This window comes from Carcharodon carcharias, chromosome 16 (assembly GCF_017639515.1).
Source record: "Carcharodon carcharias isolate sCarCar2 chromosome 16, sCarCar2.pri, whole genome shotgun sequence".
In the NCBI taxonomy this organism is placed as follows: domain Eukaryota; kingdom Metazoa; phylum Chordata; class Chondrichthyes; order Lamniformes; family Lamnidae; genus Carcharodon; species Carcharodon carcharias.
Genome location: NC_054482.1, coordinates 122,508,490 through 122,569,437, shown reverse-complemented (window position 1 = coordinate 122,569,437; position 60,948 = coordinate 122,508,490). Strand labels below are relative to the sequence as shown.

At 44.8% G+C, this 60,948-nt stretch overlaps 1 protein-coding gene across 1 annotated transcript; it reads right to left on the bottom strand.

The window, feature by feature from the left end:
* Positions 1 to 321: 321 nt before the first annotated feature.
* Positions 322 to 35,420, bottom strand: olfm3a (olfactomedin 3a). The gene is made up of 6 exons (XM_041207559.1): positions 35,137 to 35,420; positions 15,179 to 15,322; positions 10,905 to 11,060; positions 10,608 to 10,827; positions 9,660 to 9,766; positions 322 to 1,664 (listed from the first exon to the last, which is right to left on the bottom strand). Exons 1-6 carry the CDS (start codon positions 35,203 to 35,205, stop codon positions 969 to 971), a joined length of 1,392 nt encoding a protein of 463 aa, XP_041063493.1. The 5' UTR covers positions 35,206 to 35,420; the 3' UTR covers positions 322 to 968.
* Between the last annotated feature and the right edge of the window lie 25,528 nt (positions 35,421 to 60,948).

Here is a 60,948-nt window from a genome sequence, read left to right as displayed (position 1 = left end):
GCCTGAAAGGGTGGTGGAGTCAGAAACTCTTGTAACATCTAAGAAGTATTTAGATATTCACTTGTGTTGCCCTAGCCTCCAGGGCTAAGGGCCAAACACTGGAAAATGGGATTAGTGTAGTCAGATCTTTGTTGACTGGTGCAGCCACGATGTGTCGAATGCCCTCCTTCTGAGTCTCAATGTACACAGTCACATTTCTCCCTTTCTCTCTCTGTTGGTGTCCCTGTATCCAGAGCATATCAGTCCATCATTCTGATCCTTCAAAACAGCCAAGCAACAGCCAAGATCTTGCACTCAAAATCCCAACACAGTGACTGAATATTTGATAACTTTTTTTAATCTTGCCATTTAAGAAAAATGTTGATTGCTGATACATTTTATAAAATAAATGAATTAGTTCTGAGAGAACAATGCAATAAAACAATGCAATTACATGATGCAGCGGCTGGAATTACATTCATCAAATACTGTGAACGATTGAAACCTATTCTATCTTAATTGTCAAGACATTGATAGAATTAGACCAGAAATTTACAGGTTGCCTTGGTCCAGTCCTAAACCGCTGTACAAGCAAAGGATTGCCTAATACTAATAGCAATTTAAGTCAGATTTCCAGTCCCCACAAGACTGTTGTTACTGTGGTTATAAAGTTATACAAAAGTTAGTTTATATAAACAAAACACTTGATTGTTTAAAAAATGAAAGAACAAAGGATTACAGACTCATGCAGCTCAGCTGCCCAAAGCCTCTGATTTTGACAAATCAGGCAAATGGACAGACTTCAGCTCATGTTTCAACAGGAATTGATCACACAGTGTTTACATATGGATTCAGTCCAGAATCCTGGAGCTGTGTAAGACCTGCATTACTTTCACTAGACACTCATGTCGGGAAAGAAAGGTTAGAGAATCTTGTCACTTCAAGGGGACATTTGTCACTGGATAGATGGGATGAAAGCTTGTCCATAACTATTGACGTCCTGGAGATTCTGGGTCCTCCTGGGTCTGAATGACGTGGAACAAGGTAACATTGAATAACACTTGATGGCCATTGTTCCAGGCATACAGCATCCGGTCTCTGGCATTGTAATCCAGCATGGAGATGTGAAAGTACTGGTTATGGAATGGGATGTCCGTGTACTCATAGCTCGAGCTCTTGGTGGAGTAGGCAAAGTAGACCTTGGCCCCGGTCAGGTGGGAGTTAGTGACATACAGAGTGCCACAAATCATGAATGCCTCACCAGCGCTCCTCTTGGGATAGCCTGTGTTCCAGCTTTTCTGAACCTCCAGTGTCTGCTCATCCAGCTGGCTGATGACAATATTTCCTGCATTCTGATTTGTGGCATAGACAGCCCAGATTCCGCCCTCATCAGCCATGAGGTCAATGTCGGAGAAACCACCCCAGGTATAGGGGTAGATATTATTGAAGCCAGCATACTCCAGGCTGCGTTGGGCCAGCACTGACCCTGTCTCAAAGTTGTACTTGACCAGTGTATTGCTCTGGTACTTGTTAAAGTAGAGGGAGCCATTATAGACCAAGTGATTGGTTCCTGCCCAGGGGTATGGCAGGCGGTACAGCCTGTAGTCCTCTCCGCTCACAAAGGCTGCCACAGATTTGTACTCACGAACCACTTTACTACTTGTGTAACCGTCCATGTACCATACCTGTTGGAGCAAAATACAGGCGAGGTCAGGCTTTAGACTCCAACAGCAAATGTACAGAGTCTTCTGAGAGAGAAAGAAAGGTAGTTTTGTATTTTCTACACATCTTTCACAACCTCAGAACCTCCTAAAGTGCTTTGCAGCCAACTAAGTACTTTTGAAATAGACTCCAAGACGTTTACAGCACAGACAAGGCCATTCGACTCATCGTGTCCTCGCCAGTGAACAAACATCTGATTACACTAATCACGCAGTACACCAGTTCTGGCCTAACTAGCACTTGATACAGTTCCAGCATAACCTTGTATTCTGTGCCTCGGTTAATAAAGGAAAGTATCCCATATGCCTTCTTAAACACCATATCTACCTGTCCCCCTCAGGGATCTGTGGATATGCACACCAAGATCCCTCTGATCTTCAATACTTTCCAGGGTCCTACCATTCATAGTGTAATCCCTTGCCTTGTTAGTCCTCCCCAAGTGCATTACCTCACACTTTTCCGGGTTGAATTCCATTTGCCACTGCTCTGCCCACCTGACCAATCCATTGATATCCTCCTGCAGTTTACGGCTATCCTCCTCATTATTTACCAACCAACCAACTTTCATGTCATCCACGAACTTCTTGATCATACCCCCTACACTTAAGTCCAAATCATTTTGGGCCCCAGCACCGAGCCCTGTGGAACCCCACTGGAAACAGACTTCCAGTCACAGAAACATCTGTCTACCATCACCCTCTGCTTCCTGCCTCTCAGCCAATTTTGGGCTCTTAATTTCTTGACCAGTCTGCCATGAGGGACTTTATCAAAAGCCTTGCTAAAGTCCATGTAGACCACATCAAATGCATTACACTCATCAACACTCCTGGTTACATCCTCAAAAAATTCAATCAAATTTGTAAAACATGACCTTCCCTTAAAAAAATCCATGCTGACTATCCCCGATTAATCTGTGTCTCTCCAAGTGCAGATATATTCTGTCCCTCAGAATTCTTTCTAGCAACTTCCCCACCAACGAGGTTGGACTGACTGGCCTGTAATTTCCTGATCTGTCCCTTCCTCCCTTTTTTAATAATGGGACAACAGTAGCTGTCCTCCAGTCCTCTGTAACCTCACCTGTAGCCAGAGAGGATTTGAAAATTACTGCCAGGGCCCCCGATATCTCTTCCCTTGCTTCCCTCAACAGCCTGGGATACATCTCATCCGGGCCTGCGGATTTATCCACTTTTAAGGCAGCTAAACCCACTGGTACCTTCTCTCTTTTTGTTAATTTCCTCTAATATTTTAGAGTCCTCCACTCTGATCTCTGTACCTGCATCATCCTTTTCCATGTGAAGACTGATGCTAAGTATTCATTGAGGACTGGACCTATGCCTTCTGGGTCCACACACAGATTACCTCTATGGTTCCTAATTGGCCTTACTCTTTCTCTAGTTATTCTCTTGATCTTTATATATTTAAAAAACCCTCTGGGTTTTCCTTTATTCAAGCCACCAATTCTTTCTCATGCACTCTTAGCTTTCTTAATTTGCTTTTTAAATACCCCCCCTGCACCTGTTATACTCCTCTAGGGTCTCCGCTGTATTGAGCCTTCAGTATCTTCCATAAGCTCTTTTTTTCTTAATCCAATTGGTTATGTCCCTTGATATTCAGGGTTCTCTGGACTTGGTCCACCCCTTTGTTTTTATGGGAACCTATTTGTCCTGTACTCTTGCTATTTCCTCTTTGAATGCCTCCCACTGCTCTGACACAGTTTTATCTGCAAGTAGCTGCTCCAAGTCCACATAGGCCAAATTGTATCTCATCTTAGTAAAATTAGCCTTTCCCAAGTTTTGAACTTTTATTCCCGGCCCAAACTTATCCTTTTCCATAACTATCCTAAATCTAACTGAGTTATGGTCACTATCTCCAAAATGCACCCCTACTGATATGCCTTCCACCTGCCCGGGTTCATTTCTAAATATTAGATCTAGAACTGCCCCCTCCCTTGTTGGGCTTTCTACGTACTGGCTAAAAAAAGTTCTCCTGGATGCAACTTAAGAATTTTGCCCTCTCCCTGCCTTGCACACTAAAACTATCCCAGTTAATATTTGGGTAGTTAAAATCCCTGACTATTACTGCCTTATTATTCTTACACTCTCTGAAATTTGATTACATATTTGATCCTCTATCTCTCCCTGACTGTTTGGGGGCCTATTGTACACACCCAACAGCGTGTTTGCCCCTTTTTGTGTTTTTTACTTCTACCCATATGGCCTCATTTGATGATCCTTTAAGGATATCATCCCTCCTCACTGCTATAATTGATTCCTTGATTAATATTGCGATCCCCACCCCCTTCCTCTTCTTTCTCCCTGTTTCTATCTCATCTGAATACCCTACAGCCAGGAATGTTAAGCTGCCAATCCTGCCCTTTTAGCCAAGTCTCAGCTACATCTATGATATACTTCCACGTGCCTGTTTATGCCCTCTGTTCATCTGTCTTATTCCTCAAGCTCCTTGTATTAAAATATATTCCAATTAGCCTTGCTAAACTCACTCCTTTCTTATCCAGCCTATGTTTCCTTTGCCTTCCAGACTTACTCACGAGCATTTTAACTTCTAATTCCATCTCAGCATCTCCCCTCTGAACTACTTTTCAGGATCCCATCCCCCTGCCAAATTAGTTTAAATCCACCCCAGCAGCATTAGCAAACCTCCCCGGGAGGATGATGGTTTTGCTGCTGTTCAGATGTAACCCGTCCAACTTGTACAGGTCCCACCTCCCCCAGAAACGGTCCCAATGCCCCAGGAACCTAAAGCCCTCCCTCCTGCACCATCTCTCCAGCCATGCATTCATCTGCTCTAGTCTTCTGTTCCTATAGTCACTACTGCGTGACACCGTGAGTAATTCAGAGATTACTACCTTTGAAGTCCTGCCTTTCAATTTCCTGTCTAACTCTGTAAACTCTGCTTGCAGGGCCTCATTTCTCTTTCTTCCTATGTCATTGGTCCCAACGTGGCCCTCAACCTCTGACTGTTCACCCTCCCCCTTCAGAATGTCCTGCAGCTGTTCCATGACACCCTTGACTCTGGCACCCAGGAGACAATATAACATCCAGGAGTCTTGTCTACGGCCGCAGAAGCACCTGTCTATTCCCCTCACTAATTCCCCTAACACTATTGCCCTTCCACACTTCTTCCTCCCCCCCCCCCCACTGAGCAGCTGGACCACCCACAGTGCCATGTCCTTGGCTCTGATTGGTCTCCAGAGAGGAACCGTTACACTCACCATTTTCCAAGGCCGATAAACGTTTTGCGAGCGAGATGCACTCAGGGGATTCCCTCATTACCTGCCTGGCCCCCTTCTTCTGTCTGGTGGTCACCCATTCCCTCTCTGCTTTCACTTCTTTAAGCTGCGGGGTGACCACATCCTGAAACGTGCTGTCCACAAACCTCTCAGCCTCGTGAATGCATGAGACTCCTGGATGGTATGTTGCCTCCTGGGTGCCAGAGTCAAGGGTGTCATGGAACAGCTGCAGGACATTCTGAAGGGGGAGGGTGAACAGTCAGAGGTTGAGGGCCACGTTGGGACCAATGACATAGGAAGAGAGAGAAATGAGGCCCTGCAAGCAGAGCTTACAGCGCCCCCATCTGTCCCTCAAGCTCCAAAACCCAGAGCTCGAGTTGCTGCAGTCAGAGGCACCTCCTGCACACATGGTCACCCAGACCACCAGGAGTGTCTAGGATTTCCCACATAGTGCAGGATGCGCAAATAATGGGACTTATCTTAACTAAATAGAATATGAACCCTTGCTTTTATTTTACCCTTACTCCTACTTGAGTAGAAACTAGATGCTGGATCCTTTAGATAGACTAGATCCTCTAGCTGCTGCTGACTGCCTGTCCCAGGATCCTCCTCTCACACTCTCCTCTAGGTGCTGCTGACTGTCTGTCCCAGGGTCCTCCTCTCACACTCTCCTCTAGGTGCTGCTGACTGTCTGTCCCAGGGTCCTCCTCTCACACTCTCCTCTAGGTGCTGCTGTCTGTCCCAGGGTCCTCCTCTCTCACTCTCCTCTAGGTGCTGCTGACTGTCCCAGGGTCCTCCTCTCTCACTCTCCTCTAGGTGCTGCTGACTGTCTGTCCCAGGGTCCTCCTCTCACACTCTCCTCTAGGTGCTGCTGACTGACTGTCCCAGGGTCCTCCTCTCACACTCTCCTCTAGGTGCTGCTGACTGTCCCAGGGTCCTCCTCTCACACTCTCCTCTAGGTGCTGCTGACTGTCCCAGGGTCCTCCTCTCACACTCTCCTCTAGGTGCTGCTGACTGTCCCAGGGTCCTCCTCTCACACTCTCCTCTAGGTGCTGCTGACTGTCCCAGGGTCCTCCTCTCACACTCTCCTCTAGGTGCTGCTGACTACCCCAGGGTCCTCCTCTCACTCTCTCCTCTAGATGCTGCTGACTGTCCCAGGGTCCTCCTCTCACACTCTCCTCTAGGTGCTGCTGACTGTCCCAGGGTCCTCCTCTCACACTCTCCTCTAGGTGCTGCTGACTGTCCCAGGGTCCTCCTCTCACACTCTCCTCTAGGTGCTGCTGACTGTCCCAGGGTCCTCCTCTCACACTCTCCTCTAGGTGCTGCTGACTGTCCCAGGGTCCTCCTCTCACTCTCTCCTCTAGGTGCTGCTGACTGTCCCAGGGTCCTCCTCTCACACTCTCCTCTAGGTGCTGCTGACTGTCCCAGGGTCCTCCTCTCACACTCTCCTCTAGGTGCTGCTGACTGTCCCAGGGTCCTCCTCTCACTCTCTCCTCTAGCTGCTGTCTGTCCCAGGGTCCTCCTCTCACACTCTCCTCTAGGTGCTGCTGACTGTCTGTCCCAGGGTCCTCCTCTCACACTCTCCTCTAGGTGCTGCTGACTGTCCCAGGGTCCTCCTCTCACTCTCTCCTCTTGGTGCTGCTGACTGTCCCAGGGTCCTCCTCTCACTCTCTCCTCTAGGTGCTGCTGACTGTCCCAGTGTCCTCCTCTCACTCTCTCCTCTAGGTGCTGCTGACTGCCTGTCCCAGGGTCCTCCTCTCACACTCTCCTCTAGGTGCTGCTGACTGTACCAGGGTCCTCCTCTCACTCTCTCCTCTAGCTGCTGACTGTCTGTCCCAGGGTCCTCCTCTCACACTCTCCTCTAGGTGCTGCTGACTGTCTGTCCCAGGGTCCTCCTCTCACACTCTCCTCTAGATGCTGCTGACTGTCCCAGGGTCCTCCTCTCACTCTCTCCTCTAGGTGCTGCTGACTATCCCAGGGTCCTCCTCTCACACTCTCCTCTAGGTGCTGCTGACTGTCTGTCCCAGGGTCCTCCTCTCACACTCTCCTCTAGGTGCTGCTGACTGTCTGTCCCAGGGTCCTCCTCTCACACTCTCTCCTCTAGGTGCTGCTGACTGCCTGTCCTGTGGTCCTCCTCTCACACTCTCCTCTAGGTGCTGCTGACTGTCTGTCCCAGGGTCCTCCTCTCACACTCTCCTCTAGGTGCTGCTGACTGTCTGTCCCAGGGTCCTCCTCTCACACTCTCCTCTAGGTGCTGCTGACTGTCCCAGGGTCCTCCTCTCACTCTCTCCTCTAGGTGCTGCTGACTGTCCCAGGGTCCTCCTCTCACTCTCTCCTCGAGGTGCTGCTGACTGTCCCAGGGTCCTCCTCTCACACTCTTCTCTAGGTGCTGCTGACTGCCTGTCCCAGGGTCCTCCTCTCACTCTCTCCTCTAGGTGCTGCTGACTGTCCCAGGGTCCTCCTCTCGCACTCTCCTCTAGGTGCTGCTGACTGTCCCAGGGTCCTCCTCTCACACTCTCCTCTAGGTGCTGCTGACTGTCCCAGGGTCCTCCTCTCACACTCTCCTCTAGGTGCTGCTGACTGTCCCAGGGTCCTCCTCTCACACTCTCCTCTAGGTGCTGCTGACTGTCTGTCCCAGGGTCCTCCTCTCACACTCTCCTCTAGGTGCTGACTGCCTGTCCCAGGGTCCTCCTCTCACATTCTCCTCATGTAGTCACTGTTGGAATGTAGAAAACACAATCAATTTGGCACAGTAAGATCCCACAAACAGCAGTGTGATAACAACCAGCTAGTCTATGATGTTGATCAAGGGATAAATATTGGGCTAGGACACTGGGGAGTACTCCCCTAATCTTCTTCCAAAGGTAGCCATGGGATCTTTTATATCCACCTTGGTATCCTCATCGAAAAATGGCACATCCGACAGTATAGTGTTCCCTCAGTACTGCCCCTCAGTAGCATTTCATTAGTACTACCTCTCTGACAATGTAGGGATCAGACATTAGGGAGACCCTGCACTGTTATGAGTCTCACTAGCAAGGAGAGATGCCGCACTGTTCTCAGTCTCACTTGTAGAGAGCAGCTCCATTGCAGACTTTGGACAGAGTCTGACCGGAGTGGCTGAGCAATCCCAGGAAACTGAACCTCAGGCTGGAATCTCCAGCCTGACTTCAACCTTGGACATCCTACTTGTTATTAACTCATTCTGGGATTTTGTGTTTTGGGATATTTATAAAGTACCTCCAGTGCAGAAACAAGCTATTTGGCCAACAGCTCTGTGCCAGTGTTTATGTGTGAGCCTCATACCACCGCCCTTCATCTCATTCCATCGACATAGCCATCTGTTCCATTCTTTCTCGTGTATTTACCTAGCTTCACCTTAGATGCTATTCAGCTACTGTCTGTGGTAGCAAGTTCCACATTCTCACAACTCTCTGAGTAAAGAAGTTTCTTTTAAATTCCCAATTGGATTGGAAGTGTGACTGTCTTATGTTTCAGATCCGGAGTTCAGTTTCACCTGTAAGTGGAAATATCTTCCATGTCTGCCTTTCAAAACCTTCCATATTGTTAAAGACCTCTATCAGGCCACCCCTCAGCCTTCTCTTTTCCAGAGAAAATAACCTCCACTCGTTCAACTTTTCCTGATAGATATAATCTTCAGTTTTGGTATCATTCGAGTAATTTTTTTTGCACCCTCTCCAATGCCTCAACATCCTTTTTATAATATGGAGACCAGAATTGTTCACAGAACTCCACGTGTGGTATAATTAAGAAACTATATAAGTTCAACAAAACTTCTCTACTTTTCAGTTCTGTCCCTCTAAAAATGAACTCCAGTGCTTGCTTTGTTTTTTTATGGCCTTATAGCCTATGTTGCTATTTTTGGTGATCTTTCTACCAGTAACCCAGACCTCCCTGTTCCTCTACCCTATTTAGACACTTGTTTCCTAAGCATTATGGCAAAATGATGGCATAGTGGCAATGCCACTAGTAATCCAGAGGCCCAGGCTAATACTCTGGGGACATGTGTTCAAATCCCCCCACAACAGCTGATGGAATTTAAATTCAATTAATTAATTTTTTTAAAATCTGGAATTGAAATCCTTATCACAGTAATGGTGACCATGAAATTGTCATCAAATTTGTAAAAATGAATCTGGTTCACTAATGTCCAACAGACATTCTTTATAGCAAAATGTACCACCTCACATTTATTTACATCATACGTTCAATTATGCTCACACTCTGCTGGTTTATTAATGACTTCCTCATTTTGTTATTGTTCTCTTTTTTTTAAATCATTCACGGAGTGTGGGCTTCACTGGCTGGGCCAGCATTTATTGCCCATCCCTAATTGCCCTTGAGAAGGTGGTGTTGATCTGCCTTCTTGAACCGTTGCAGTCCATGTGATGTAGGTACACCCATAGTGCTGTTAGGGAGGGAGTTCCAGGATATTGACCCAGCGACAGTGAAGGAACAGCGATATATTTCCAAGTCAGGACAGTGAGTGACTTGGAGGGGAACTGCATTCCTACATCCCTAATTTGATGTCATTCACAAATTTTGAAATTGTTGTTTATGTAAAAGGTGAACAACATCAATCCTTGTGGAACACCGCTTCCCACTATTTGACAGTCCAAGTAACCTCATTTAATCCCTATCTGTTTCCCACTTTGTATGCAATTTGCACTCCCCATGATCCACAAACCTTGTTGTCTTTCTCTGTTGCAAGGGGATCCATCATCCATGCTCCAAACCTGGTTCCAGAGGTTTTCACTGTGATGGGGAGGCTGATTTTCATCAACTTGCCACATGCTGGAATAACAATTACCAAACATTTCACTGGGGCTTCAATAATTATCACACAAATGACTTCCGAGTCTCCTGAGGAGGCCATCCTGGGAGAAACTTTCACACTCAGCTGCTCACCCAATGCACCTGCTTTTCAAATAGGGGTAAATTTAAAACTAAAAATTCAGCGAGTGGTCAATCTATAGAACAGACTGGAAGCCATTGGAAGCTGGAAACTAGTATTGATTTATTCAGGTGGGAGAGATTTCTCCCAGAAAGTACAAAAAATTGGGTCTGGTAGCTGAGTAATTGGAGACCTGACGTGTGGTGAGTGGAGCGAGTTTGGGAGGAACAGGTGAATCTGGACCTATGGTTCCCAAAGCTCCCCCCCACCTTACTGGGGGTTTTCCTCACCTCATGTCTGGGGGTGTTGTAGACTCATTGATAGGGATTGATAATCCTTGGATAATCTGATTACCATGACAGTACAAAGTGAATGAGCTGGATACTGATTCAATAATTCCTGGTCATGCAATTCCTCTGTTGGAATAATGAGACCAATCAGATTGCTGTTCTGCCACTCCCATTCATTCTTATCAGTGTAGAGGAGGACAACATGAAGACTGAATTATCATTGTTTAAAAGGGAATGAGGATTTGGGAAGAGAGAGTATAATAAAAATAAGGGGATTGGGAAACCAATGGGATTAGAGTAGATTGGCTTGTTGGGCTGAATGGTCACCTGTCCTGGGATTTCCATGATGCTGAAATGCCAAATTTAGCATCTGAGAAATGGCCAGTTGCACTTTCCAAGCAATTCAAGTTTCACTAGACAAATGCCATTGTTCCAAATATTGGAAACTCACAGAGTTTCTTCATGCAGTCATGAAGTCTGCTCTCCAGGTTGAGGACTCTCTGCTGAAGCTCTTCATAGTCATAAGCTCCAGTTTCCTCCTGGATCCCAGTCAGCACTGCAGACAGATTCCTCACCTCATCTTTGAACTGAATGATCAGTTTGCTGTCAGTTTTGTATTGCTCCAGGACAGGGATCAGTGGGAGTAACTCCTCCATCTTTTCCTTCAGCTCCTGGAAAATTTCAGCAGTCAGAATCCTAGATTCAGCTTTGGTTTTTCACTCACTGATTGTGAAATATTTAGTCCTACCTGGAAATGCTTCGTTAGAAGTGTCTTCCGGTCATCTTCAATTTGTCGAAATTTTCCCTTTAATCCTTTCATTTGTGTTTCCATTTTTAACACATACTGAAAGTCCCTCTGTGTCCTCAGATTCAAGACCTCAATAGATTGAGACATGTTCTGCACCTTTAGTCAAACAATAAACAAGAAACTCAATCCAACAAAAACTAAAAATATGGAGGATTTTATACAGGTGTATGTCATAGATCCCACAGAACTGATGTAAAAATACAGGGCGGTTTTCCTAGCCAATATAATTTTTCAATAAAAATTACTGAAACAGGTTGTTATTATATTATTGCTTTCTGTGCAGAGATTGGCCATGAAAGGCACTAGATAAATTGTTCTTTCTTTCTTCCTAACACTTCACCAACATTGCTTTTTATTACTCATTCATGGGATGTGAGCATCACTGGAAATACCAGTATTTCTTGCCCAGCCTAGTTGCTATGTGAGAAGGTGACGATGAGCTGCTTTCTTGAATCACTGCAGTCCATGTGGTTTGGTACCCACAGTGCTGCTCGGGATGCAGTTACAAGATTTTTGACCCGTTGACAGTGAAGGAATGATGGTATTGTTCTAACTCAGGACAGTGTGTGGCTTCGAGTGGAACTTGCAGATGGTGGTGTTCCTATGTGCCTGCTTCACCTGTCCTTTTAGATGGTTGAAGATGTAGTTAAAGAAGCTTTAACAAATTGTTGTAGTGCATCTTATAGATGATATAAATTGCTGCCATTTTATGCCATTGGTGGGGGAAATGAATATTTAAGGGGGGTGCATTGGGTACTAATCATGTGGGATCTTCATCTTGGATTGTGTTAAGCTTGGCAATAGCATCACCATCACTGAATCTCCTGCTGTCAACGTCCTGAGGGTTACCACTGACCAGAAACTGAACTGGACTAGCCATATAAATACTGTGGCTTCAAGATCAGGTCAGAGGCTGGGAATTCTGCAGCAAGTAACTTGCCTCTTGACTCCCCAAAGCCTGTCCACCATCTACAAGGCACAAACCCTCCACTTGCTTGGATGAGTGTAGCTCCAACAATATCCAAGATTGGCACCATCCAGGACAGAGCAGTCTGCTTGGTTGGCACCCCATTCAACACCTTCAATATTCACTCCCTTCACCAATGACATACAGTGGCAGCAGTGTATTTTGGATTTCCAAAAGTTGTTCGATAAGGTACCACATGCAAGGCTATTTAATAAGAGCCTATGGTGTTGTGGGTGGTATATTAGCATGAATAGAGGATTGGCTAACTAATAGGCAGAGTTGGGATAAGGGGACATTTTCAGGATGGCAACCTGTAACTAGTGGAGTGCCACAGGGATCAGTGCTGGGGCCACAATTATTTACAATATATATTAATGACTTAGATGAAGGAAGTGAATGTACTATCACCAAGTTTGCGGGTGACATAAAAATAGTTGGGAAGGCAAGTGGTGAGGATGACACAAGGAGTCTCCAGAGGGATATAGACAGGTTAAATGAGTGGGCAAAAAAGTAGCAAATGGAATATAATGTGGGAAAGTGTGAGGTTATGCACTTTGGCAGGAAGTATAGAGGAGCTGAATATTATTTAAGTGGAGGAAGGCTGCAGAAAGCTGCAACACAGAGGGATTTGGTGGTCCTCGTGCACAAATCACAAAAAGCTAACGTACAATTTCAACAGGTAATAGGGAAGGTAAATGGAATGTTGGCCTTTATTTCAAAGGGATTGGAGTATAAAAATAGGGAAGTCTTGCTAAAACTATACAAGGCACTAGTTAGATCACACTTTGAATAATGTGAACAGTTTTGTTCCCCCTTATCTAAGGAAAGATATACTGGCATTGGAGGCTGTCCAGAGAACGTTCACTAGGTTGATCCTGGGTATGGAGGGATTTTCTTATGAGGAGAGGTTGAGTAGGTTGGGTCTGTACTCATTGGAGTTTAGAAGACTGAGAGGTGACCTTATTGAAATATATAAGATTCTTAGGGGGCTTGACAGGGTAGATGCTGAGAGGTTGTTTCCCTTTGTGGGAGAGTCTAGGACCAGAGGGCAGAATCTCAGAGTAAGGGGTCACCCATTTAAAACAGAGATGAGGAGGAATTTCTTTTCTGAGGATAGTTAATCGGTAGAATTCTTTACTGCAGAGAGCTGTAGAGACTGTGTCATTAATTGTATTCAAGGCGGAGATAGACAGATTTTTAATTAGTAAGGGATTATCTGGAAAAGGCAAGAAAGTGGAATTGAAGAATATCAGGTCAGCCATGATCTTATTGAATGGCAGGGCAGGCTCGAAGGGTTAAATGGCCTACTCCTGCTCCTATTTTCTATGTTTCTATACACTGCAGCAACTCACCAAGCCTCCTTAGACAGCACCTCCCAAACCTACGACCTCTACCGCCTAGAAGGACAAGGGCAGCAGATACTTGGGAACACTACCACCTGCAACTTTCCCTCCAAGCCACACACCATCCTGACTTGGAAACATATCACTGTTCCTTCACTGTCGTTGCATCAAAATCCCAGAACTCCCTTCTAATAGCGCTGTGGGTGTACCCCTGGACTGCAGTGGTTTAAGATGGTGCTCACCACCACCTCCTCAAGGGATGGACTATAAATGCTGGCCTAGCCAGCGATGCCCACATCCCATGAAAGAATGCAAAAAAGCTTCTTGAGTGTTATTGGAGCTGCACTCTTAACATACAAGTGGAGAGTATTCCACCACACACCTGACTTGGGTGTCTTGTAGGTGGTGGACAGGCTATGGGGAGTCAGAAGTTGAGGTTACTCACCACAGATTTCCTGGACTCTTGTCATGCCCGGACTCTTGTAGCCACAGTATTTATGTGGCTGGTCTAATTAAGTTTCTGATCAATAGTGACCCCAGGATGTTGATGGTGGGAAATTCAGTGATTGTAATGCCATCAAATGTCAAGGGGAGATAATTAGATTCTCTCTTGTTGGAGGTGGATATTACCTGGCACTTAGGTGGCATGAATGTTACTTACCACTTATTAGCCCAAGCCAGAATGTGCACAGGTCTTGCTGTTTGTTGGGATGGATTGATTCATTATTTCAGTCAGAGCTTCCCAAACTGTGAGTCGTCTACCAGTGGGATCCTGAGACTGAAATTTAGAGTTGTGAATTTAAAGCTCGGACTGAATGCTACAGCTGTGAGGCCACTTTAAATCTTCACGTTTTAGTTTCTATTGATGGGCGTGGCCTGAAGGACTGAGCGTTGAGGCCTGACTCCTGCAGAAAAAGGTTGTGAAAAGCAAATTGTTTTAGTCAGACTAGGTTTACAAAGTATCACCGAATCCTAACGGCACAGGAGGAGGCCATTTGGCCCATCATGTCTGCACCGGCTCTCCAAATGAGCATCATGACCTAGGGCCATTGCCCTGCCTTTTCCCTGTATCCTTTCACATTATTTCTATTCAAATAATCATCTAATGTCCTCTCGAATGCCTCGATTGAACCTGCCTCCAGGCGGTGCATTCCAGACCCGAACCACTGGCTGTGTGAAAAAGTTTTTTCTAACGTCACATTTGCTTGTTTTGCAAATCACTTTAAATCTGTGCCTCTCGTTCTTGATCCTTTTGTAATTGGGAACAGCCTCTCCCTATCTACTCTGTCCAGCCCCCTCATGATTTTGAGCATCTCTATCAAATCTCCTCTTAGCCAAGGAGAACAGTCCCAACCTTTCTAATCTATCCTCATAGCTGAAGTTTCTCATCCCTAGAACCATTCTTGTAAACCTCTTCTTCACTCTCTCCAATGAGTTCACATCCTTCCTATAATGTGGCGCCCAGAACTGTACACAATATTCTAGCTGAGGTCTAATGAGTGTCGTATATAAATTCAGCATAACCTCTCTGCTCTTGTACTCCATGTCCCTATTAACAAAGCCCAGGATACAGTGTGCAGTTGATAAGACTCAGAACTATGTGGGTAGGCCAGAGTTTAAATAAGCAGTTGCAGACTTCTTGTGGTTGTCTCAAGCATACTGGATCAGTAAATACAGGCAAGCATTAGAGAAAAAAGTCTGCTGCAAGGTACTGTTCAATCATCAGTGAACATCCCCCCCTTTTATCCTTGTGATGGAGGGAAGTCCATTGATGAAGAGCTGAAGATTGTTGGGCTGAGAACACTACTCCTCAGCAATGCCAGCAGTGATATCCTGGGACTGAGCTGATTGATCTCCCACAACCATCTACTTGAAATACGTGTTCAATGGAGGAGCAGATTTACCTTCTCCAGTAGCTGACGGAGTTGCCGGCTTCGAGCATCCCTTGAACACAGGTTCTGTTCTGGAGCCACGACAGTACAAATGCATCGCCCATCGGGATCCTGGGCAGAGCTGTACACTTGCCAACCATCCTTAGGACTGATTGTCTGTGGGAACAAAGAATAAAGGCTAGAGATACCATACCAAAATTCAGCAATGCTCATATAGAGTGATCAGTTGTTAATGTTTAATTCAACCTCTTTCCACCGTACATAGGAACAGGTGGGGATCATTCAGCCCTTCAAGCCTGTTCTGCCATTCTGTGAGATCATGGTTGATATGTACCTGAACTCTACTCACCCATCTTTGCTCCATTTCCCTAAATACCCTTACGCAACAGAAATCTATCTGTAGTTTTTGATGGTTTGATGATGTTGGAAAATATCAGACACCAAACCCTCTCTCTTAGCAATTGTGAAGGAATGCAGCTATAATTACAGAGTTATAAGAGAATCCAGCTATAACTATGGAGTAATAAGAGAATTAAGCTATAAATATGGTGATAAGAGAATCCAGCTATAAATATGGAGTTATAAGAGAATCCAGCTATAACTATGGAGTTATAAGAGAATCCAGCCATAACTATGGAGTTGTAAGAGAATCCAGCTATAATTATGGAGTTATAAGAGAATCCAGCTATAAATATGGAGTCATATGATTAAAAAGAGAGTTTCTGCAATGAAGTAGGGATTAAAAAGTAAGTGCAGAGTTAGTTCATCTGCTGGACAAAGGTTCAAGAAGTTTATAAACATGCCTGGGCACAACAACATCCTGTGGCATAGAATATGTTATATCCTCTAACACAAAGTAGTCCTGAAAAAACAGGAACTGGCCTCTACATCAACTCAGCAAGGCACTGATAAATTGTAAATACCACATTCTAACAATTGTACCCTTAAGATTGACCATAAATAACTTGTAAATCGATTCCTGGAAACTGAGTGTAGTGACCACTATCTGCACCTCTCAGTATCCTGTTTGCTTGAAGGATATTGACTAAAAGGACGGATGTTGACGAAAGCAAAGGATATTGTCCAGCATGAGTGCGCAACATGCTTCCTGCTAGTTCAGTTCTTTTATGGTATAAATTTTGAAACCACACAGTAGGGTTTTTAAATTCATTGGATTCCCTCCAGCGTCTCTCAAGTTAAAGGTAGCTGCTGTAGTGTAGTGATGATAGTTTCTTAATTGGAATAGAGGTATCTTACTATACTCGGTAGCTTTCTACTCGGGGATTTAAGGTAAGTGCTTCTTTAAATATTGATGGATATCTTAAATAACTCTCTCTAACATTAATAAGATTTAGATTCGCTATTGGAAACAAGATTATACATTTTTTCCTAGAACTATCCAGTTTGCAATTACCATCAAAAGTGAAGTGAATGTTTGGTTCATTAATAAATCTTTTTATAATGTAGAAAGTATATTGTCTCATATAGTCTCCAATGTCCAAACTCGAAAACCCACGCCATTGTTGAGGAGAGAAGCCCAGACCCTTATAATACCTGGGTTGTTATGATTTAGCTAAAACTTGTTAAAATGACAATCTGGAAGATGGTAATATTCCTTTCATTCAGGAAGAGTTAGATCAATGCTTCAGAATCATTTGAATGTCTGTGAGATCTCTCTTTCTCAACCTTAAGTGAGAGTAATCATCGAGGAGTACACATGATCTGGAATAGTCCAAAAAGGGTCTAGTATAATGACCCACTTCATGTCGCGTAATGCCAACATTATGTTACAGACGGGGGAGGGGGTGTGGAGTGGGATCATTAATTTGAACAGCACTAATTTCTCCTCTCACCACCCATCTGTAAACAGAAAGGTGTTTTGATTTGTTTCCCTTTTTATAAGCAATGGCGTATTTCCCAACCCCTCGGTTTTTGTGTGACCCAATTTTCTGTTAATAACCCCACAGTGAACTAAAGGGCTAGTTTATTTGCACCCACCCAAAATGTGAAAGAGGGTTCACAATGTCCCCCTCATATACATAGAGTGAAGAGACGGACAGATAAAAGAAAGACTTACAGTACAGAGACCACAAAAATAATGAAATATTGTTTCACATGGGTTCCAGAGTACAGAATCAAAGGCCAATGAGGTATTCTTTCACGGAGGTCAATGGGCTGAAAATGAATGATGTATATTTCACTTTTCTGGTGGTGCTGACTTTACATAATGAGATAGGAATGCAAAAATGAATCAGTCTTGTCAGCGATGGTACAGAATTTCCAGCAGAAGCAGTGTAGATGGGGCCAGGTATCCAACCTGGGCCAGAATTCCTTCAGTGTAGCCTGCTCAATAGACATTAAACAGCAGATTGAACTCTTCAATTCAGCACGGCAATATTACTGCTTCCACAAGCCAGAGGCCCATGTCACATGACTCCCATCTTTCTACACTGCCTTTAACGAGGGATGTATATCCCTTGTTTGGGTCGCCAAGATTTTTTAATGTCTCAACCAGTAAGAATTGAAAGGAAGGTTTTGGGGCCCTTTGTCTTAGTAGATGAGCAGACTCCTGTTGGCCAACTTGGGTTATGAAATGCAGATGGCCTTTGTATAGCTCTCTTTGAATTTGGCCTGTGCAGCCCACAGGCAGTTGTTAGGAAATAGAGATAGTTTAAATATGTTATATTTGTATTTGTGGTTGTTAGGAATAACTTTTAGCTTTAAAATTTAAGCTTAATTTGTATTTCTGAGTGTTAAGAGAGGTCAAGTGGAGTTTTAGTTTCACTTTAAAAGGCTCCTTGCATTTCTAATGAGGAGTTTACGACTGCTATTAGGTAAAGGTAAACATACAAGAGTAGAAAAACAGTGCTGTTGCCTGGCAACAGGGGGCCAGATAGGAAGGTTCCTCCCACAGACATACATACAGAAGAAGAAAGACAGCAGTTTAATTTGGGAGCTGTTGGAGTTCAGTTGGTTTTGGAGTTGCTGCCAGGACAGAATGGAGCAAAAGGGACAGATAGCCAGTCCCAAGCTAAAGAAAAAACCCAAAAATCCAGGGGACTGGAAGAGGGAAAGTCCAAAGAAGACCTTGTAGCCAAAGGAGCAACAGGAACCTGGGAAAGGGTCCTGTTAAGTGAAGTTAAAAGTGAGGGGCAGAGAGAAAGGTTCCAAGCTTCAGATTTAAAGAAACCAAAGCTGTGGAAAGCAGATTTAAAGCAAGAACAGCTTTCAAGAGGCAAGAAGGTCCAAAGATACAACTGAAGTTCTGTAACTCTTTGCAATGAGCATATGAAGCAGAGGTGTACTGTTGACAGTTGAGAGAGAGTGCATGGAAAACATATTGAATGCATGTGGTGACCCAGGCAAGAGTAACATCAGAAGGAAAGTTCAAAACCCTGGAGGCGAACCCTTGCGGAAGGCATCCAAGAGAGAGTGTCAGTTTGGGAGAAGATTCCAAGGTGAGGTCCTGGAGAGTGGAGAATGGAAACCCTCGTGTGAAGGATGGAATTCAGTGAGACTGGTTGGCTTACAGTGTGACAAGCATCTGGGGGGAGTTGAGAAGAGATTCATAGCATCTGGTTGAGGTGACATCTGCCACCTAAGGTCAGAGTTTGGCGTGTCTGACCACAGGGTGCCATAGGCTTACATGGACTGTGTACTTACTGTGAACATTAGAGTATAAGAGCTTTTGTAACTTGTGTTATCCTTACAAATCTGTGTTTATCTATAAAGGTATAGCTGTGGGTGAAAAAGTATTGTAATATAGCTCATCTTTTCTTGTTGAATAAATGCTTTATTCTTTTGTAAAGCTGACTGCTGTTACTCTGTTCAATAACAAGTATTTAAATAAACAAATAAAACTTAAGATCTATCAGGCTGGGCTCCACTCTGGGATCTGGCTTGTCCAGGGGCAATTTCAACTGGAGATCATCACCGCGCCGTTATATCCCCAGTCCCCAGAGATAACAATGTGAAAATTTCCCCAATACTGCTAGGTAGCTTCCTTTGTTCGGAGGTCAGGAACATACATAGATTTGGCCATTTTTAAAGGTTTTTGTCCAGTTTTTAAAATCTTAGAAATAGCCATGTGGATATCTATATGTATTTTATAAAAGTATACAGTGTGAGGTTTTAGTCCCCTCACAGTCCTTGGAACCTTGTAAAAAAAAAATAGAATTAATTTTTTTTTATGTGGTCTTAAGGAAGAACAGGGAGTGAATAAGTGTGTACGCATTCTCTTATTCACCCTGCACGTCAAGCACACAGTTAGCAGAGGCAATGGCTGTTCCCTGCTGCATTTAAACCCAGATTTAAATGTGGTCTAGTGCATCAGTAAGGACATTGTCCTGTCCTTGGTTGTGGAATGATTAGGTGACATGGGAAGATTCAAATCTGTCTTTATGGGAAGTCAGGTTTGGTGTTGGAGTTCAGAATTTTCCTCAGTTGGGGATCAGGCATAAGCAAAGCTACTGTTTTCAGAACTCTGTCTATCTAACTCCTCGGAAAGGGCTGTGATACCTGGAGGCCCCCAGCCAAGATTCCGCACAGAGATGGCAGGTGTGTGACTGTTGTCGGACCCCTGTGTCGGGACAGGGGTGCCCTTCGGCAGCTGCATCTGTGACTGAGCAGTCCTCTTCAGGATAACCCTCTGCTTACCCCAAATGGGGAGGGAGCTGGAAGAGGTACCCCAAAAATAGGCTGTCCTACTTCCCCTGGCTGGGACACCACACCCAGTGGTATCACCATCACTGTGGTCGAAACAAGGAAAAAACTAAACATCAGAACTGGAATGTGAGGCCACTTGTTGACAACCCAAAGAATGATCACTCGGAAAGGCAAGCTGCCATTGTGGCTGGGAGCTGGTGAGGCACAACATCAACATCGCTGCGTTTAACACAACCGGCTCGCTGGGGAGGGACAGCTGATGCAGGCCAGTGGAGGGTACACCTTCTTCTGGAAAGGGGAGTCAGGCCACGTCCCCCACATCCACGGAGTATGTTTCACTATGATGAACAGGATAGCTGCCACACTCTCGGAACTCTGGTTGGGGGTCAACATGAGGCTGTTGACCCTATGCCTGCATCTTAGTCATAACCAATGACTTTAGATTCCGACCATGAAGTGAAGGAAACGTTCTACTCCGATCTTGATGGCACCTTTGCTTCCATCCCAAGGATCAACAAGGTCATCATCCAAGGTGACTTTAATGCCCATATTGGACGTGACCATGAAATCTGGAATGGAACTATTGGCAAGAATGGCGTGAGGAAGGCCAATGCTAACAGTACCCGACTGTTGACCAAGTGCACCCAATACGGTCTGATTGTGATGAACATGGTCTTCTGCCAGAAGAACCAGCTCAAGACTTCGTGTAGGCACCTGGGATTGGGCCATTGGCACCTCCTGGACTACATCATTGTCTGAGGCAGAGACCTGAGGGACGTGTTTGTCACGATGGCCATGAAGGGTTCTGAATATTGCTGGATTGTTATGTGCTCAGTGATGAACATCTGCCTGGCACCAAGACACCAAAGGACCCAAAAAACTGCCCAGAGAAAGCATTGAAGGACCCAGGATTGCAGGAAGAATTCTAGGCCCAGTTGCACAGTGCACTGGATTAAGTGCCCGCCACTGATGGCATTTCCATCCAGGTAGGCTGGGAGCAACTCAAATCCGCTGTCCTAGACGAGACTCATTAAAGACATGAAGGACAACTGTTGGGTGGAGAAGGTGCACAAAATTCAGGCCTACGCTGACCAGCACGACATGCACAACTTCTCCCAGGCTACCAAGATAATCTCTGGACCCTGCTTGACCGATCACAGGACAGCTCCTGGCTCCTCAAGGACATCAGCGTTGGAGAGAGCACTTCGAACTGCTCCTCAATCAGGACTCCACCATATCGGAGGAGACCCTCCAAGCTGTCCCACAACATCCTGTGGAGTATTCCGTCAGCGATATACCAACCATTGATGAGCTGAAGCAAGCCATCCAACAGATGAAAACCAACAAAGCTTGTGGGCCAGATACCAGATACCCACAGAGGTCTACTATGCTGGCAGCTATCAGCTCATGTCACCACTCCACCAGGTCATCCTCTACCTCTGGGACGAAGAGGACATCCCCCTCTCCAGGATCTCAAGAATGTGACCATCATTCCTCTTGACAAGAAGGGGGACTAATCTGATGGTGAAAACTACACGGGGATATCCCTCCAGTCCAGCGTGGGTAAGATCCTGGCCCGCATCCTCCTAACCCGCCTTCATCCGGACGCTGAGGTGATCCAGCTGGAAACCCAGTGTGGCTACCGACCATCCCAGGGTACTGCGGACATGGTCTTTGTGGCTAGACAGATCCAGAAAAAATGTCAGGAGCAAAATCAAGAATCGTTCCTCGCCTCCATCGACTGACCAAGGTGTTTGATTCTTTAAATAGTGTAGCTCAATGGATCATCCTCCAACGTTTTGGTTGCCTGAAGTTTGTCACTATCCTGAGACTCCTGCATAACAACATGACCACCACCCTCCTGAGTGGAGGATCTGAAACTAACAACTTTCACATCCAGACCGAGGTCAAAAAAGGTGTGATCGCCCCCACCTTGTTCACCATTTACCTGACTCTCATCGTCCACTTCATCCAAGATGAGCCACCACCTGGTGTCAGCACCTTCTGGATGGGAAGCTCTTTAACCTTGGTCACTTCTGGGCAAAAGCGAAACTATCCACCATAGACATACACGATTGCAGATTCAGTTTGCAGATGATTGTTGCTTGATGGCTCACTCTACAGGACATGCAAAGGATGCTTAACCTCTTCAGCTCCTCATATAAGAGGCTTGGTCTGTCCTTAAACATCGCCATGACGAAGATCCTTCACCAACATTCCACGGGCCAGTTGAGTATCCCCTGCATCATCCATGTAGATGGGCTGGCTCTGGAGTATGTGCAGCACTTCCCTTATCTCAGCAGCCACCTCTCCCAAGGAGCTACCATCGATGACGAGGTCAGAGTTAATTGTGCCAGCGCTGCCTCCTTCAAGGAGGCCAACATGTCTTTGACAACAGGGACTTTTGCAAGCAACAAAGGTTCTGATTTATAAAGCTGTTGTGTTGACCACCCTTCTCTACTGCAGCGAAACATGGACTGTCTACCAGCGCCACATCAGCAGTGTTTGCATCGAAACCTGGGGATCAGATGGGAGGACAGCCAGACTAAGGCCAGTGTCCTCCATGAAGCTGCGTCTACCAGCATTGAAGCCTTGCTTCTGCAGAACCAACTTTAATGGACGGGCCATTGCATCCAGGTGCCTGAGAACTCACTCCCTCAGCAGATTCTTTTCTCGCACTCTCCATGGGCCGACGCTCAAAGGGCTGCTGAAGGAAAAGGTATAAGGAAACGCTCAAGGTTATCCTAAAGCATGGAGCATTAACACCACTGACTGGGAGGAGAATGCTGCCAATCATTTGGCAATGGCACCAGCTGGTCCACCAAGACACAAGCCACCCACTTCGAGGCATAAGCGACTTGACAGCGAGGTGGAACAGCAGAGGGAGAGGGAGAGGGAAGCCAACCCTGGGCTACGATTTCCACTCCCCAGTGCAACAACGTACCTCACTGCGGAAGAACAAGTGGATCCAGAATTGAAGACTCACCAAGCCTGACAGACCACTGCCACTGTCAAGGATGACGTGTCCTCTAAAGGGTCTGGGGGCATTACAGGGTGGTTAGCTCTCAGGGTAATGGCCCAGCTGCTCAGGGCGATCTGCCAGGGAGTGCTGGGCATCTCACTCAGTGAGTACCAGGTCCTCTGATCATAGGGCTCTGGTCCAGCTTAGCTCCTACCTGCCCACTTTGGTAACCTGTGGATTCAGCTGTTCAAACCCAGGGACTGTGGTTTGGCTTATCGTCAGGAGAATGGGGTGTTTTAATGGGACTTTGTCCTCTTTCAGGGATTCCGGTTTAGAGTCTGTCTCAGGCACTAGCGCCACTGGGATGTTCCAGTTACTGTTGCTAGATGCTATAGGTTGGCATGGCAATAGGTGGGCAATCTGCTCCTGAACTTGGGGCAGCCTTTCTGGGCCTAGATGATAGGAAGACTGCCTTCTATAAGGGGCCTCTCCTGCATCCATACCAGGCAAGGGCCACAGTGCTGTAGCCTGGTGGGTTGTTATGGATCATCTTAAATGTGGGTTGCCTCATGATTCTACATTAAGGTGGGTAGGAATGAGATGTAATCTGGTTGGAATCTCCCTGCTGGTCAGTTGGATGGTAGACTCCATGTCTTTTGGAACAGTGCAGCCCTCTGTAAGATGGTCAGCTCTCTTTTAACTCCCTGTGGCTTTTCAACTAAGTAAGGCATCACCCTCATGCTTTCTGGGCCAATTTGGGAACTTCTTAATCCCTACTTAAAATCGCCATAAAGCTGTCACAGAATCACAGAATCACACAGTGCAGAAGAGGCCCTTAGGCCCATCGAGTCTACACCAACACGTGAGAAACACCTGACCTACCTACCTAATCCCACTAACCAGAACTTGGCCCATAGCCTTGAATGTTATGATGTGCCAAGTGCTCATCCAGGTATTTTTTAAAGGATGTGAGGCAACCCGCCTCCACCACCCTCCCAGGCAGTGCATTCCAGACCGTCACCACCCTCTGGGTAAAAAAGTTTTTCCTCACATCCCCCCCTAAACCTCCTGCCCCTCACCTTGAACTTATGCCCCCTTGTGACTGACCCTTCAACTAAGGGGAACAGCTGCTCCCTATCCACCCTGTCCATGCCCCTCATAATCTTGTACACCTCAATCAGGTCGCCCCTCAGTCCTCTCTGCTCCAACGAAAACAACCCAAGTCTATCCAACCTCTCTTCATAACTTAACTGTTTCATCCCAGGCAACATCCTGGTGAATCTCCTCTGCATTCCCTCCAGTGCAATCACATCCTTCCTATAATGTGGCGACCAGAACTGCACACAGTACTCCAGCTGTGGCCTCACCAATGTTCCATACAATTCCAACATGATCTCCCAACTTTTGTAATCTATGCCACGATTAATGAAGGCAAATGTCCAATGTGAGTTTCTCACCACCCCACTAACATGCCCCTTCACCTTCAGAGATCTATGGACACACATGCCAAGGTCCCTTTGTACCTCAGAACTTCCTAGTGTCATGCCGTTCATTGAATACTTCCTTGTCAAATTACTCCTTCCAAAGCGTATCACCTCACACTTTTCAGGGTTAAATTCTATCTGCCACTTATCTGCCCATTTGACCATCCCATTTATATCTTCCTGTAGCCCAAGACACTCAAGCTCACTGTTAACCACCCGGCCAATCTTTGTGTCATTCGCAAACTTACTAATCCTACACCCCACATAGTCATCTATGTTGTTTATATAAATGATGAATAATAGGGGATCCAGCACAGATCCCTGTGGTACGCCACTGGACACTGGCTTCCAGTCATTAAAGCATCCTTCTGTCATCACCATCTGTCTCCTACAACTAAGCCAATTTTGAATCCACCTTATCAAATTACCCTGAATCCCATGTGCATTTGCCTTCTTTATAAGTCTCCCATGTGGGGCCATGTCAAAGGCTTTGCTGAAATCCATATAAACTACATCAACTGCACTACCCTCATCTACACACCTGGTCACCTCCTCAAAACATTCAATCCAATTTGTTAGGCATGACCTCCCTCTGACAAAGCCATGCTGACTATCCCTGATCAAACCGTGCCTCTCCAAGTGGAGATAGATTCTCTCCTTCAGAATTTTCTCCAATAGTTTCCCTACCACTGACGTGAGACTCATTGGTCTGTAGTTCCATGGCTTATCTCTACAACCCTTCTTAAATAGCGGAACCACATTAACTGTTCTCCAGTCCTCTGGCACCTCCCCCGTGGCCAGAGAGGAATTAAAAATTTGGGTCAGAGCCCCTGCGATCTCCTCCCTTGCCTCCCTCAGCAGTCTGGGACACAAATCACTCAGACCTGGAGATTTGTCCACTTTGAAGCCTGCCAACACCTCCAATACCTTGTCATCACCTATATCAATTTACTCAAGAATCTCGCGGTCTCTCTCCCCGAGTTCGATACCTTCACTCTCATTCTCTTGGGTGAAGATGGATGTGAGGTATTCATTCAACACTCTAGCGATGTCCTCTGGCTCCACCCATAGATTACCCCCTTGGTCCCTTATGGGCCCTACTCTTTCCCTGGTTATCCTCTTCCCATTGATATACTTATAGAATTTCTTGGGATTTTTCCTACTTTTACCAGCCAGAACTTTCTCATACCCCCCCTTTGCTCTCCTAATTGCTTTCTTAAGCTCCACCCTGCACTTTCTGTACTCCATTAATGCCTCCGCTGATTTGCTCCCCTTGTACCTGCTAAAAGACTCTCTTTTCCTTCTCATTGTATCCTGAATATCTCTGGTCATCCAAGGTTCTCTGGGCTTATTACTCCTTCCTATCACCCTAAAGGGAACATGTTGAGCCTGTACTCTCCCCATTTCCTTTTTGAACCCCCCCCCCCCCCCCCCCCCCCCCACCGACTGCTCCTTTGTAGATTTCCCCACAAGTAACTGTTCCCAGTCTACCTTGGCCAGATCCTGCCTTATTTTACTAAAATCCACTCTCCCCCAATCCAAAACATTGTTTAGCAACTTGTCTATTTCTTTGTCCATAACAAACTTAAACTGTACCATGTTGTGGTCGCTATCACTAAAATGCTCCCCCACCACCACCTCAGTCACCTGTCCGGCTTCATTCCCCAGAATTAGGTCCGGTAATGCACCGTCCCTTGTTGGATCCTCTACATATTGACCTAAAAAGTTCTCCTGTACACATTTCAAGAAATACACTCCATCCAAACCCTTAACTCTATGTCTATCCCAATTAATGTTGAGAAAGTTGAAATCACCAAAATAATTACCCTATTGTTATTGTTTTTACACACATCCGTAAATTGTGCACATATTTGCTCCTCAATTTCCCATTGATTATCTAGGGGTCTATAATAAACACCTAAAAATGTGGCTGCCCCTTTTTTATTTCTAAGCTCTACCCACAAAGCTTCATTCAATGCCCCCTCCAAGATATCATCTCTCCTTACTGCAGTAACAGACTCCTTAACTAATAATGCAATGCCTCCTCCTCTTTTACCCCCTCCCCTGTCTCACCTGAAGATTCTAGATCCTGGAATGTTGAGCTGCCAATCCTGCCCCACCCTCAACCACGTCTCAGTGATGGCTACTATATCACAATTCCACGTGTCAATCCTCACCCTTAACTCATCCATTTTACCTGTAATACTCCTGGCATTAAAGTAGAGGCCATCCAGACTTGCCTTATTCCCTTGAAGCTTAATGCAGCTGTACTCCCTCTGACTTAATTGTTTTACTGTATTATGATGTGTTCCTATTCTGCTAACATCCTTTGTCCCCTCCCGCTGCTGAATTAGTTTAAACTCCTCCCAACAGCACTAGCAAACCCGCCCACAAGGATGTTAGCCCTTCTCTGGTTCAGATGTAGACCATCCCTCTTGTACAGGTCCCACCTTCCCCAGAAACGGTCCCAGTGATCCAGGAATCTAAAACCCTCTCTCCTGTGCCAGCTGTTAAGCCACATATTCACCTGCGCTATTCTCCTATTTCTGAGCTTGCTAGCACGTGGCACTGGGAGTAATCCAGAGATTACAACCTGAGAGGTCTTGTTTTTTAATCTGCTACCTAACTCCCTGAATTCTAGATGCAAGACCTCATCCCTCTTTCTATCCATGTCATTGGTACCAACATGTACCACGAGCTCTGCCTTATCACCCTCCCCCTTCAAGATGCCCTGCAGCTGTTCAGTGACATCCTGGACCCTGGCACCAGTGAAGCAACACACCATCCTGGAGTCATGTTGACAGCCACAGTAGCGCCTATCTGTTCCCGACTGTAGAATCCCCTATTACTATTGCTCTTCCTCCCTTCCTCCCCTCCTGTACAGACAGGCTGCTTGTGGCACCAGAAGCTTGGCTCTGTCTGCACTCCCTGGAGGAACCAGTGCCCTTATCAGCCTCCAAAATGGAATACCGATTTGCGAGCGGGACTCCAGGGAACTCCTGAACTACCTGCCTGTTTCTCTTGGACTGCCTGGTGGTCACCCATTCCCTTCCTTCGTCAAGTCCCTTCAGCTGTGGTGTGACCACTTCTCTAAATGTGCTATCCATGATGCTCTCAGACTCACGGATGCTCCACAGTGTCCCCAGCCACCATTTCAGCTCTGAAACCCGAGCTTCCAGGAGCTGCAACTGGGCACACTTCCTGCACACATGCTGGTCTCAGGCACTGGAAATGTTCCTGTCTTCCCAGATGGAGCACACTATGGCTTTGAGCTCTTCTGCCATGACTTATCCCTTTATATTAAACCTTTTAAATCAATTACTCTAGGGCCCTTCTTTCCTGATCCTTGTTACTACATAATATACAAACTATAAACCACAAAAAGACCTTAAATTATAAGTGATAAAAGTAGTAAATACTTACCCGACCTTACCCTCTCCTCACCAGTCATTCCTTTCCCTTGTAGCCTCTACTGCTGCAGCAGGGCAAGACCACTCTCTGAAGATTTAACAAGTTGGATAGCAAAGAAAAAATGCAAAGAGCACCTCTTCCCCTATGTACTGAATTCCCACTGTGCACCAAGTTGCTATACCCACTCTCACTCTGGCTGTGTCTCACTCAGGATGAGGTCTCTCCTCTGTTTGCATGCAAGCAGACTGTCAGTTAAACCAATCATTGGCAACTTATTCAGGGCTGTTGCCTTGGGAGCGGACACTCTCTTAACTTGTTCCAGGTCCCCTGAACACTTATGGCCTCAAGTGGAGGTGCAACTCCGGCTATACCGTCTTGTGGTTTTTCAGCTGGGTGAGACATCTCACTCCCTATCTGCTTGTCTGTTTGTGGACTCCCTTTCTCCCTCTTTAAATTTCAAAAGAAGGTTTCTGCCAGCCATACTTAAGGCAAAACCTTAACCTTTCCTTTCCTGGTTTAATAATTTGGCTTTCTTCAGGCTCTTCAACCATGTGGGGCATCTCCCTCCCTATCTCTTTCCCTGCTCTGGTACTTCTCTGGTCCCTGTTTAGTTCTGGGATATTCTGTGAATCTATTTTAAGCTCCGTTGGCCCTTCCTGAACCCTCTTTTAACTCTATGGGCCCAGCTTTGGCTGTGGTACATTCAAGCAGCGCTCGCTCAATGGTTAAGGGTTTTATGGCAGCCTTTTGGGCCTCTAAATATATCCAGCCTACTTCAGTCTTACAGGTTTCTGCTGGCTGACGTTGAACTCTTCTATTGCTGGCTATCACTTTGCTGCCAGCCAATCGTTTCTGAAGAGGAAATCAATTCCTGCTACTGGTAGTTCAGGGACAATTCCCACTGAGACAGGGCCTGAAACAAGGTCACATACTAGCTAGACCACATGAAGTGGGGGGCAAACACCGATCATCCTCCCACTCCACTGATCAGGGCTTTGGCGTTCAGGGAGGATTCAGCAATTTTGGGGGGTGGGGGGGTGGGGGTGGTGACGGGGTGGAGAGGCTGGTGGGGTGGGTTTTGGTTTCCTTCCAGCATTAAGGACCAAGTGGCCCCTGCGTTTCGGAGCAGTACAACGGACTTGCTCACATTTTGTGGTGGGCAGGGAGACACTTCTTGAAAGGACAAGACTCTGGAAGTTCCCTGGCTCAAACACACATGGTGCCTTGTCATCCAAGGGGTAAGTGTCTGCAGCAAGAGTTCCTGTCTGCTCTGCTGCACTATGCACCAGGAAGTCGTTTGGGAGATTAATTGTATGGAGACCTGTACTTCCCTGGCTGTAGCTTCCAGTTGCTCTGTGCTAAGGGCTGCTAAAGTTTCACTGTTCAATAACCCTTGCTTGACCCACAACTGGGAATCAAAAGTTGCCATTTTCTTACTGTTAGGGAAAAGGAATTTGCTGTAGTAAGTTATGTGTGTTTTCAAATGTTTCCAGCCACCAAGTTTACCTCTTAGCTTCCAATTGACTCTTAATGGCATATTTGGCTCGTGTCTTAAACTTGGATTCTGGTCATATTCAAATGGGTGCTTTCCGATTTGAGCTCCCAATTTCTGTTACAGAGAGGAGGGTGGGTTAATTTGAACAGCACTAATTTCTCCTTTCCCCACCCATCCATAAACAGAAAGGTATTTTGATTTGTTTCACTCTTAATATGCAGTGGGTCTTCGTTTTGGTGCAAATTTGGTTTTTGATCCAAATTTCTATTAATAACCTCACAGCAAACTCGAGATAGGGTGAACTCAAAAGGTTAGTTTATTTGCACATACTCGAAGTGCGAAAGAGGGTTTGCAATGTTCTCCTCATATTCAGATAGTAAAGAGTTGGATAGATAAAAAAGTGATTCACAGTGCAGACTACAGAGAAAAGAAATATTGTTTCACTTGAATTCCAGAATCCAGAATCAAAGTCCAATGACGTATTCCTTCACAGATGTCAGTGGGTTGAAAACTGATGCTGTATAATTCACTTTTCCGATGTATGTTGACTTTGCACGATAAGCTAGGCATGCATAGATGAATCAGTCTTGTAGGTTATGGTACAGAATTCCTAGCAGAAGCAGTGTAGATAGGGCCATGTGTTCAACCTGGGCCAGAACTCCTTTGGTGTGGCCTACTAGACAGATGTTAAACAGCAGACTGAGCTTCTCTGTTCAGCAAGGTAATATCACTGGCTCCACAAGCTAGAGGCCCATGCCACTTGACTCCCACCTCTCCACACTGTCTTTGACGAAGAAAGCCTATCCCTTATCTGGGTCCCTGAGATTGTTAAATGTCTCAACCATTAAGAATTGACAGGAAGGTTTTGGGGCCCTTAGCAGATGGGCAAAATCCTGTGGCCAGCCTGGGTTATGAAATGCAGATGGCCTTTGTATTGCTATCTTTGAATTTGGCCTGTGCAGCCCACAGGGGGTCATTAGTGGCTTCCCAGAGATAATGATGTGCAAGCTTCCCAAATATGCCTCACAGCTTTTTTTGTTTGGGGCTCACAGTCAAACATAGATTCAGCCATTTATAAAGGTCGTTGCCCAGTTTTTAAATTTTAGAAATAGCCATGAGGATATCCATCTATATTTTAAAAATACACAATGTGTAGTCTTAGTCCCCTCACAATTAACATAGAAATATTTAGTTTTGTTCTCAGAAGCTACACTGCCTTTAGATGTCTGGTTTAATTAGTGGATATTTTCCGACAACCTCCCCTCATATATCCAAACTATCAAGGCCACAAAATCCATCAAGGATGAATTAACGCTTTTTTAATAATTTGGGAAATTTTAGTTCTCCTCTAAATCAAATGAAAAAGTTCAAACTGTTTTGTTCTTTAACCTGTTCACATCTGAACAACAAAATAGAACACACGACAGGTTAGATCAGCTTCTTCAAAGCCGAAAAGCAATAGATTATAAACGATTAAAAATGCCATGTGTCAGCGACTGAGACTGTGCCCTATCTCTGCCCACAAGGGTGCAGTATTGCAGCAAGACCAGCAACACATCAAACCCAGCCTTGCATCTATACCACGTAGAATCATAGAAGTAAACCGCTTGGTCCCTTGTGCAAGCTTGAGTTACTATTAATCCAGCCAGATGGATAGAAGGACAAATGGTGAAATAATTTTTAAATGTATTTGCTCATCCACTTCAAAATATCAGTTTGATCTGATATCTCCAAAGGTTACAATCGCTGTAACAAATTAGCACAATTTTCCAGGAACAGGGAGTGAAACAATAACTGCACTCCACAAGTCACAGCCACCCTGGGCTGGATGGCTCCCTAGGAAATGGGAAGCAGGAATTAGGGCTGTTGGTTTGTCATTAATCCGGTGGGAAATGACTAAATTTCGGATTTTCCTAGAGATGAACATTTAATTGGAATGGAGACAGGTTTCCGTTCAAATTAAAGGTGGTGGGACAGGAAATGGAGGCGGGTTTGACACAGCCAAGGCAGCCATTACTGAGGGCGAGAGTTTGTGCCAATGCCTGTCATTGCACCACAGAGACCTGAGGCCAGAGGCCTGTTACCCATGAGGGAAAGGATGGAGATCCTCCTTCTGGAGGATGAAGGACAGGCCCACCTCGACATACAGCGGCTTAGCATCATCTCCCTCTCCCTCTCCCTCTGATTCTCCCTCCTCTCTTACCTCCTTCTCCTGCTGATGAGGTGTCCCCTTCCAGGGCAGCCTCACCTCAAGGTCCACACCCCTCTGGGGGGCCATATTATGGTGAGTGCAGCAGACCAGCACAATGAATGAGACCCTTGTAGGAGGGTATTGTGGAGCACCAGACCCAATACCCTCTGACCCTGCAATGCCCATCACTTGTGATGCTGATATGTTGTCCAGTTTGGTTGAAGAGGGTATCCGTCTCCTGGGCCTTGCGCCAGTTTGCAGCTGCCTGTGAAACGTCACAGAGGTCCCCACTGACCAAGGTGTAGATGCCTAAAAAATCACAGTCTCCTTCGGTTCCAATGCCACATGATGCCAGGAGCATAATGACCCCCTGAGCTGGCAAAGTTCTTAATGCTGACAGCTCCCCTGATCTGTGATGGGCTGCTGCAACTTTAACTACAAACTGCTAAACCCTTTACATTCTGAAAAGCATTTTTACTTGGGTTTTTATACTCTTCATGCCTCCATGACTTTCTGTAGACATGCTCCATGGCTCCATGTAGCTGGTTTGACACAGACACACCTAATCATGGTCTCTCTTTGGAAATACTGGAAACATTTCAGTAAGATAAGCCTCACAATTGGTGCAGATCAGTCCTGAGGCCCCCACTCTCCCTTGCCCTTGGGAAAACCGGGTAGGCGGGATTATGGATATGTGATGTTGCTGCCTGTGTTTTCTTACTTCCCTACTTCCAGTCCAGCCCAATTTAGGGTCAGGAAAATCCAATGTTTGCTCATACTTCAGCATTAATACGGAACTACTGCTTTGGGAGCTGATGCTCATTGAGCTAGTGAACTCTTAATGGAATATAGACTCTTACAACATATGAAAAGGCCATTCAGCCCATTGAGCCTGTGGCAGCTCTTTGAAAGAGCTGTTCAATTAGTCTCACTCCCCTGATCTGACCCAATAGTCCTGTAAATTTCCCCTTTTCAAGTATTTATCCAAATTCTCTTTTGAAAGTTATTGTTAAATCTGTTTCCACCGCCCTTTTCAGGCAGCGCATTCTGGATCACAACAACTCACTTTTAGATGTATCTCCTGGGGAAAATGTAACATTTTCCAGGGAATGGTTGTTTTGGGGTTCAATAAGGTAAAAGGTTTCACTAGAAATGATAACACTGGGTGTTAGAATAAATCATCCCTCCTCATCCTCATCCTCCTGTGGGGGGGGGGGGGTCAGTTAGCTCAGTTGGCTTGATGGCTCATGTGTGGTGTACAATAATATCAACAGGATGGGTTTAATCCCTGTACCAGCCTTGCCCCATACTTGATGTGGAGTGTGCCACTCAAGCTATATAACCAATTGTCTTTTTCTGATAAAGAGATAAAGCCTATGGTCTTTTTTGGACTATGACTAATTACCAAATTATCTCATCCTCCTCGAGCTGCCAGTAGCCTTTGACACAATTGACCACGCGATCATCCTCTAACACATCTGCACTGTCATCTAGGTGGGTGGGACTGCTCTCACCTTGTTTCATTCTTATCCATCTAGTCATAACCAGAGGATCACTTGCAATTGCTTCTGTTCCCCATACAGGCAGTTACCTCTGGTGTCCCCCAAGGGTCTAGCATTGGTTGCCTCCTATTTCTCATTGACATGCTGCCCCTCAGCAACATCATCTCAAAACATAATGTTAGTTTTCACATATATGCTGACAACAGCCAGCTTCAGCTCACCCCCATGACTCTCAGCCTCCCTCCCGTCTCTAAATGATCAGACTGCTTATCTGACATCCTGTACTGAATAAACAGAAATCTCCTCAAGTTAAATATCGGGAAGACCGACGCCATTGTTTTCAGTCACAGCTCCAAAGCCCCTTTCCTAGCTATGGACTCTACCCATCTCCCCGGTAACACTCTGAGGTTAAGTTCACAACCTTGATGCCATATTTGACCCTGAGTTGAGCTTCTAAGCACATTGTCAATAAGACTGCCTGTTTCCACCTCTGTAACATCACTCAACTCCACCCCTGCTTCAGCTCGTCCGCTACCAAAGCCCTCATCCATGCCTTTAGACTGGACAATATTTCTCCCATGTTCCATCCTTGGTTATATTGAGGTCATTCAAAACTCAGCTGGTAATATCCTAACTTTCACCAAATCTCTTTCAACCCTCACCACTGTGCTCACTGAACTATACTGGTTCCCAGTTAAGTAATACCTGGATTTTAAAATTCTCATCCTTATTTCCAAATCCCTCCCTATCTCTGTAATCTCCTCCAACTGTGGGGGATCTCTGCCCTCCTCTAATTCTGGCCTCTTGGGCATTCCCGATTTAAATCGCTCTACCATTTGACCCTGCCTGGGCCCCAAGCCCTGGAATTCTCTCTGGAAGCCTTTCTGCCTCTCTCCTCCTTAAAACCTACCTTTTAGACCAAATGTCTGGATATCTATCCTAAAGTCTCCTTTGGCTTGAAATTATTTTTTTATCTCATTACGCTCCTGTGGAAGGCATTGGGGCGTTATACAGAGGCGCTAAATAAATCCAAGTTGTTGCTAAACAAACAACTCGATCGGATCGGGAGCCTGACCAATGGAATCAGGCTCCACTCTCGGTTCACAATGTCTGGTTAAATGAGAAATGAAGGTTGGATTCCGGATAACCAGGCGCTACAAACGGATAAACATTTGAAACCAAAGTGTCTTATTGATGAAAGTATTTGGGTTTGTGAGATTGAAATAAAAGCCGCTGTTCATTGGGGAAGTGTGGGGAGAACTCGTACAGGTTCCACCCAAATCTCCGCCTGCCAGAATTCCAGTCGGCTGTTATAAAGCACCTGATTATATTTAAACTCTTCTAATTCTTTTAGTTGTGCTGCTTATTCACCTCCATTGGTTTTACTGAAATACAAATATCTTGTGACAATTCCACACAAATAAATGTTGCAAAGCACTAATGTTTTTCTCTGCTGTACATTATACCGATTATTTAAATCGCATCCCATCTAGAAACAGTTTATCGGAGTATGTACTTCAGATAAAACCGGGTTGGTCAGCACATAGTAGAAAGTTGGAGTGACAGTGAAAGCAAATCACACACAGGCACACATATACACACAGCGATAGATACGTACAGTCACACATATGCACACAGCGATAGACACGTATAGTCACACACATACACACATATACACACAGCGATAGACACGTACACAGTCACACACAGGCACACATATACACTGCGATAGACACAAATACACAGACAGTCACACACACACATATACAGAGATAGACACAGACACAGTCACACACACACACATATATACAGAGATAGACACACAGACAGTCACACACACGCATATATACAGAGATATACAGACACAGACAGTCACACACACACGCATATATACAGAGATAGACACACATACATACACACATTCACAGAGATAGACACACACACAGACATAATCATACACAGAGACAAACGCACAGGCACACACATACAGATAGATACAGACACAGTCAAACAGCAATACACATACACACAGATAGAGAAACGATAGACACACCACGGAGATACACGCACACATACACATAGATACACACACACACACACACACACCACATTCATCCTTACGAACAGAATCACACCGAGATAGACATAAGACTTACACTCATTCACACACACAGTGTTGTCAAACAGCAACTAATGCAGCATTCAGCCACCTCTAGGGTATGATGCGAGATCTCTCAGCCACCACTGCACCCTCACTTACCCTGGACCCATCAAACCCCAACAACACGAGCAGTAATCCCGCATTCCAGCATATAGACAGCAGCCGCATCCTGAGCTTCGCTCAGTCCCTGGACATCCGCCTCCGCTGGTCACTTTCACTGCGGTGGGGGCGGGGACGGTGATTCTGGTCACTTTCACTGCGGGGGTGGGGGTGATGCTGGTCACTTTCACTCGTGTCCTTTCTCCCTCTCTGTTTAGCTATGTCTCTTCCTCACTCTGTCTCTCTCCGCCTCAGTCTTTCTGTTTCTCTCCCTCTCTCTTCCTAGGTACTTCTCTCGTTATGTCTCTCTCCCTCCGTCTGTCTGTCTCGCTCTCTCCGATTCCCTCTGTCTCTCTCTCTCTCTCTCTGTACCCGTCTCTTTATGTCTCTGTCTGTCTCTCTCTGTACCTCTCTCTTTATGTCTATCTGTCTTTCTCTCTCTCTACCTCTCTCTCTATGTCTCTGTCTATTTCTCTCTCTCTGTACCTCTCTATGTCTGTCTATTTCTCTGTCTCTGTATTTTTCTCTCTATGTCTCTGTCTATTTCTCTGTCTCTCTCTATGTACCTCTCTCTTTATGTCTCTGTCTATTTCTCTCTATGTCTCTGTCTATTTCTCTCTATGTCTCTGTCTATTTCTCTCTCTCTGTACCTCTCTTTTTATGTTTATGTCTCTGTTTCTCTCTCTCTCTCTGTACCTCCCTCTCTATGTCTCTGTCTATTTATCTGTCTCTCTCCCTCTGTACCTCTCTCTCTATGTCTCTGTCTATTTCTCTGTCTCTCTCTCTCTCTGTACCTCTCTCTCTATGTCTGCCTATTTCTCTGTCTCTCTCTCTGTACCTTTCTCTCTATGTCTCTGTCTATTTCTCTCTACGTCTCTGTCTATTTCTCTCTCTCTGTACCTCTCTCTTTATGTTTATGTCTCTGTTTCTCTCTCTCTCTCTCTGTACCTCTCTCTCTATGTCTCTGTCTATTTCTCTGTCTCTCTGTACCTCTGTCTTTATGTTTATGTCTCTGTTTCTCTCTCTCTCTCTTGATGTGCGTCTCTCTGCTGGAAGCTCAGAGTAACAATCTCCCTCCACTGATATCTAAATCTCTCTCTCTTTCTGCAAACACCATCTTCAGCACCTGTCTCTCCTTTTCTCTGTCGCTCACATTCTCTTTCTCCCGCCCTGTCTCTCCATTCTCCCACCAGACGCAGCACCGAACTCACCTCCAATCCCTTCACCCAAGAAAGAGAAAAAACTTCTGACCCAAGAAAGATTTCCATTGGATAGAAGATATTGGGACTGGACAGCGGATGTGACATCAGCATCTGTGAGAGGAGTTTGGTAAATGAACTTATTTCATCTCCGCCAAATTTCAGGCCATTTCCTTCCGAACACTTATTTCAGCTCCTAACCCTTCATTCCCGATTCCTTGTTAAATATAAAGTCTCCTTTTGACTTCTGCACTTTTAAACTCCTCTTTCTAACCGTAACAACGAATGGACAAAAAACAAAGTCCATCATATCCTTGGGAAAAGGGAGATGAATATTTGAGCCAAATTTGCCTCCTTGTCTGTTAGCAGAGAATTATTTCAATTTTTTGAAAATAATCTTAGGATTCAAAGTCGATATGCTGAACAATGAGGGACTGGGGTGGCATTTGATCAATTTCAGGGGGTTTAAAAAGGCAAAATATCTAAATCATGTGCAGTTGATCAGCAACTCTTCAGCTCCCCGTGTTGATTGTACCTTTAATAAAACCAGTTCAATCAAAATAACAAAACGGAAGAATCTGGAGACGGTTCCGAAACTTGTGTCAGCTGGAGGAGCTGAGAGGAATATTTATAGAGCAAGTTGAATTTGGACATTGAGAGAGGGACAATTTTGAGGCGTGTTAATATCCCACTGAGACTCAGACAAGGTGAAAGCCTTCATTCCGCGAGGAAACCGCCTCTTCGCGTATATCCTCTCTTAATTATGTTAAATATGGGACAGATTCTCACAAACCAAAATGAAACAAACACAAACCCCTGGAACTTGAAACAAAAATATAGAAAATGTCGGAATCGCACAGGATGGGAACATGACAACGTGGGGACTCGGAGAGATGGGGATATAGGTCATGGGGTTAAAGGATCATGGAAGCAAAGGGAGAATGGGAAGGCATCACTGACAGCAGTGACTTTAATTAGACAGCATCATCCTGTTCAGGATATAATGAGAAGATACTTCCCCTGTCTGGATAGATCTGGAACTCCCGCTTCTTGGTGTCCATGTTGGGGTCTTTAGTGTCCAACAAACTGTGGCCAAAGTCCACTCGAAGTGACGGTGCCTCTGGAAGGACTCAGAACTGGAACCCTGTGCAGGCAACCTACAGTGCTAGGCCCTTCAGAGTGTTGCAGATGTCCGACATGGTTTCACCAGCAGAGCCGCTGGCCCTGGGATCGCACTGTGCTTCTTTAATCTTTCCTGACCCAGCAGGATGCAGAGCGAATGCTGGGTAGAATCACCCAGCCCAAAGGAGTGGAATTCGTGCCACTGAATCTGCAAATAATCTTCCGTTCATCTTTACTTGGAGATCTTGTGTTTTTGTCCAATCAGTAATCCTTGTGATGGAGCGAAATGTCAATACTGATTCTAAAATTCATGGCTCTGAAAATAAGGCTGAGAGGTTTTCTTTTTACTAACACCACTTAATTAATCCATTTTCTGTGTAAAAAGAACCCTTTAGAAATCCTAAAGAATTGATAATTGTAGTACGAGGGAATAGTGTCGAGTTCAGGCTACGAGGGGAGTTTAATGTTCCGAGAGGGATTACAGGAGATGGTGGGGAAGTGGGATTGTCGCTGCATTAATAATGCAGAGACCCAGGCTAATTCTCTGGGGCTATGGGCTCCAATCTCACCACATCGGTTAATAAATCTGGATTATAAAACTGGTCTCCATGACGGTGACTGTGAAACTGTCACTGATCGTTGATAAAAGCAAAATACTGCAGATGCTGGAAATCTGAAACAAAAAACAGAAAATGCTGGAGGAAACTCAGCAGCATCCAACAGCATCAGTGGATAGAGAAACACCTTTCGAGTTCCTATGACTTCTTCAGGGCTAAAGAGAAGTTAAATGTGATGAAAGTGATATTTTCATTGAGAACTGTCGGTGTGACATCAGTTGTCTCAATTTCTCTGCTCCTCTCATCCACTCTAACTTGTCTCTTTCTGAACTTGCTGCACTCTGTTCTCTCAGGTCCAACCCTGACATTGTCATCAAACCTGCTGACAAGGGTGGTGCTGTTGTTGTCTGGTGCACTCACCTCTACCTTGCAGAGGCTGAGCGTCAACTCGCAGACACTTCCTCCTACGTCCCCCTGGACATTGACCCCACAAATGAAGATCAAGCCATTGTTTCCATGACTGTCACTGATCTCATGTCCTCTGGAGATCTTCCCTCCACAGCTTCCAACCTCATAGTCTCCCAACCTCGGACAGCCCACTCCTACCCCCTCCCCAAAATCCACAAACAGGACTGTTCCAGCAGACCGATCATGTCAGCCTGTTCCTGCCCCACGGAACTCATTTCCTGCTATCTTGACTCCCTTCTCTCTCCCCTTGTCCAGTCTCTTCCCACCTACATCCGTGATTCCTCTGACACCCCACGTCATATCAACAATTTCCAGTTCCCTGGCCCCAACCGCTTCCTTTTCACCATGGACGTCCAATCCCTCTACACCTCCATCCCCCACCGGAATGGTCTGAGGGCCCTTAGCTTCTTCCTCAAACAGAGGCCCGAACAACCCCCATCCACCACGACTCTCTGTCTGGCTGAACTTATTCTCTCACTGAACAATTTCTCCTTAAACTTGTCTCACTTCCTCCAAATAAAAGGTGTGGCTATGGGTACCCGCATGGGCCCCAGCTATCCCTGTCTCTTTATGGGGTATGTGGAACATGCCTTGTTCCAGTCCTACTCTGGCCCCCTCCCACAACTCTTTCTCCGGTACATCGATGATTACTTCGGTGCTGCTTCATGATCTCGTCTGGACCTGGAAAAATTTTATCAACTTTGCTTCCAATTTCCACCCTTCCATCACTGTCACATAGTCCATCACTGACAAGACCTTCCCTTCCTTGACCTCTCTGTTTCAATTTCTGGTGATAGACTGTTCATTAATATTCATTTCAAGCCTACCGACTCCCACAGCTACCTCGACTACAGCTCCTCACACTCTGTTTCATGTAAGGATTCCATCCCATTCTCTCAGTTCCTTTACCTCCATCGCATCTGTTCTGATGATGCCACTTTCCAAAGCGGCGCTTTTGACATGTCTTCCTTCTTCCTTAACCGAGATTTCCCCCCCACAACTGTGGTTGACAGGGCCTCAACCGAGTCTGGCCCATCTCTGTCCTCAAACCTTCCTCTCCATCCCAGAACCATGATAGGGTCCCCTTGTCCTCACTTTTCACCCCACCAGCCTCCGCATTCAAAGGATCACCTTCTGCCATTTCCACCAACTCCGGCATGATGCCACCACCAAACATATCTTCCCCCTCAACACCACTGTCAGCATTCTGTAGAGACCATTCCCTCTGGGACACCCTGGTCCACTTCTCCATCACCCCCAACACCTCAACCCCCTCCCACGGCACCTTCCCATGCAATCGCAGAAAGTGCAACACATGTCCCTTTACCTCCTCCCTTCTCACCGTCCAAGGGCCCAAACACTCCTTTTAGATGAAGGAGTGCTTCACTTGCACTTCCCTCAATTTAGTCTACTGCATTCGCTGCTCCCAATGCGGTTTCCTCTACATTGGAGAGACCAAACTCAGATTGGGTGATCGTTTTGCGGAACACCATTGGTCTGTCTGCAAGTATGACCCAGACCTCCCTGTCGCTTGCCATTTCAACACTCCACCCTGCTCTCATGCCCACATGTCCGTTCTTGGCCTGCTGCATTGTTCCAGTGAAGCTCAACGCAAACTGGAGGAACAGCACCTCATCTTCCGACTAGGCACTTTACAGCCTTCCGGACTGAATATTGTGTTCAACAATTTTAGATCATGAACTCTCTCCTCTATCCTCATCCCTTTTTTTACCCCCTTTTTCAATATTAATTTTTATTTTTTAATTTGAATTTATTAATTTTTACTTTTATTCACTTATTTTTATTTTTATTTATTTCCATTTTTATTCATTTATTCATTGTTTCATCCCCACCTTTTATCCTATCTTTGATCTTCCCCACCTCCATCCCCTCCCCCCACCCCCACAAGGGTCGTCTGTCACTTGTTCATGTTGTTTTTTCCAGAGTGCTTACCCTTGTCCTGCTATTACCACATTCTGCTTTCTGACCTTAATGCCACCATCAGCACCTCCTTTAGCCTGACCACTACTGTTAACACCCCTTTGTCCTTTTGCTCACTACACCTTTGTCAGTCTCTCCTTTGCTTCTACCTATCGCTGGCCTTCTATCCAGCTTCAGCTACTCCACCCCCTTAAACAGTATAAATTTAATCACATTTTTACTTCTCTTTAGCTCTGAAGAAGAGTCATATGGACTCAAAATGTTAACTCTGTTTCCCTCTCTACAGATGCTGTTTGACCTGCTGAATTTTTCCAGCATTTTCTGTTTTTGTTGTAAAAACCCATCTGTTTTACTACTGTCCTTTAGCTGGTCCTTACCTGGGTCTGACCTACATGTGACTCCAGACCCACAGCAATGTGGTTGACTCTTAAATGCCCTGTGAAATGGCCGAGCAAGCCACTCAGCTCAAGGGTAATTCAGAATGGGCAACAAATGCTGGCCTTGCTGCAGATACCCAAATCCCATGAAAGTGTTTACTAGTGGGTCTGATCAAGTAGAGAGCCTTTTTGGGGGAATGTGTTGTGAGGCTAAGTTTATCCATGTAACTGTAATCTTGTATGATAAGGGTTCTTTTATTCTTATTAATAAAACTTTTACTTTTAATTTTGAAAACCCTCAAAGTGCTGCTGGACCTCTTGCTGCTGAGTTCAGTACATCTTCTTCTTGTTTTCAAAATACAAAAATAAGGGTTTGGTCCATAAACCAAGTTTCTCTCTGGGATTTGGTTTGTGCAGCAATTAACACCGGCTGTGGTCAGAACAGTAGCCCATTGTTCAACTATAATTTCTCCAGACAACCTTTGACTCCAATTTATTCGGCCCAGATCCATTCTTACCCTATTGAAGTTGGCTTTCCCCCAGTTAATTATTCTTACTCTGGATTGTTCTATGTCCTTTTTCATAATCATCCTGAACCTTATAATGCAATGATCCCTGTCCCATGGTATGGAGATGAGGATAATTTTCTTCCCTCAGAGGGTTGTGAATCTTTGGAATTCTCTACCCCACAGGGATGCCCCAGTTGTTGAATATATTTAACGCTCAGACAGGCAAAGTTTTGTTATCTCAGAGAATCAAGGGATATGGGGTGTGGATGGGAAAATGGAGTTGAGGCAAAAGATCAGCCATGATCATATTGAATGGAGGAGCAGGCATGAGGGGCCGAATGGCCTACTCCTGCTCCTATTTCTTATGTTCTTATGCACTAATGGAGATGCTGTCTTTTAGATGAGACATTGAACCAAAGCCTTGTTTACTCTTTCAGGTGGATGTAAAATATTCTATGATGACTATTTCAAAGATGGTCAGGAGAATTTTCCCTAGGCAATTTTCATCCCTCAAACAATATTATGATAAACAGTTTAGCTGGTGATTGTAGGATCTTGCTGTTTGCAATTTGGCTGCTGTAATTCCTATATTACAACAGCAACTGCAATGCTAAATTGGCTGTAAAGCGATTTGGGATGTCTTGTGATGGTGAAAGCCATTCTCAGTGGGCTATGTCCATTTTATCCTATTTGAGCAAACACAATCTGTATTCCCAATTAGACGAGAGTCTTAACATTATTGGCAGTAAGTGATATTCTCTCTAAATAGAAGGGGGAATATCATTTTTTATTGCATGAAAGCACATGATCACTGTTCATTCCTCTTACTGATGAACCTGAGCACTTGTTTCTAACTTTACATTCAGGTGATCAAAGTAGCAGTGAATTGGAATATTCTGGCAGTTTTAATGTGTCAATCTGTCAACCAGCTTTCGATGGTTTGACATTGTCTGCAGTTTGAGGGACTGTTCAAATAGCTCACTCTGAAAATATTGATAGCTCATTTCAAAATAACATATGTGAATAAAGTATGGCACACTATATATTTTATTCCGCATATCCTATATTGTCGCTATATCTTCCTTCAAAGCTGTCAAATGTAACAAGCTGCTTTAGATGCCATTTTTCTTTAATCGTTGAGCACTGGTGCCTTTCCTTGCTTAATCTCCCCTCTATATTCAACCCATATTCAAGCCAACCCCTCATCTCCCATGGCCTAGCTAGTCCCATCGTATCACTCACAGCTAAGGCACTCTCTCTTTGTTTCCTTGTATCACTCAACACTCACATCCACTTTCACATTTCAACCTTACTTCCATTGTATCCATCCCTGGGAAAAGCTATCCCCCAACTCATTTAGAACTGCACTTTCAAGACCCCAATTACCCAGCCTTTGTATTATTGCTGGACAAGGAATGTAATGCAGTTTCGGACTGAATATTGAGTTCAACAACTTTAGATCATGAACTCTCTCCTCCACCCCCATCCCCTTTTTGATCCCCTTTTTTCCAATAATTTATATAGATTTTTCTTTTCCCACCTATTTCCATTATTTTTAAATGTATTTCCAACCATTGTTTTATCTCTACCTTTTAGCCTATTTCAATCCCTTCCCCACCCCCGCTAGGGCTCTCTGTACCTTGCTTGTCCTGCTTTCTACTCTTAATTAGCACATTCCTTAGATAATATCATCACCTTCAACACCTCTTTGTCCTTTTGTCTGTGACATCTTTTGGTTATCTCCACCTATCACTGGCCCTCTATCCAGCTCTACCTGTCCCACCCCCCCTTAAACCAGCTTATATTTCACCTCTTTTCTATTTTTCTTTTGTTCTGTTGAAGAGTCATATGGACTCGAAACGTTAACTGTGTCCCTCTCCGCAGATGCTGCCAGACCTGCTGAGTTTTTCCAGCTATTTTTGTTTTTGTTTTGGATTTCCAGCATCCACAGTTTTTTGCTTTTATTTATTTTTTATTTTTTTATTACATCCAGTGCCACAGGCTAGTGAGTGTAACAATAGGAAGATTGAGCAATTCAACATGTGGCTGGAGGAATGGAGCAGGAGGGAGGGCTTTGGATTTCTGAGGCATTGGGACCAGTTCTGGCGTAGTTGGGACGGCTTACACCTTAACAGGACTGGGGCTAATGTCCTCGTGGGGAGGTTTACTAGTGTTGTTGGGGAGGGTTTAAACTAGATTGGCAGGTGTCTGGGAACCTGAGGGGTAATTCAGAGTGGAGATGGGAAAAACTGGCAGTGGGAAGTAGTGAAGTATCAATGGATAAGGAAGATATATCAGAGAGTAGTATCAAGGTAGATAGAATACTTGGAGAGTTTGATGGAATTAGAGTAGGCAATAGTAAGTCATCAGATGGAGCCAGAATGAGGGGAAAGAACCTAAGTCAGGGCTAATGACCGTGTATGTGAATACATGGAGTGTGGTTAATACAGGCAAAGGTTGACGAATCGAATTATGATATTATTGCCATAACAGAGACCTGGCTCAAAGAAGGGCAGGGCAGGGTGTTAAATATTCCTGGGTACAAGGTGTTTAGGAGAGAAAGAAAAGGGTTGGGCGGGGGGGACTGGCAATATTGATTGAAGATGGCATTACAGTACAGGAGAGAGAGGATGTTCTAGAGGGGTCAAGGTCGGAATCTCTCTGGCTGGAGGTAAGGAATGCAAAAGGTGTAATAATATTGATTGGTGTAGACCACCAAGTAGTGGAACGGATGTGGAAAAACAAAAAATTACAGAGAGGTGCAAGAATTATGGAGCAATCATAATGGGGGACTTCAGTTATCCAAATATAGACTGGGATAGGAGTAGTATAAAGGGACAAGAGGGGCGAGAGTTCCTGGAGTGTGAACAAGTTAATTTTCTGCAGCAGTGTTTCCAGTCCAACGAGAGGACAGGCACTATTGGACCTGCTTCTGGGGAATGAATTGGCCCAAGTGGATCAAATATTATGGGACAATGACCATTGCATCATAAACTTTAGGTTAATCATGGAAAAGGACAGAGACAATCCAGAACAGGGATAATTAATTGAGGGAAAGCCAACTTTGATGGGATGGGAGTGCATCTAGTTGACTGAATTGGAATCAAATGTTGGCAGGAAAGATAGTGGCTGAACAATGAGCCACCTTCAAAGAGAAAGCATTGCAGGCAATGTCAAGGAATATTCTCTTGAAGAGGAAAGGTAGGCCAAATAAACCCAGAGCACCCTGGGTGCCGAGAGAGATGGAGGTAAAGATGAAAAGGAAGAACTGTGTATATGACAGATGTCAGCTAGAAAATACAATGGAGAATCAGGCTGAATATCGAAGGACCAGAGGGGAAGAGAAGAAACTATTGAGCTAATCAAGGAGAGAGCATGAAAAGAGACTGGCAGAGAACATAAAAGGGAATCCTAAGGTATTCTATAAGCATATAAATAATAAAAGGGTGGTAAAAGAAAGAGTAGGGCCGTTAGGGACAAAAAAGGGACTTGCATGTGGAGGCTGGAGAAATAGGGGAGGTGTTGAACAGTAGTTTGCATCTGTCATTACAAAGGAAAAGGATGTTATCCAGGACAAGGTGAGAGAGGAGTTAACTGGTGCACTAGAAGAACTTAACTCTTGAGAGTACGAAGGTGTTGGAAAGCTTTATCTTTACTTACAATAGATAAGGTACAAGGACCAGAATAGATGCATCCAAAGATACTGAGGGAAGTGAGAGTGGAAATTACAGAGGCACTGGTGGTAATCTTCCAGTCACAGGAGAAGTGCCAGAGGACTGGAGAACTGCGAATGTTACACTCTTGTTCAAAAAGGGGTGCAAGGATAATATTGGCAACTACAGACCAGTCAGTTTGGCTTCAGTGGTGGGGAAACTTCTGGAAAATATAGTACGGGATAAAACCAACAGTCACTTAGACAAGTGCAGGATAATTAAGGGAAACCAACATGGAATCATTAAGGGAAAATCATGTTGAACTAACTTGCTGGAATTTTTTGAGGAGATAGCAGAGAAGGTTGATAAAGAAAACACTGTTGATGTGGTGTATATGGATTTTCAAAAGGAATTTGATACAGTGTCACACAACAGACTTGTGAGCAAAATTCTAGGTCATGGAATAAGAGGGAAAGTAGGCACCTGGATAAGAAATTGGCTGAGTGACAGGAAACTGAGAGTAGTGATAAATGACTGTTTTTTAGATTGGAGGAAGGTTTGTCGTGGAATTCCCCATGGGTCAGTGTTGGGCCCCTTGCTCTTCCTGATATATACTAATGACCAAGACTGTGGTGTGCAGGGCATGATTTCAAAATTTGCAGATCATACAAAGATTGGAAATGTTGTCAGCTGTGATTGGGAAAGTTTTGAACTTCAAATTATGTTGTTTGGAGAAGTTAGGAATAATACGGTCAGTCCAATTTTCAGAATGGACAGCACTCAATTTCCCTATGGTAAGACCAGACCAAACCAATCAGATCTGTGGAGATTATAAATTAATGGTAAACAAGGCTGCAAAATTAGACAAATACCCATACCAGAGAATGAAGATCTGTATACTAAACCCACAGGAGGAAGATCCTACACTGAACTGGACATGAGTCATGTGTATCAACAGCTCGAGCTGGAAAATATATCAAAAAGTTATGTCACCATAAACACAAACAAGGGCCTGTACCAGTATACATGCCTACCCTGTACCAGTATACACGCCTACCCTGTACCAGAATACACGCCTACCCTGAACTAGTATACACGCCTACCTGTAGCAGTATACACGCCTACCCTGTACCAGTATAAACGCCTACCCTGTACTAGTATACACGCCTACCCTGTACCAGTATACACGCCTACCCCGTACTAGTATACACGCCTACCTGTACCAGTATACATGCCTACCCTGTACCAGTATACATGCCTACCCTGTACCAGTATACACGCCTACTCTGTACCAGAATACACGCCTACCCTGTACTAGTATACACGCCTACCTGTAGCAGTATTCACGCCTACCCTGTACCAGTATATACGCCTACCCTGTACTAGTATACACGCCTACCCTGTACCAGTATACACGCCTATCCTGTACTAGTATACACGCCTACCTGTACCAGTATACTGCCTACCCCGTACTAGTATACACGCCTACCTGTACCAGTATACACGCCTACTCTGTACCAGTATACTGCCTACCCTGTACCAGTATACATGCCTACCCTGTACCAGTATACACGCCTACTCTGTACCAGTATACACGCAGACCCTGTTGTCTGCCTGTGCAATTTTCCAAAGAACCATGGAAAGCATACTACAAGGACTCCTCTGATTTATAATGTACCTGGACAGTGTCCTAATCACAGGATCCACGGAAGCAGAACATGAGGCAAACCTGGAAGAGGTTCTGAAGAGATTCTTAGATTCTGGCGTTCGTTTAAAAAAAGGAAAGTGCACCTTCCAAGCAAAGGAAGTTATGTATCTGGGTCATTGAGTGGATGTCCAAGGGTTGCATCCATTAGAGGAGAAAGTCAAGGCAATCAAAGAAGTGCTCCCCCCTATCAAGTCTTTTTTTGGCATGGTAAACTATTACGGTCAATTCTTGCCTAACCTATCAATGGTGTTAGTCCCTTAACACTTATTATTGAAGAAGAAGCACAGATGGTCCTGGAAGGCACTGCAAGAGGAAACCTTCACAAGAGTCAAGAGGCTTTTCCACTTGTCATGTCTGATAATGCACTATGATCCGTCTAAGGAATTGATACTTACTTGTGATGCATCTCCCAAGGAGAGAGAGCAGGACTGTCACACAAAATGGAGGATGGATCAAAAGACCGATAGGAGATGTATCCAGAACCCTTTCTGCAGCCAAGGAATATTACTCACAAATTGAAAAAGAAGGCTTATCTATCGTATTTGGAGTAAAGAAGTTCCATCAATACTTGCATGGTCAACGCTTTACCATCATGTTAGATCACACCCCACTGTTATGATTGTTGGGTGAACATAAGGCAATCCCACCGATAGTTTCTGCTAAAATTCAAAGGTGGGCTTTAATTTTGTTGGCACACGAGTACACTTTTATACGGCATCCAGGTGACTGTAAGACCATAAGACATAGGAGCAGAAGTAAGTCATTCGGCCCATCGAGTCTGCTCTGCCATTCAATGAGATCATGGCTGATCTGATAATCCTCAACTCCACTCTCCTGCCTTTTTCCCATAACCCTTGATTGCCTTACTGATTAAAAATCTGTCTATCTCAGCCTTGAATATAATTAACGATCCAACATCTACAGCTCTCTGCGGTAAAGAATTCCACAGATTGACTATCCTCTGACAGAAGAAATTCCTCCTCATCTCTGTTTTAAATGAGCGCTCCCTTACTCTGAGATTATGCCCTCTGGTCCTAGACTCTCCCACAAGGGGAACCAACCTCTCAGCATCTACCTTGTCAAGCCCCTAAGAATCTTATATGCTTCAATATGGGCACCCCTCATTCTTCCAAACTCCAGTGAGTACCGGCCCAACCTACTCAACCTCTCCTCATAAGAAAATCCCCCCATACATGGGATCAACCCAGTGAACCCTCTCTGGACTGCCTCCAATGCCAGTACATCTTTCCTTAGATGAGGGGTCCAAACTATTCACAGTATTTGAGGTGTGGTCTACTTAGTGCCTTGTATAGTTTTAGCAAGACTTCCCTATTTTTATACTCCAATTCCTTTGGAATAAAGTCCAACATTCCATTTGCCTTCCCTATTACCTGTTGAACTTGTATGTTAGCTTTTTGTGATTCATGCATGAGGACCCCAAATCCCTCTGTGCTGCAGTTTTCTGCAGTCTTTCTCCATTTAAATAATATTCAGCTCCTCTATTCTTCCTGCCAAAGTGCATAACCTCATGTTTTCCCACATTATATACCATCTGCAAAGTTTTTGTCCGCTCACTTAACCTGTCTATATCCCTCTGTAAACTCCATGTGTCATCCTCACCACTTGCCTTCCCAACCATTTTTGTATCATCTGCAAACCTGGCGATGGTACATTCACTTTCCTTATCATTAAGTCTTGAAATGTGTACAGTAAAACAATCAAGTCAGAGGGAGTAACAGCTGCATTAAGCTTCAAGGGAGTAAGGCGAGGCTGGATGGCCTCTACTTTAATGCCAGGAGTATTACAGGTAAAACGGATGAGTTAAGGGTGAAGAGTGACATGTGGAATTGTGATATAGTAGCCATCACTGAGATGTGGTTGAGGGAAGGGCAGGATTGGGAGTTCAACATTCCAGAATATAGAATTTTTAGGTAAGACAGGGAAAGGGGTAAAAGAGGAGGAGGCATTGCATTATTAGTTAAGGAGTCAGTTATTGCAGTAAGGAGAGATGATATCTTGGAGGGGGCATCGAATGAAGTTTTGTGGGTGGAGCTTAGGAATAAAAAAGGGGCAGCCACATTGTTAGGTGTTTATTATAGACCCCCAAATAGTCAGCAGGAAATTGAGGGGCAAAAATGTGCACAATTTGCGGAGGTGTGTAAAAACAATAGCAATAGGGTAATTATATTAGGTGATTTCAACTTTCCCAACATTAATTGGGATAGACATAATGTTAAGGGCTTGGATGTAGTGGATTTCTTGAAATGTGTACAGAACTTTTTAGGTCAATATGTAGAGGGTCCAACACTGGACAGTGCATTGCTGGACCTAATTCTGGGGAATGAAGCCGGACAGGTGGCTGAGGTGGTGGTGGGTGAGCATTTTACTGATAGCGACCACAACATGGAACAGTTTAAGTTTGTTATGGACAAAGAAATTGACAAGTTGCAAAAAAATGTTTTGGATTGGGGGAGAATGGATTTTAGTAAAATAAGGCAGGATCTGGCCAAGGTAGACTGGGAACAGTTACTTGTGGGGACATCTACAGAGGAACAGTGGGGGGCATTCAAAAAGGAAATGGGGAGGGTACAGGCTCAACATGTTCCCTCTAGGGTGATAGGAAGGAGTAACAAGTCCAGAGGACCATGGACGACCAGAGATATTCAGGTAACGATGAGAAGGAATAGAGAGGCTTTTAGCAGGTACAAGGGAAGCAGATCAGCGGAGGCATTAGTGGAGTACAGACAGTGCAGGGTGGAGATTAAGAAAGCAATTAGGAGAGCAAAGAGGGGATATGAGAAAGCTCTGGCTGGTAAAAGTAGGGAAAATCCCAAGATACTCTATAAGTATAAAAATGGGAAGAGGATAACCAGGGAAAGAGTAGGGCCCATAAGGGAACAAGGGGGCAATCTATGGGTGGAGCCAGAGGACATCGCTAGAGTGTTGAATGAATACTTCACATCCGTCTTCACCCAAGAGAATGAGGATGAAGGTGTGGAACTCGGGGAGAGAAGCTGTGAGGATCTTAAGCAAATTGATACAGGGAGTGACAAGGTATTGGAGGTGTTGGCAGGCTTAAAAGTGGACAGAGTTCCAGGTCCAGATGATTTGTGTCCCAGACTGCTGAGGGAGACAAGGGAGGAGATCGCAGGGGCTCTGACCCAAATTTTTAATTCCTCTCTGGCCAAGGGGGAGGTGCCAGAGGACTGGAGAACAGTTAGTGTGGTTCCGCTATTTAAGAAGGGTTGTAGAGATAAGGCCATAAGACCATAAGGCATAGGAGCAGAAATTAGGCCATTCGGCCCATCGAGTCTGCTCCGCCATTCAATCATGGCTGATAAGTTTCTCAACCTCATTCTCCCGCCTTCTCCCCGTAACCTTTGATCCCTACCAATCAAGAACCTATCTGTTTCAGTCTTAAATGCACTCAATGACCTGGCCTCCACAGCATTCTGTGGCAATGAATTCCATAGATACACCACTCTCTGGCTAAAGAAGTTTCTCTTCATCTCTGTTCTAAAAGGTCTTCTCTTTACTCTGAGGCTGTGCCCTCGGCTCCTAGTCTCTCCTACTAATGGAAACATCTTCCCCATGTCCATTCTATCCAGGCCTTTCAGTATTCTGTAAGTTTCAATCAGATCTCCCCTCAGCCTTCTAAACTCCATCGAGTATAGACCCAGAGTCCTCAAACGTTCCTCACATGTTAAGCCTTTCATTCCTGGGATCATTCTCATGAACCTCCTCTGGACCCTCTCCAGGGCCAGCACATCCTTCCAATATTCTAAATGTGGTCTGACCAGAGCCTTATAAAGCCTCAGCAGCACATCCCTGTTTTTATATTCTAGTCCTCTCGAAATAAATGCCAATATTGCATTTGCCTTCCTAACTGCCGACTCAACCTGCAAATTAACCTTAAGAGAATCCTGGAGTAGGACTCCCAAGTCCCTTTGCACTCCAGATTTCTGAATTCTCTCTCCATTTAGAAAATAGTCTATGCCTCTATTCTTCCTACCAAAGTGCATGACCTCACACTTCCCCACGTTGTATTCCATCTGCCACTTCTTTGCCCATTCTCCTAATCTGTCCAAATCCTTCTGCAGCCTCTGCACATCCTTAATACCACCTGTCTCTCCATCTATCTTTGTATCATCTGCAAACCAACCAAGATGCCCTCAGTTCCTTCATCTAGATCATTAATGTATAAAGTGAAAAGTTGTGGTCCCAACACTGACCCCTGCGGAACCCCACTAGTCCCGACTGCCATCCTGAGAAGGACCCCCTTATGCCCACTCTCTGCCTCCTGCCAGACAGCCAATCTTCTATCCATGCTACTACCTTGCCTCTAACACCATGGGCTCTTATCTTACTGAGCAGCCTCCTGTGCGGCATCTTGTCAAAGGCCTTCTGGAAGTCCAAGTAGATAACATCCATTGGCTCTCCTTTGTCTAACGTGCTCATTACCTCCTTAAAGAATTTTAACAGATTTGTCAGGCATGACCTCCCAGATAAGCCATGGAATTACAGGCCAGTGAGTCTCATGACAGTGGTAGGGAAATTATTGGATAAATTTCTGAAGATGAGAATCTATCTCCACTTGGAGAGGCACGGTTTGATCAGGGATAGTCAGCATGGCTTTGTCAGAGAGAGGTCATGCCTAACAAATTTGATTGAATGTTTTGAGGAGGTGACCAGATGTGTAGATGAGGGTAGTGCAGTTGATGTAGTTTATATATATTTCAGCAAAGACTTTGACAAGGTCCCACATGGGAGACTTATAAAGAAGGCAAATGCACATGGGATACAGGGTAATTTGATAAGGTGGATTCAAAATTGGCTTAGTTGTAGGAGACAGAGGGTGATGACAAAAGGATGCTTTAGTGACTGGAAGCCAGTGTCCAGTGGTGTACCACGGGGATCTGTGCTGGGTCCCCTATTATTCATCATTTATATAAATGGCATAGATGACTTTGTGGGGGGTAAGATTAGTAGGTTTGCAGATGACACAAAGATTGGCCGGGTGATTAACAGTGAGTTTGCGTGTCTTGGGCTACAGGAAGATATAGATGGGATGGTCAAATGGGCAGATAAGTGGCAGATGTAATTTAACCCTGAAAAGTGTGAGGTGATACACTTTGGAAGGAGTAATTTGACAAGGAAGTATTCAATGAACGGCATGACACTAGGAAGTTCTGAGGAACAAAGGGACCTTGGTGTATGTGTCCATAGATCTCTGAAGGCGGAGGGGCATGTTAGTGGGGTGGTGAAAAAGGCATATGGGACACTTGCTTTTATCAATCGAGACATAAACTATGACAGTAGGGAGGTCATGTTGGAGTTGTATAGAACCTTGGTGAGGCCACAGCTGGAGTACTGTGTGCAGTTCTGGTTGCCACATTATAGGAAGGTTGTGATTGCACTGGACAGGGTGCAGAGGAGATTCACCAGGATGTTGCCTGGGATGAAACATTTAAGTTATGAAGAGAGGTTGGATAGACTTGGGTTGTTTTCGTTGGAGCAGAGAAGACTGAGGGGTGACCTGATCGAGGTGTACAAGATTATGAGGGGTGTGGACAGGGTGGATAGGGAGCAGCTGTTCCCCTTAGTTGAAGGGTCAGTCACAAGGGGACATAAGTTCAAGGTGAGGGGCAGGAGGTTTAGGGGGATGTGAGGAAAAACCTTTTTACCCAGAGGGTGGTGACCGTCTGGAATGCGCTGCCTGGGAGGTTGGTGGAGACGGGTTGCCTCACATCCTTTAAAAAGTACCTGGATGAGCACTTGGCACGTCATAACATTCAAGGCTATGGGCCAAGTGCTGGTAAATGGGATTAGGTAGGTAGGTCAGGTGTTTCTCACGTGTTGGTGCGGACTCGATGGGCCGAAGGACCTCTTCTGCACTGTGACCCTGTGATTCTGTGATTCTGTGATATATATTGTAAGTAATTGAGGCCCTAGCACTGATCCCTGGGGCACTCCACTAGTTACAGGCTACCATCCTGAAAATTCTCCTCTTATCCCAACAATCCATCTTCTATTAGTTAGCCAATCCTCTATCCATGCTAATATACTACCCCCAACACCATGGATTCTTATCTTATTAAGTAGCCTTATGTGTGGTACCTTATCGAACGCCTTTTGGAAATCCAAGCACATTATATCTACTGGTTCCCTTTTATCTATCCTGCTTGTTACCTTCTCAAAGAATTTGAATAAATTTGTTCTGCATTATTTCCTCATTATGAAACCATCCGGTTTGTATATAGCAAAAGCAGACACTCTCAGTCATCCCCCTTTGCCAGATAGTCTTACACATGTTCCAGTGCCTCAAAATTGAATTTCCCGGACTCTTCACCAACCTGCACAAGACAGGTAAAGAAATGGACAAATCAGCATTCAATTTTAGCAAGAGTCTGCAAACAGGTATTGCACGGATGGTTAAATGCACAAGTCTCTGAAGAATCAAAACCTTCTTTGTGTGTAGATCTGAACTGAGTTGTCAAGATGGTATCTTGTTATGGAGAGCAAGAGTCATTATCCCTGATCAGGGAGGAGAACCATTATTGGAAGAACTTCAGAGTGCACATCCTGGTATTTCACAAATGAAGATGCTCACACAAAGGCTGGTGGCCGGGTGTAGACAGTGATATAGAAAAAATGGTGAAACACTGTCTCCAGTGCCAGCAACAGCAGAAGTTACCCGTTTCAGCCCCACTGCGTCTCTGGGAGTGGCCTGGTCGGCCCTGGGTTAGACTACATATAGACTATATCGGCCCATTTCTAGGTACCCATGTTTTTTGTGATTATCGACGCACATTCAAAGTGGATGGATATGTTTGAATGAGATCACCTACTTCACCATTGAAGAACTGCACCAGAGTTTCAGTGTTCATGGGTTACCTGGGGTTACTGTGTCAGACAATGTCATGGCTTTCACTGGCACTGAGTTCCAAAGATTCATGAACTTAAATGGGATTAAACACATTAGAACAGCACCATATCATCCCTTGTCCAATGAGTTCGCAGAAAGAACTGTACAAACGTTTAAAACAGGCATGAAGAAACTGTCAGAGGGAACATTGGAAACATGAATTTCAAGATTTCTGTTCAGCTATCACACAACTCCTCATGTGATCACTGGTTTAACACCTTCTGAATTGTTAATGAAGCAGTGACTTTGTACAAGATTGAGTCTAGTATTCTCTAACTTAGAGGGGAAGGTGGAGAGAAACCAGGGTAGCCAGAAAGTGAATCATGTCTTCACAGTAAAGGTTGAGAGTTTACTGTGGGAGAGACAGTTTTTGTATGAAATTTTGCAACTGGACCAGGCTGGGTCCCTGGTTCAGTTCCCGTCTCTGAAACTGGACCTTTCTCTTATCAAGTTGAAGTGGAAAACAGGATTGTTAGGGAAACACGTGGATCATCTCAGAAGTCGAGAAACCTCCAGCAACCAGTTAATCCACCTGAAATCCAGGTCAAAACTTTGATCCCTAAGGTGCAGGATTGACAAAGAATAGACATACCTGATGTCTCCGTTGAAGTAAATAATTCTGAACTGCCATTGTCTAAGGATGTCCCTGATGCTGCAGGTCCTGATCAAGCCGATCCAGTGGAAGAACCTCCAGTTGTAGAGTTGCGTTGTTCTACCTGAATCTGAAAACCTGCTCAAAGTTTGAATGTATAATGGCTTGAATTGTAAATAACTGTTTATAATATGGGTTAAGGTGTTTTTGTAAATAAGAGGGTATAACAAAATTGAAAGGTGAGGAATGTAATAATTGTAAGTTAAACCATTCCTTACTGTTATGGGAATCATGTGACTGTATAGACGAATCAGCCCTAAGTGTGGGGAATCTTAGGAGTGGAGTTTTTAGCCTTGGTCTTGGAACAAGTATGGAGCCTCATCTGGAGTCTGTAAATAAAGTTTACTGTTTCTTACAAGAAACTAGACCTGTATTCCAAGCTTATTACACATACCAAATTAAAAAGTTCGAGAAATACCTCTAAAACCTCATTCCCCATGTTGTGAAACATTTCATAGCACATTCGATCCCTCCCAGGAGCTGTATTTTTAGTATTGCTAATTGCCTGTTTCAGCTCATTTAAAGTAAACCAATCATTTACCGGTTGTCATTATTCTCACTCCTCCTGAGAATATCCTGATATTTTTCAACAAAGTATTTGCAGATACTTGAATATTCAGGATCTAAATTATCACTGCTCTGTAACTTATAAAAGGCCTTTGACAACATATTCACTGTTTCCAGATTGGTTTTAGTATTAGCATCTCCATCTACCAATACTGGAATAGTATTGATCTTATAAATTCCATTAATACTCCTAATCTTCTCCCAAACATCACCTATCGATGTATCCCTCCCTATACTATCACAATAGCTCCTCTACTATTTCTATTGCTCATCCCTTAATAACTCAATGAGCTATGGCTTTCTTCCTATTATAATCCAAAACTGATTCAAATGTATAAGCTTTACGCACCACCTTGAAGGCTTTATTCCTCTCCTTTATCACCAAATCATAAACCACATTCCACCAAGGCACAATTCTTTTCTTCCATATTCCTTTCGTTAATGGAATAGATACTTCAGCAGCACCCTATACTATATCAACATGTCATGATTTACAATATCCCCATTTTCCGAAAATCCCAGACCTTTAATGCTATCCGCACAACTCTTTACAAAACACCACCAAGAACTCACCTGAGTTATTTCTTCATTCAAACACAACCCTACTCTTCCCCATACAGGAAAATGATCACTTCCAATAGTAGTCTTCATAAACATTCCATTCACATCTTCCTGCCAAAACACTGGGAAGCAGCATTGGGTCCAGGCACGACAAAGTGTTTTTACCAACGTTTATTCGAGTACCCCTCCCATCATTCAAGCACACCAGGTCACAACGATCAAGTAATTCTTCCACCCCCTCCCATTTCTATCCATATGACTATTACCCCACAATGGACTATGTGCATTAAAATCCCTACACCATTGGCTTTTATTACACTGATATCAATACTTGTAATTCTTCAATAGTAAGACCTTTACAAGGATTATAAAAATTAATCAAAAGAAAATGATCAGAATGACACCAAATTTCAACAACATGCATTCTAAATGAGTATCTAAATTAATAATTCTATAATTTATTGAATTTCTAAGAAAAAGATTACATCCCCTTCCATCACCCACAGTCCAATCCTTCCAACCTGCCACATATCCCTGGATCACAAAATCTAAGCACGATTTTTCTTGAAGACATATAATATCTGGCTTTTCAATTAAATCAGCTAAAAAATGAAGGTGCTCAATATAGAAAGTTCAAAGGAGGAATGAAATAACAAATAAAAGAGGCAAAGAGAGAGGAACCTAAGAGGGAATTCAGAAGTCTTCTATAAGCATACAGACCCATAGACGTTTACAGCACAGAAGGAGGCCATTCAGCCCATCATGTCTGCACTGGTCAACAAAGACCTGACTACGCTAATTGCATTTTGCAGTGCATGGCCCATAGCCCTGAGGCAATGGCAGCACAAGTGAATATCTAAATACTTCTTAAATGTAAAAGAGTTTCTGATTCAACCACCCTCTGGCTGAAAATAATTCTCTTCAACTCCTCTCTTAGCCTTCTATCTCTTACTTTAAATCTATGCCCCTTGGTTATTGACCCCTCTACTAATAGAAAAAGTGCCTTCCTATCCACCCTATTTATGCCCCTCATAATCGTATCCACCTCTATCAGGTCCCCTCTCAACCTTCACTGCTCCAAGGAAAACAACCCCAGCCTATCCAATCTTACCTCCTGGATCAGACCCTCCAGCCCAGGCAGCATCCTGGTAAATCTCCTCTGCACCCTCTCCACTGCAATCACATCCTTCCTATAATGTGGTGACCAGAACTGCACACAATACTCTAGCTGTGGCCTAACCAGCATTTTATACAGTTCCAGTGTAACCTCCCTGCTCTTATATTCTATGCCTCGGTTAATAAAGGCAAGTATCCCATATGCCTTCTTAACCACGTTATCTACCTGTCCTGCTACCTTCAGGGATCTGTGGATATGCACACCAAGGTCCCTCTGATCTTCAGTACTTTCCAGGGCCCTACCATGCATAGTGTAATCCCTTGCCTTGTTAGCCATCCCTTGTTAGCACTATCTCACATTTTTCCGGGTTGAATTCCATTTTCCACTGCACTGTCCACCTGACCAGTCCATTGATATCCTCCTGCAGTTTATGGCTATTCTCCTCACTATTTACCACCCTGCCAAATTTTGTGTCTTCTGTGAACTTCTTGATCATACCCCGTACATTTAAGCCCAAATCATTTATGTACACCACAAACAGCAAGGACCCCAGCACCAAGCCCTGCGGGACCCCACTGGAAACAGACTTCCCATCACAGAAACATCCCTCTACCATCACCCTCTGCTTCCTGCCTCTCAGCTAATTTTGGATCCAACGTGTCACTTTGCCTTGGATCCCACGGGCTCTTACTTTCTTGACCAGTCTGCCATGAGGGACTTTATCAAAAGCCTTCTTAAAGTCCATGTAGACCACATCAAATGCATTACCCTCATCAACACTCCTGGTTACCTCCTCAAAATATTTGATCAAATTTGTCAAACCTTCCCTTAACAAGTCCATGCTGACTATCTCTGATTAATCCGTGTCTCTCCAAGTGCAGGTATATTCTGTCCCTCAGAATTTTTTCCAGTAACTTCCCCACCACCAAGGTTAGACTGAGTGGCCTGTAATTTCCTGATCTATCCCTTCCTCCCTTTTTTAATAATGGGACAACATTAGCAGTCCTCCAGTCCTCTGGCACCTCACCTGTGGCCAGAGTGGATATGAAAATTACTGCCAGGGCCCCTGATATCTCTTCCCTCACCTCCCTCAACATCCTGGGACACATCTCATTCAGGCCTGCGGTTTTATCCACTTTTAAGGCCGCTAAACCCGCTAGTACCTCCTCTCTCTCTCTGTTAATTTCCTCTAATATTTCACAGTCCTCCACCCTGATGTCTATACCTGTGTCGTCCTTTTCCATTGTGCAGATAAATGCAAAGTATTCATTGAGGACTTTGGGTCCACACACAGATTACATCAATGGTCTCTAACTGGCCCTTCCCCTTCCCTTGTTATTCTCTTGCTCTTTATGGATAAAAAAAACCCCTTTGAGTTTTCCTTTATTCTAATCACCAGTGCTCCCTCATGCACTCTCTTAGGTTTCCTAATTTCCTTTTTAAGTTCTCCCTGCACTTTTTATACTCCTATTGAGCCCTCGGTATCTGCCATAAGCTTCTCTTGCTTTCATAATCCTAATGTTTATGTCCCTTGACATCCAGGGTTCTCCAGACTTGGCTCCCTGGTTTGTCTTATGGCCTTATTATTTGACTTATATTTGCCCTGTACTCTCGCTATTACTTCCTTGGATACCCCCCACTGCTCTGACACAGTTTTATGTGAAAGTAGCTGTTCCCAGTCCACTTGGGCCAAATCGTATCTCACCTTAGTGAGAGTAGCCTTTCACCAGTTTAGAACTTTTATTCCTGATCCAACATTATCCTTTTCCACAACTATCCTAACTTTAACTGAGTTATGGTCGCTATCTCCAAAATGCTCCCCTACTTTTTTTATATTCATTCATGGGATGTGGGCTTCACTGGTTGGGCCAGCATTTATTGCCCATCCCTAGTTGCTCTTAAGTAGGTGACAGTGAGCTGCCTTCTTGGTGGTGTAGGTACCCCCACAGTGCTGTTAGGATGGGAGTTCAAGGATTTTGACCCAGCGACAGTGAAGGAACGACGATATATTTCCAATTCAGGATGGTGAGTGACTTGGAGGGGAAATTCTAGGTGGTGGTGTTCCCATATATCTGTTGCCTTTGTCCTTCAAGGTGCTAGTTGGCGTAGGTTTGGAAGGTGCTGTCTAAGGAGCCTTGGTGAATTCCTGCAGTTCACCTTGTAGATGGTACACACTGCTGCTACCACTGGTGGTGGAGGGAGTGAATGTTTGTGGATGTGGTGCCAATGAAGCAGACTGTTTTGTCCTGGATGGTGTCAAGTTTCTTCAGTATTGTAGGAACTGCACTCATCCAGGCAAGTGGGGAATATTCCATCACATTCCTGACTTGTGCCTTATAGATGCTGGACAGGCTTTGGGGAGTCAGGAGGTGAGTTACTCATCGCATGATTCCTAGCTTCTGACCTGCTCTTGTAGCCACAGTATTTATATGTCTAGTCCAGTTCAGTTTCTGGTCAATGGTACCTCCAGGCTGTTGGTAATGGGGAATTCAGTGATGGTAATGCCATCAAGGGGTGATGTTTGAATTCTCTCTTGTTGGAGATGGTCATTGCCTGACACTTGTGTGGCGTGAATGTTACTTGCCACTTGTCAGCCCAAGCCTGGATATTGTTCAGGTCTTGCTGCATTTGGACATGGGCTGCTTCAGTATCTGAGGAGTCGCGAATGGTGCTGAACATTGTGCAATCATCAGCGAACATCCCCACTTCTGACCTTATGATGGAAGGAAGGTCACTGATGAAGCAGCTGAAGATGGTTGGGCCGAGGACACTACCCTGAGGAACTCCTGCAGTGATGTCCTGGAGTTGAGATGACTGACCTCCAACAACCACACTCATCTTTTTGCTAGGTATGACTTCAACCAGTGGAGAGTTTCCCCTCTGGTTCCCATTAACTCCAGTTTTGCTAGGGCTCCTTGATGTCACACTCTGTCAAATGCTGCCTTGATGTCAAAGGCAGTCACTCTCATCTCACCTCCAGAGTTCAGTTCTTTTGCCCATCATTGAACCAAGGCTGTAATGAGGTCAAGAGCTGAGAGGCCCTGGTGGAATCCAAACTGATGAGGCAGTAATTGGCCGGGTTGGATTTGTCCTGCTTTTTGTGTACAGGACATACCTGGGCAATTTTCCACATAGCTGGGTGGATGCCAGTGTTGTAGCTGTACTGGAACAGCTTGGCTAGGGGCGCAGCAAGTTCTGGAACACAAGTCTTCAGTACTATTGCTGGAATATTGTCAGGGCCCATAGCGTTTGAAATATCCAGTGTCTTCAGCCGTTTCTTGATATCACGTGGAGTGAATCGAATTGGCTGAAGTCTGGCATCTGTGATGGACCTCCAGGGGAGGCTGAGATGGATCATCCATTCAGCACTTCTTGCTGAAGATTGTTGTGAATGCTTTAGCCTTATCTGTTGCACTAATGTGCTGGGATCCTCCATCATTGAGGATGGGGATATTTGTGGAGCCTCCTCCTCCAGTGAGTTATTCAATTGTTCACCACCATTCACGACTGCAGAGTTAAGATCTGATCTGTTGGTTGCTGAATTGCTTAGCTCGGCCTCTCACTTGCTGCTTATGCTGTTTGGCATGCAAGTAGTCCTGTGTTATAGCTTCACCAGGTTGACACCTCATTTTTAGGTATGCCTGGTGCTGCTCCTGGCATGCCCTCCTGCGCTCTTCATTGAACCAGGGTTGATCCCCTGACTTGATGGTAATGGTAGAGTGGGGGATATGCTGGGCCATGACGTTACAGATTGTGTTCAAGTACAATTCTGCTGCTGCTGATGGCCCTCAGCACCTCATGGATGTCGAAATCTATCCCATTTAGCACAGTGGTCATGACATACATCACAAGACAAGATCATATGGAGTTAGGGGTAATATATTAGCTTGGATAGAGGATTGGCTACCAACAGAAAGCAGAGAGTCAGGATAACTGGTTCTTTTTCTGGATGGCAAGATGTAACTAGTGGGGTGCCACAGGGTTCGGTCCTTGGGCCCCAACAATTTACAATCTATATTAACGACTTGGATTCAGCGATAAAAATACTACAGCTAAACTTGCAGGTGACACCAAAATAAGTGGGAAAGTAAGTTGCAATGAAGAAATCAGAAATTTACCAATGGATATGAACAGGTTAGGTGAATGTGCCAAAATTTGGCAGATGGAGCTTAACATGGATAAGTGTGAGGTTATCTATTTTGGTCAGAAGAATAAAAAGGCGACTTATTATTTAAATGGAAAGAAACTTCAAAATGCTTCAGTGCAGAGGGATCTGGGTGTCCTCGTGCATGAATCACTGAAAACTAGTCTGCAGGTACAGCAGGTAATAAGGAAGTCAAATGGAATTTTGGCATTTATTGCTAAAAGAATAGAGTATAAAAATAGGGAAGTGTTGTTGCAACTGTACAAGGCATTGGTGAGACCGCACCTGGAGTACTGTGCACAGTTTTGGTCC

Excerpts from the sequence above, each read along its gene's own strand:
- olfm3a (XM_041207559.1), bottom strand. The coding sequence starts at position 35,205 with ATGCGGCTGCTGTCTATATGCTGGAATGCGGGATTACTGCTCGTGTTG. Across the intron at positions 11,061-15,178 it reads TCCGTCAGCTACTGGAGAAG|GTGCAGAACATGTCTCAATC; the intron begins GTAAATCTGCTC and ends GTTTGACTAAAG. Across the intron at positions 10,828-10,904 it reads TTCTAACGAAGCATTTCCAG|GAGCTGAAGGAAAAGATGGA; the intron begins GTAGGACTAAAT and ends GAAATTTTCCAG.